Source organism: Etheostoma cragini, chromosome 2 (assembly GCF_013103735.1).
Source record: "Etheostoma cragini isolate CJK2018 chromosome 2, CSU_Ecrag_1.0, whole genome shotgun sequence".
NCBI classification, from domain to species: Eukaryota; Metazoa; Chordata; class Actinopteri; order Perciformes; family Percidae; genus Etheostoma; species Etheostoma cragini.
The window spans coordinates 6,215,616-6,278,142 of record NC_048408.1 but is presented as its reverse complement, the minus strand read 5'-3'; the positions used below and the strand labels follow the sequence as shown (position 1 = coordinate 6,278,142).

At 42.1% G+C, this 62,527-nt stretch overlaps 1 long non-coding RNA gene across 1 annotated transcript; it reads left to right on the top strand.

Moving 5' to 3' along the window:
• Positions 1 to 1,891: 1,891 nt before the first annotated feature.
• Positions 1,892 to 10,301, top strand: LOC117955075. The gene is made up of 3 exons (XR_004658951.1): positions 1,892 to 1,965; positions 5,199 to 5,208; positions 10,186 to 10,301. It is a non-coding gene; the product is annotated as an uncharacterized LOC117955075 (long non-coding RNA).
• The last annotated feature ends 52,226 nt before the right edge of the window (positions 10,302 to 62,527 follow it).

The following is a 62,527-nucleotide window of genomic DNA, read 5'->3' as shown; positions in this document are numbered from 1 at the left end:
CCCCCCCCCCCCCCCCCCACACACACACACACACACACTGTGTATATATCTATCTATATATATATATAGATAGATATATACAGTCAAAGATTCTCCACAACTACAGAGTGCTTTACACACTGCGCCAATTGTATGACACAGTACACACTTTCCTGAATGGGCATGGCCTTGTAAGAAAGTGTAGTGAACGTCATGAGGATGGATGAAAAGTTATATTTGTATAATTTATTCATATTTTTTTGGTGCTAACATTAGACATTTACACAGCTCAAAGACACATTTTGCACTACCAAAGTTCAGCTTATCGGTGTGAGTTTATTCCTGAGACAGGAACAGATCTGTTTGTTTGTCTGTTTACATGAAAATTACCATTTCAGTGTCCGAATGTTCGGGAGACATGTGACTTGTGAAGAATGGGTCCAATATTTAGTTTGGTGACTAGAATCGCTCTTAATCTGGGCTCACACTCACTTCTCCAGTTGGAATCAATACACTCAGGACCTCCCGCTGGTTTCCTAACGAGGCGTGGCAGTGGGGACAGATACAGGAAGTTAATCTGAGTTGAGGCGTCTTGGTTCTAAACTGTCATTGATACAAGAGCCCGACCGATATAATGGCGGGCCGATATTATTGGCCGATATTATTGGCGGATCAATATTATCAGCCAATATTGGACATTTCCCGATTTATCTGTATCAGCATTTATAATGGCCGATAATTTTTTTAATTATTTTCATTCATCAGAAACATTTATAAACATTTATAGCATAGTTTGTTCACCAGAGGACGCTCTACAGCGTCCCTGTTGGCAACACTTTATTATTATTTTTATTGTTTTGGTTCAAAGGACTTTAAGTTTCATATCTTAAATTTGTAAATTTATACATTTTATTTTTCAGAACTTTAATTTATTTTGATGTTCCTCTGTTCTGCTGTGACAATATAACAAATTGTTATCATATTATTTTAGTGAAAACTCATAAATAACTACAAATAACTAATGTTGGGAAATCTGTTTATGTTTTGTAAGGCGTTTCTGGATTTTTGTTTTGTATATATCGGCCGATATATCGGAATATTGTATTTTTATATTCGTATTGGTATCGGCCTTAAAAATCCTTTATCGTCTGGCTCTAACTGATACAGTATATAAACACACACTATGATGTCACCAAAGCAGGAAGCTAGCCTGAGTGACAGCCGGTACACTGCCGAAGCATGTCAGACAAATGACGGGGATGTGATGACAACAAACACAGGAGAGGATTACAGTGTTGTCAGTAAGCAAGACACATTTTTAAAGCCTGTGAAGAGCAGAAATAATCACATAAATGATGCAGGTTACACTTCCACAGGAACGCTAAGTTGGCCTAACAGGCTCAAGGCGCTTTCATTCATTCCTTTATTTTTTATTCAGGCAAGAGTTTAGCTGTTATACAGCACTTAGTCCTGCTTTATGATAAATAAAAATACATGTACATGTCACTTTTTACTATATGGGACTTTTAAGGATCATTTTGCCTTGGTTCCATCTCAAAATCCCATACTCCCTCGCAGACAATCAGACTGAAAACAGGCAGTAACAGATTAGATTGCCAGATTATCGAAGCCTGGACTATACACTTGAGGTCAAAATGCCCCAAAAGCACGGAAAAATTGGCAAATAAATCAGAAAAAAATGAAAAAAACATTGGAAAATAACAAAAAAATTCAATTTTGACCAGGAAGGGCAAGTTCATGGTTAAGGGGAAGATAACACAAGTGTCAAGCAATGACACAGCATTCCCAGATCTCATGAATTAACTCGGTGAGTACAATCTTTTACCCGTGGAAGGGGCCAAAATGACAAAAATAAAAGCTGGTGTTGTAGCCCTTGAGATCTGTCTTGTCTCAATCAAGACCACAACTGCCCTTTCGATTTTTTATCAAGGCATTTCTCATGATACACATAAGGCAATAAAAGAGGTTTATGAAGAAGAATCTCAATTTCTTTTCTGTGTGTTTCTAATGGGAGAAACTTTAGAAGCAACAGAGAAAATTTTAGATTGATTGGAGGAGTGTCTATGGTTAGCATTTTCCACCTTTTATCCTCTCATGCTGTGTTGGACTCACACTGATCTTGTTCTTGACTCGCTCTGCCTTGGTCTTGTTCTTGGTCTTCACTCGGTCTCACCCTGCCTTGTTCTTGGTCTTGACTCGGTCTTGCTCTGCCTTGGTCTTTTTCTTGGTCTTGACTTGGTCTCGCCCTGCCTTGATCTTAGTCTTGAATCGGTCTAGCCCAGCCTTGGTCTTGCTCTTGGTCTTGACTCGGTCTTGCCCTGCCTTGTTTTTAGTCTTGACTCGGTCTAGCCCAGCCTTGGTCTTGTTCTTGGTCTTGACTCGGTCTTGCCCTGCCTTGTTCTTAGTCTTGACTCGGTCTAGCCCAGCCTTGGTCTTGTTCTTGGTATTGGTCTTGTCTCTGTCTCAAAACCACAAATTCTTGGTCCTGTTTCCATCTCGATACTCTCTGGTCTTAGTGATGACTTGCTCTTGGTTTAGGTGGTCTTGACTACAACACTGAAGACCCATGCTATGAAATGACATGAAGTATTTTGTGCAAAAAGGAAATGCAAACATGTTCATAACTATAGTATATTTCATGTACGGCACACAAACACACTACATCCCAACAGCAGTGCAGTTGCTTTAATACTGAGCTTGTGGTCAGGCATTTGGTATGAGGGGCCTAAACACTGTTCATATGCAGCACTCGCCTCCGCTCCTCTGCCTCCGTCCTTGTGGACAAAGAAACCGAACAAACAATAGAACATGCATTGATCACCAAGGACGAGTTTCTATCACTCTCTCTCCCTCGGCCTCTCCCTCTCCCTCCGTCTGTCTCTGTGTTTTTCCTTTCATGGCTGTTTTTCCTGCTGTCTCCCGAGACCTTCTCGGTCAACGAGAGAAAACACAAACTGAACATTAAAACGCCCCGCGGCCCTTTAAACACTTGTCATTTGTCCTTTGTACAAATCATGGCGAGAGTTGCTATAGAGACTGCTTTTTTCTGTTTTCTTTTCACCGATTCTTGTTTCATCAACTTTGCTTGTGAGACAGAGAAAAAAGGAGAGGAAAACAGAGAGAGAGAGAAAAAACTGTCAATTATGAGTGCCGGGGAATTATAAAAAACGAGCCGTTTAAAAATCCAATTTGCCACGGGGGTGTAAAATAAGAGATGAGTGAAGGACAGTCAGTGTACTGTGGAGCTCTGGGGACATATTGACCAACATACAGCTTTTTCTTCTCTGAAAGAAGACAGATGAAAGGAATGAGAGTTAACTTGGATGTGCAGTCCACAGTTTAATCATGACAGATTTGCTAATGATATTTTACTAGAGTTGTTTTTTTAATTATGTAAGTCACATGTAAGTATCTTTCCTGTGTCATGTTTCTGCATCTTTTGTCATTGTTTAAGGTTGTGTGCTGTGTGTGAATACCTGTGTGAGTGTGTGTTCATTAGACTCACTGTACCTGCGTCCAGCCATGGGCGTTTAATCCAGTGAGCAGGCAGGGGCATTATCACACACTAGCATCACTAATCCCCATGGAATGAAACACCGACACTTTGATCTGCCAAGGAGCACTGCTGTAGTATTTGGAGGCAAGGCGGTGCATCACGTACAAACCATAATTAACAATCTATAGCTGGACTGAAGCCAGGCAGAGCGGGGAAGGTGCAAGGAGGGCGGAAGAAGAGAGAAAAGGAGAGAAGAAGGAGAGAAAGACACTGGTGGTATAGAGCCAGAGGCAACATGGTGCAGCTTGAAAGGATGTGGTGTGTGTGTTTGTGTGTGTGGGTGTGTGTGTGTGTGTGTGTGTGTGTGTGTGTGTCTGTGTCTGTGTCCTGTAAAAATCCTATACCTTACAGGATCATTTCCAGTTCATCAGAAGTTACATTTTAAATTGTGGGTGTCATTTTTGATGCATAATGATACTTTTCTCACCAAGGTAACTGCTGAGAACCAGGAACACAGTCACATCAAACTGCAACAATCAGACTGAAAACAGGCAGTAACAGATTAGATAGCCAGACCATCGAAGCCTGGTGGATACACTTAAGGTCAACATGACATTAATATTTAGAAGTTAATAAACCAATATCTGGTTTTTTGAACATAAACACCTAATTCAGGATTCCCTAAATTGGGTTGGTAAAATATTGTGACAGAATAATGTAATGAGCTGCAAAGTGTGTGAAAGAGAGATTGTCTATGGAGGATGAGGTCATTGGTGGAATGTAACATAAGTACATCTACTCAAGAAGGCTCACTTAAGTCCATTTTTGAAGTATTTCTATTACATGCTACTTCTACTTTATAACAGTTTAGAAGCCAATATTTTACTCTTTACTCCACACTTATTTCATAACAATATCTTCTTTGCAAATTCTTATTATTAACACAAAATATCAATCTAAAATATAAAGTACAAGACTGCCGTCATTGACCAATCAGAATCAAGTAGTCAACCAAGCCGTTGAAACCAATTATGATTATCATGTAGATTAAGCTGCCCGGCAGTATATAAGGTATCTAAAATAAGCCCAACATTTAGCAGCTGCTTTATCAGTAATGCCTACGCATAAATGCATCACTAATATTAATGTATAGGCTAAATTATAGGCTACTATTAGTTAAAATGGGCCATTCCGTAATGAGTACTTTTGGGACTTTAAGTATTTTTGACACTTTTACTAAGGTAAGAATTTAACATTCATGATTTCTACACTTGCTATTGCTACTACTGCTACTACAATTTAAATTGCTACTTTTACTTAAAGGGATATTTTACCATTGGAAAGATTAATATATGTTTAAATTGGGTCACTTATGTAGTAGAAATTTAAAAAATGTTTGCTCAAAGAGTCCACTCCCAAGCCATGCCTACGGTTTACAGACATAGACAGACATTGAGGCCTTCAACTCAAATCTAGTGTGTTTCTGTGTCATTTCAACCATGAATACGAAACAACATTCCTCCATGGTGTTACACATTTAAAATATATAAAAACAACATTATATAAAAACGACATATGAAACAGGCTAAATTTAGTGCACACACATTATAGGCTTTGTTAAGCTAACAAAATGGTAGCATTAGCAATGGTGGGCTGTAACAGGCATTTAACAGTCACAAACTCCACCAGCCGTTAGAAGCAGTTGGATAAAAGTGCCCCATTTCCATTTGCCACCAGTCTGTCTCCATGGTAACACAGCCTACCTCCATGAGTCTTACCCAACAAAGCAGCATCTGCTCGGAAGGCTAGCAGGCCTGGTAGCTAGATAGCGGTGTCTGGTACACTGTTGTTCAGCCATGTATCCATAAAGACAAAAACACAGCAGTCTCTGAGCTTGCGTTGGGAGTTTTGCTAAAGTTGGATGTAGTAGTTTGTTGTCTAACTATCAGACACTTGCAAGCAGGATGGTTCAGACAGGTGGCTGTCTAGCGTTAGCGTTTCACCTAGCTGAAGCTCATGCCCTTGTTCGGTGTTTCTTTAGCGCACACGGCCGTTAATGTTCCCTTACCCGGCTAGCGGCATCGGGCGACACCGCAGGCTGAGGTGCTGGTTGCCGTAGCAGGCGGAGCTTGCGTAGTCTGCTGAGTATTCCGTCTGTAATAAAGTTTCCTACATATTCTCCACTCTGTACCTGTCTATCTCGGAGGGACACATGTACAGTAGTTTGAATGCACATAATTGTTGTAAAATTTTGCAGCTGAAAAGCGTTAGCTCACTGTAGCTTAGCTCCAAGATGGCTGACATTTGACTTGCTTCGGCTCGCTTTGGCTTGCTTTGAGTCCAGCGGGACCCATGAATGAGCGGGTAGAAAACATGCAGAACTAACTGGCTTATAGTTCAATACCTCTGGGCAAATATGGCTCCGATGAGCCTCCTTAAATGATGATTTTTGCAACATCAGAGGGTTTTTACACACACACGATACAGAGAACTCTCTCTCGGGGGGACATGAGGGAGGGAAGCATGGTCATTTGAAAATACTTCCGGGTTTCGACTGAAACAAAGCTTAATGCTAATCGGTGAAGTATCCCTTTAAAGTGTCCATATTCTGGGATTACTTTGTGTCTTTGGTGCTTCCACATGCATACAAATTTGGAAAAAAAACTATCCATGCTGTTTTGAGTGAGGTTTCTGAATGTCCTCTGCCTTCAGTCACCGGGTGAGCTGTTCAAAATCTGCACGGCTTTCTACGTCACTACCCGAGACGAGGTGGCTAACCGTAGCATGCTAGAGCTAGCATGCTAGCTTGTTCTCAATGGCAACACACTGCTACAACACCCACTAGTTGACCATAATCTCCAAAAGAACTACTTCCTGTCACTGTTCTGCGGTTATTCCACAAGTGGCCCTCGCTTAGAAGAGGTCTCCCAGCTAATCGTGCCTTCTACTGACCAAAGTTGGAGAAAGAGTTATCTGGCTGATGATATCATTACCTGGTGTAACCGGTGGGTTAAATATGGTCATGTGAGACATGGAAATAAAGGTAAGAGCTGACTTTCCCATTCTGCTGCTGTCGCTGCCCGGTGTCCTGTGTGGTCCGGACGAGTGTTCGGTGTGGTGTGCGGGTTCGCTGGATGGTACAGCCAAACCAAGTCACAGCGCCACTGCTGTTTTGCCTAGACTAGATTGTTTACTTACTTACTCACGTGTCCCAACTTGTTGAGATTACTCGTACTGGAAGTTGTTTTATTGTTAATGATTGTGTTTACTTATATGGAGGGAAGTTTGTCCTGGGCTTTGTGACTTTTAATCAGGCCAGAGTGTTTTTAGAAACAGTGTTTGCTTAAGTTAGTGCTTAATAGGTGGTGACATATAACTAGCTTATTTTATTGCATGGTTTTAATGTTTTTATACCTGCATGTGGTGTTTGTCTTATCCTTGTTATATGATCCACCTATGACAACTGTTGCAACCAGTTTGAATAGTTTCTTACAATTCCTAAACACTTAACTATAACGAATATCATTCCTCCTGTGCTTTGGATATTTGGTTGTTCTGTTTCTGTATTGCATTAGTTTTGTGCTAACTGATCTTTTACAGTTATGTTTAAGTGAATGTTTTTTTTTTGAGGTTGTAATGAATACATTTTTTGTAGCTTCAAACAACCGCATCTCTGATCTTTTATGTGGGCTTGCCTTTGTGGTGGGAGTCCCTGGGATTGGTAACAACTGAAATCATATTTAAAACTCTTTGGATGAAACTCCCAAGGTGTTGTTGTCAGTTGTTAAATTGCTAAAGTTTGACTAAGCCCTCCATTGGGCCTGGTTACACTAGCTACTGCGCATGTGCGACTCCCAACAAAGATAGTAAAGAAGTGAGATGTGCCTGAGTACTTGTTCCCCTCCTTGTTGATGGAGCTTAAATATATAAAAATACTGTAATAATGTACAAATCTGTGGACTCATTGATCAATGCTGGACTCACTCTGAGACACACACATGCTGTAACAACAGTGTTGTTGTCTTAGTAACAACCTGCCGGGAGCCCAAATAACACAGCATGGTAAAGGAAGTACTGGACAACAAAATGAAGCCGGATGTAAAAATCAGACCCTCCAACACCGACACATAGTCACACACACACACGCACACACACGCACACACACACACACACGCACACGCACACGCACACGCACACGCACACGCACACGCACACACACACACACACACACACACACACAAAGCTAGATTCCTCATGCTACCTACACACATTCTGGTGAGAAAATTATATCACCGCGTGCCAGTGTTCATCCTAGCGTGTGTGTGTGTGTGTGTGCATCTGTGTTGCACAGACTATAACACATACACCTCGTGTAAGAGGATAAAACACCAAAAACCAAAGACTTTCATCAAAGCAAGTGAGAGAGGATGTCAGAGATTTTTTCTAAAGATGAAAGCCAGGGATATTCTCTCATTTCAGCTCATCTTCCCCCTCTCTCTCTTTCAAAATCCTTATAATATCATCCATGTCTCTACCACAAAGAGAGAGCGAGGAAAGAGCGAAGGAAAGAGAGAGAGAGAGTGTGAGAGAAGGGGGGGGGGTAAAAGTTATTTACGTCCCACGCTGTGTTATGTGGTCTGTCACTTCTTATTTTCTCCCAGGGCTGTCCAACTGGAAGACTTCAGTCAACTCTCTCCAAGCCTGTATTTGCTGAGGTAATTACAAAGTGACAGCTTCAAATCCTCTGACAAACACACACACACACACACACACACAGCCAAATAGGGGTAAATACGGTAATATGGCTCTGTAGCCTTTCAGATTCTCAGTTAAGTTAAACCTGAGACATGCATCTCTTGTTTCATTCAATCAACAGCTTACATGACTGCATACTGTACATGTAGATGATCTTTCTCCAGTGCACTCAGCCGAATCCCAAAAGGTCTTCAATAATGATTAATAATCCCAATAATTATATGAGATGGGGAGGGAATTGAGTCGATGAAGCCATCTTTGTTGGCTATCTGCATTCCCCATAAAACATGTGTAAGATGCAAACACACACACCCACTCACACATACACGTCTACCTCCCATATTCACTTAGAGGTGATTGTAAGAACATCTTTGATCTTTTTTTCTTCCCTTTCTTCTTCAAGGAGATGCATTGCCTGTACACATAATCCATGACAGACATAATGTGATTTGGTAGTATCTCTAAATGGCAGGGAAAAGCAGCTGACAGAAATTAATAAGTTATCGCAGCAATGATGGGAACTGGAAGAGGAGGGGTCGGGAGGAGATGGTGGAGGCGGTGGGCTAACCTGGCAGCCAAACACACAGATCATCAAATTATCTTTTGAGGCGTATCGTCATGGTAAAAGTCGCATGCAACCTGCCCTATCTGCGGCTGCACACAGCGCTGGTCTGTCGTCTCCAGTTTGGATCATTACTCCAAAAAATGAGCTAGAAGTCACATGCTCTATGTGGGGACCCTTTTGCCTTTTTTGTCAGTTCAGGCCAGATCTGCACAAGGAGGGCTTCAGATCAGCTCTTTGAACTCACCAGGAGGCCTCATGATTAAAGTTGCAATGCTGCCCATAGGCTCTGAGACAGGAGTTACTGCTATGCAAACATGCGCATGGATACATAGGTACATGTTTTAAAAGACACTTTCAGCTTTTGCTTCTTTTGGTGACCCTTTGCAAACTGTCTTGATTGAGCTGATCTGGGTCTGTGCTATTACAGAAACCTCCTATCTTAAGTCTGCAGTTGACATAGAAAGTATCTAAGATAGGATTTTACCCAATAACTTAAGAAATCCTATCTTATCCCTATCCCCTGCAAGGAAATCCCTAAATACTCAATACAACATTGATTATCAACTTTTATGTCCTTTTTATTTCTCTTATCCTGGAATGTATCTGTTGTGTAGCCAGACACAGTGATGTGGGAGATAAGTCTGGTAGTGTGAGACTAGGGTTAAAACACCAGTCCCCTTAAGAAGTATTTCCATAACATAAAGACATATTTCCAAGTTGAAAGTCTTGGGTTTTGAACTTCTTCCAGCCACACAAACTCAGCTTGAAGGCCCTGTGTTCTGGCTCCCTATGTGGCTTTTTGCAATCTTATACTCACAAGTCACAAGTAGTACGGCCAGTAACGGTCGCTGCCACACATCGCCGGTCAATGTGGGGCTTATAGTAATAAATACGTGAAATACTTAAGATTTACAAACACTTTCGTAACAGGCTGTCCAGTTAGCAACAGAGAGCGGAAGTAGTCAGTACAACTTCCAGCATCACATGTTTCAGAAGGATACATGGATGAATTTGGATGTGCCCTTATCTGTCTGACTGGGCATTACCATTGTTATTCTAGACGTAGTTCTCCTTGAAATTTGTAATATTAATATCAGTGTTGTAGCACTCAAGATCAGTCTTGGTCTCGAGACCGGTCTAGCCACTTTTTGAAGGTCTTGATCTTGTCTCGGAATCAACCACATTTTTTTGTCTCGGATAAAGAGGATTTTATTTCAAGACCACAACTGCAGTGATATCACCGAACTACATGTGCATTATCTGATGTACGTGTTAACATCAATACTGTGATTGGATGTAAAATGTCCTGCTTCAAATGCAACCAATAACATGACTCATTTATAATTTGTACTTGTTCACCCCTGTGAAGAAGAATCTTAATTTGTTTTCTGTGGGTGTTTGTTACATGGGAATGTGGATATTTCAGATCCGTTTGAAGAGTGCCTATGTTTAGCATTTTCCACATGTTATCATGTCTTGCAGTGTGGGACTCACCCTGGTCTGGACTTGGTCTAAGTTTAGGTTGTCTGGACTACAACAAGTTTTACAATGTATAGGACAGTGAAACCATATTCAACGTCTACGTGAACAAGGTTGTCTGTGTGCAGTCACAAAGTTATCCATGCTCCCACTAGAAGAAATCAACTTCCCCATGTCACTGCCTCATCATTATTGACACTGGGTGTAGATGATAAGCAGAGAATGGCTTTCAAGCCTGAGACTATTAGACGGTAGACGATGTCACTCCTTTGCTGACCATCCCGATGGATACAGTCCCGTCAGCCTATGATCATGTGTTTCCACCCACCCCTACATTGCTCTCCCTTTTTTTTTGCATAGGCCTTCGTTGTTTCCAGGCAACAGTGATAAACAGCTGCGCTATGATAGGAAACATATTACGTAAATGTACCACAAATCCGAACAACAGTAAACAAGTGTGAAAACAGAGCAGCGTGGTTACAGCATGTGTGGGCACATTTACATGCACAAACGTGCACGTGCATGTAGGTAAGCTGCTGTGTGTGTTCCTGCATCTGGATTTGATTTGCGGTCTGATATGTATAGAAGAATGTGTCTTTGATCCACATCCGACTGCACATAAATAATATCAGACCGCAAAAAAAACTATGACATTATCTCATTTAGTGAAGAAAAATATGTTCATGGAGCATTGCGCAAATGTTACTTCACTAATAAAGAGCCACAAGGAAGGGAAAGGATTTTTAATGTGGCAGAATTGTTCATGTCCAGTGAGGAGAAGGGTGGCTTTATGGGTTGCAGTTGGCTTAGATATGTCTGTGAGAGCCAGACAGACAGACGGAGAGACAGACAGACATACAGACGGACGGAGAGACAGACAGACAGATGGAGAGACAGACACACAGACAGAGGGGTCAGGGATTGAAAACAGAAAGAGAGAGTGTGAGGGACGGAGGTATGTCATGCTTGCCAAACAACTCAGCATGACTCTGATTTATTTAGCAACTGCTAGATGGTGGTATGAGTACAAGAGGCCACCTACACCAGTGTCTGACCTCCGACCTGCTCCATCTTCAGAAATGACCTCAGCTGTCCTTCGCTAAATCTACCCACAGACAGGAGAGATGAGCTGTTATTGGGGAGAACACACACAGGCAAACATACCAACAACCACACACATGCTTGTATTTAGGCCGCGGAAACACACGTGTGTGTGTGTGTGTGTGTGTGTGTGCGCGTGCGTGCGTGTGTGTGTGTGTGTGTGTGTGTTTGTGTGTGCGCGCATGTACCCAAACACCCACATGTATATGCCAGTGGTGGCCGAAGGATCCAAAGTACTAGTACCACACTGTAAATAATGTTCTGTTACAAGTAAAAGTCCTGTGTTGAAAATGTAAGTAAGTATGACCAGGAAAATGAACTTAGTAGTATTAAAAGTAAAAATCCTCCCATTTTAGAAACTGGAAACAATCCAAACTGTTCTGTTAATCAGAATGAGTGTTTAATCCTCGAATTGTTACAGCTGGACTTGTAGGCCGTTATATTGTTAGGTAGTTTAATGTATAACAAAACATATTATAAACTATACATGATTTTTGGGACTACGGGCGGAAATGAGCAATTTGCTACAATTTGGCACAAGACCCCCGTTTTTTGTTCACTGTCCCCCATTTTAATTTGTAAAGTAACTAGTAACCAAAGCTGTCTGATGAATGTGGTGGAGGAAAATGTATTATATTTTTTCTCTGAGAAGTAGTGGAGTAGAAGTAGAAAGTGGTATAAAAAGACTGACAGTACCTCACATTTGTACTGAATCGTAGCACTTGACTAAATATACTTTGTTACATCCTACAGCACATGGACATCGTCAAGTAAAATGGAGAAAGATGAGGTAGAGAAGAGGAGCTATCAGTGAGCCAATTTTGACGTTTACAATGTTTTTATGGTTTTAACCCACCGATGAACTGTGTTTCTACTACTAAGTATTTCTCTGTAAAATGAAATAGTCATGTATACATAAACAAAAGTTTGGAATGAAACATTCATTATTGTCATTATGTATTAGTTTAACACTTTGAAACTTAATCAGGACTGTGTAGATGTGTTGATAAATTCTGACTGGTGCACAGAAGCATGTGACCTCACTGTTTTACAAATGAGCCCCGCCTACTTCAACTCAGTGAGAAAAGGAAAGACAAAAACAGAAATACAAAAAATCGATTGCTCGTAGTAAAAAGCTGATTGAGAAAATTCCGATTTTTCAGGGCTTTTGACGGATAAATTCACCCAAATTACAAAAAACATACAAAAGTATTGCTTTTATAAACACAAATAGACCGTTGTGGCTTTATTTGGACAAGTTTTGAGACATCTGTCACTGAGATTCCGATATCCAAACTACTTCACACTTGGCGGGCGTGTTGCTGTGTATACTCAGTGCAGCGTCAGATTTGGTGCATTTTGTAAAGGTAACCCGTTAAATATGAATCACATAAGAAAAAAACTGAGTGACCGCACAATAAAGGTTGGGGAAAAAAACAAAGTGACTGCTGTGTCAGCTGTGGGGGCGGGGCTTCAGGGCTTCACTGCTCTCAGTCAAGCATGTCGACCACCAGCGATCAATAACCTCTTTGGATAGAAATACCTCTGCTACTGTAAGTGTAGTCTCGCTTTGCCAGACCCTCCTCCACAGCCCTGTGGCGGACCCAGAGCATGCTGGGAAACCGGTCTCTCAGCTGATTGGTTCAGAATCGACTCACCATGATGACGGTTTGTATAAACTTTCTAATGTGTTTGAATCGGAGGGATTTTAAATGCTCATTCAGTACAGAACACATGTTGTGTGGCTGACGTTTAGAAGTCAGAGAGACTAACGCTAAATCTGTTCAGATCACGGATCATATACAGTCTGTTAATCAAAATCAGCAACAGATCACAGGTAGAGCATTTTGAGAGCTACTCTGTCATAATTAAAACAACTGTGTACAAGCTGATATATGGGTCTGATAACATTTTATGAAATCAGAATCGGACGATAGGGGTTATGTCACTTCCTGTTCAGTCTTCTGGTAGCTGTGCCAAGAGAAATCTCAATCATTCCCAATCAATAGAGACGGAGAGGGTAGTATATGTTAGGAAATAACGTAGGCACAGGCTAATTACTGCTAACTAACATGCTAGTTAACATTAGTAAATCAACCTAAACAGCTGATGTAAGTCCAAACTGTCTGCGAGCTTCTCCGGACAATACACAAGAGGAGCAGGTAGTCCTCAGAAATCCACGGGAGGTTAGACTGACAACACAAAGTGGAACGTCCAGGAGATAGACTACTGTAGGTGTGTTTCGGCGCGTGTGTTTCTGATGGAATCATGATGGATATGCTAACTTTAAAACCAAACTCTCCTTCAGTGCCGTTAACAAGCACGAGCAGATATCGTACAGGAACGTCGTCGCTCTGCCATTGCAGCTCAAATTGTGTAAGTTTGCCAACTAACTTATAACACTAATAACATTACCGCCATCAAATTACCTCAACTAATTAAATCCACACTTCATAACCACGGTGGCTCTGCCAAAGCAAGCGACTTATTTTAATTACGCCTGTTTGGAAATATTACCTCCGCTGAGGATTATCCAGAGCAACAGGAACATGGTCTCTGATAGAGACAAGTTGCAGGTTGCTTTTTAAAATGTCAATTTACAATGCGTGCATCTCAAACTAAATCATACTCATCTCCTTCTAATGAGGCGGAGGCTGAAATCTCAAAGTTGTCTGAGACATCTGGAAACCTGGACCAAAGCGCTGCGTGGCTAGAGACCGCTAGAGGTGAGTGAGAAAATGTATGTAAAAATGATAATTTGGATGAAATGACACTTTGATGAGTTTTAGGCCCTGTCCTCCTACTTTTATCTTCCACCCCTCCTTCTCCCCTTTCACCATACAGATGGTTCTGTGCTGAGACCTTGGACAGACACACACACACACACTTGTACACACACACTCACACATCCATCTGCTTGCACTTATACTGTCGTAACTCTCATTCTCTCTCTCTCTCTCTCTCTCTCTCTCTCTGGCTCTCATCTCTTCCTCCCTTTGTCGTCCCTATTGTTGTTTCCATGCCTTTGAAACTTAAAAATATCCCACCCCGATTGTTTCTGTACATTTTGTTACCATGGTGATTGCCGTGTAGTGCAAGCAAAAGCAGTGTGTTTGTGTATGTATGCATGTGTAATGTGTGTTTGTGGGCCAGTAGCAGTGCTATCAGCCAAGCACAGAGGCTAGAGCTATTTTCCAAGGAAACAACAAGAACAAGAAGAAACACCCATCATCCTCTTTCTTTGGTTGGCCTTCCCTTCTTTTTCTCCTCTTCTAATCTCCCATTCTCCATCTTTTTCTGGTCCCTCCTCATTCTCGCCCCGTTCCTTTCTCTCTCTCTCTCTCTCTCTCTCTCGCTCTCTCTCTCTTTCTCTCTTTCTCTCTCCCTCCCGCCCATTCGTCCTTCCAACTTCCAGCCCCTCCCTCTTTGCGCCAGCCTTCAAACGCCCTCCATCGCCCTCCCGCACCCCATGGCAACAGCCGAGAGAGGAAGCAAGGAGGAGAAAGAGAGAGATTGACAGGAGGAGTCTCACAAGGTCTTGTGGGAGTTGTACTGTAAACTATGTGGTTCTCATGAACCATTCCTACATGTACAAACCCAATCCCCAAAAGCAGATGGGGTGAGTTTCACCTCTTTGTGAGCAAATAGTTCAGCAGTTTAAAAACGTTACTCAACAACAATTGCAAGGAATTTAGGGATTTTATCATCTAATCCATAATATCATCAAAAGATCCAGAGAATCTGGAGAAATCTCTGCAGGTATGTGGCAAGGCCTTAAACCAGCATTGAATGCCTGTGACCTTCGATCCCTCAGGCAGCGCTGCATTAAAACCCGACATCGTTGTGTAAAGGACATTACCTCGTGGGCTCAGGAATACTTTGGAAAACCACTGTCAGTTAACACAGTTCATCGCTACCTCTACAAATGCAAGTAGAAACTCTACCATGGAAAGCAAAAGCCACATATCAACAACACCCAGAAACCTGTTAAGGCACCATTAATGCTGAAAGGCACACAGGTACAACATGCACTGCCATCCAAGTAACGTCTTTTTCAGGGACGTCCCTGCTTATTTCAACAAGACAATGCTAAGCCCCATTCTGCACGTGTTACAACAGCGTGGCTACGTAGTCCAGGAGTGTGGGTACTAGACTGGCTGCCTGCACTCCAGACCTGTCTCCCATTGAAAATGGGTGGCGCATTATTAAGCGCAAAATACCGCAGAGACCCCGGATTGTTGATCAACGGAAGTCGTACATCAAGCCAGAATGGGAAAAAAATCCCAAAAAGCTCCATACTTAGTGTCCTCTGTTCCCACATACTTATTGAGTTGTTAAAAGGAAAGGTGATGTAACAGTAGTTAACATGTCCCTGCCCCAGCTTTGTTGGAACGTGTTGCAGGCATCAAAATTTGTGAATATTTGCAAAAAAACAAGACATTTATCACTTTTTTCTCGTCTTTTTGAACTTTGAAGTGATCGAATTATCTCCTTAGTATCAAGCATTTAAAATTCCCCCGTCATTCAATACCAAATTTCAAATTAAACTTAACTAGCAATGGCCTCTACAACAACGGTAACCTCACAGAGCTCTGAAGCTGGCTCAGTAACCTATTGTCAGCTTAATTGACCTGTAAAGTCTGATAAACTTAACGGTCGTCACGTGACAGGCCGGCGGTCGCCATCACACAGATGGGTGCTCATAACCTTTCGTACAATGTCATACGAACCTGTTCATGAGGATGTGTTGCAGGCCGTCATACTGGGTGAATGGACGGACTCATCTGGCTCGCACATTGCATCCGCACGGCCAGCATCACTATAGTCAGCTTATGTCTCATCACCACCAGTGGCCTGGGAAGTCAACACACACACACACACACACTCATTCCTTGTCTAATTGTTGGCTTTTTCTCTGTTTATTTGTGTGCTTTTGTGATGAACAGGGATTCATATTTTATGTTTTGGTGAAGTCTTGCCTTGAAATTTGGCAACGCCTTTGCACACATGCCCCTGGTAAATGTGTGCACACACTCAGTGATGGATAGATTGATTTCAATTTGTGTGTATTCTCGTGTGTCATCAAATTAGAATCATATCATTCTGCCATGTGACGTCCCCTGCTGTTCTGTGCACATGTAATTATGCTCATATGCTCTCTCTGTGTTTGTGCAAAGTCATGCAAGAGTTCATTCCCGCTGATCAAGGGAGCAATAGGCTCTTTTAATCTCCGGGTGGTCCCCATGTGCATCCACAACCCTGGGCTGATCAAGGCCAGAGCATCCGAAAGGCCTGGTGGGTCTGTTCATTGGACTGAGTCAGCGTGTAGAAAAAAACTGGATCTCAGCAGCCTATTACACTTAGCTAGGGATTACTGAAACCACAGAATGATATTGATTGATATATTTCTTCCTGCTTTCCGTCTGTTAGTTGATAAAATACAACCAGAGGGAGTTTTCTTTTTAAATGGATAACAAAGTGCTGAAACAGTAAGGGAGAGGGGGGCATCTGCCAAAATACAGGATTTGATGTTACTGCCCTATGGTGAAATGCCTACACAGACGCCTGGCTCGGCTGTTAAATTGATCATTCTTTGTTATTACAACGTGGCCGTGGGTCCCATAATAATTTGACAGTTTGAGTAATAATCCCTCCATTAGCCCGTGTCTATACCGTGGCTCACCTGCGTCTCACGGGAGTAAACGCAACCTGGAGCCTTTATTTACATCAATTATTTTGTATTTCTTCTACAATACCACAGTGAGGTTGATTCCAAACACTAAAATTAACGCTGTAAAAAAGCAATACAATAAAACACTGTTTACTATCCGCTGCTGTATCTTTTAACAAATGTGCTCTATGTGAGGAGTCTATGACATATTGGGATCTATCATGGACTCCCAGACATTATAATGTTGATGTGTACGGTGACGCTGATCCCAAAAAGTTGCTTTTCTTCCAAAATTAAGAGCTCAGAGACACTAAATGCTTTGTCGAGCTAAGGGGAGAGTTCAGAGTCAGGATTCATCACTATGGGGAACGTCTTTTGCAATGAACTTCCCTTACTGTTAACATTACAAATATTGATGAGTGTAGCTTTAAAAGAAAAGCCCAGATAGGGTGTGAAACAGGAAATGTGGCCATATCTGTTTTGTGTACATAGAGACAGAAGACCAGGTACCAACTGCAGAGGGCTAGAGCGGGATGAAGTAGCTCTGTGTTGTCACATTTAAGACAGTGGATGGTGAGCGTATTCTGATGAAGCTTCTTCCAGGAAGTCTTGTGTTTCCTCGGCTGGTAATTACCTCTCCTGGAGACCGACCAGGGCGAAACATAAACCTTGTGTGGACTGGAGGGATGATGGTTTTAGCTAGTGTCAGATGTGACACCTACACACGCACGCGCGCACACACACAAACGCTATTCCTTAATCTACCTAGCAACGAGCAGTAAAACAGGGATTTTAGAAAGGAGCTTTCTCCTTAGCTACCTAATAAAGGCTTTTCTGCCAAATAAGGTCTCCAGCCTGAAATATATGTGCCCACAGCAGATGTAATGTATCCTCATTCTCTGCTCCTCTAATACTTGCAGCACTGTGCAGCTGTTGGGTCTGATCACTTCTCATACTGCCTCTCTCTCCTCCACCTTCCCAATCCCTTCAAACAAACTTGTGTTAATGAAAATACATTCCTGGGTTTGGCGGATTTAGCAGTTTTTCCTCCCACTCTCATCGTTACTTCTCTGTCCAGGTTTTTTTTTTTTTTTGGGGGGGGGGGGGGGGGGGGGGGGGGGGGGTAGAAAAGTGCTGAAGCTCCAGCGGCATCCATTTTGAGAAGTGCTGACGCCAGAGTGCTGAGCATTTCTGTGTGCGTTCAATGACTGAGGAATGCATCTCCAACCGGCTTAAAGAGAGAGGCAGAAAGAGGGGTAGAGGTAGCGATGGGAGAGGGAGGTAGAAAGGATGGGGGGGGGGGGAGGTCATAACTCTTCCTCCTCTCCATGAACTTCATTCCCTTCCATGAGCACCGGTGCTTAAAAGGATAACAGAAGTGCTCCTTTGCCATGCTCTGCCATGTAGACAATCAGGAACTCCCCCGTTGTCAACACCAGGGTAACAGCGGACCATTTCCAGACACTGGTCTTGATTATTGCATGCATGTAGAGTGGCAGGTCATAAGTTTTTGGTCATAAGCTATGTTTCCACCCACACGTTTTTATCAAAATTAAGGGATGTCGAATAAAAAGTGACTATCAACTCAAAGAAAATACGTTCAGTCTCATCAGATTTTATCTTGATTGATATGCAGCTTATGCGAATTTACGCACTACGCCTTACGCACACGTTTTCTTCGCTTTATAGCCGTTGGATGGAAACACACTTTCACCAGCTTAATACGCATGGATTTTTTTACCCAATTTAACATAATTCCATCGAGAAGTGGATGGAAATTTAGCTACCACACTCCCCCTTGTTTTTCCTCTCCCTCTCGGCCACTCCCAGGTGCTCCTGATTTGATCATTAGTGGGTGGCCCCAGCCCCTGTACTTAGGGAGGGCTGGAGGACAGGGTACTTTCACCACCTTGATGGTCTATTTTTCGCAGCTTTGTTTCTCTTTAGTTGATTCACTATTTTGATAGTTTGGAGGGGTGGCTTGTTCTGGGTCCAACGGGAAAACCTCTTCCCTTCATTTTCTCTCCCATAGTTTGGGTAAATCTTTGGTAGTATGTTATAATGAATTAAAGTAATCCACTTTAACTAATCCTTGTGTAAAGTGCCCTTTAACATTTTAATTTATTATTATTTTTTTTTTTTAGTTAAAGTTAAGTTATTTTGTTGTGGCCACAGTCATGAATTATGGGTTGGTCCTTGCCTGGGTCCAGACCTTTGAATCCGCCACTCCCCCGTGTTGACTGATTCGTCTGGTATCATGACATGAAAGAGCAATTTCTTGGTTGAAACACAAACAATCCAATAACTGCGGGGGGGGGGGGTAATGATCAGACAATTTGCGCCACAACTTACACTGTTGTCAAGCTGGTGTCAAGCAATGTCAAGAGCATGTTTTCTCAATATCAGCCAAAATCGTAGTTTTGGTTCTGCTTCACTCCGATCCTCTCTTAAAACCCCCACAAAACCAGTTGGTTGGCATGGCTATGCGTAAGTGTCGACTTAAAATGACATCTAGGTGGATACGTTGGTCTGGTCTGGACTGTCTGGTCTGATTGTTAAGGCGAAATTGAATCCCCCTCCCTGACGGAAATCAGTCAGAGTGGAGGCAATATCAGACGGAAGATAGAAACTGAGGGACACAAGTTACACTTTACATGTGTTACATGACAGAAATATTGTCATTGTTAGCTTTGGTTGGGCGATTAGAAGTCTATTTTGGCTATTGGCCTTTGGCTGGGCCCATCACCGGTTGTTTTTTGGGGCAATTTCTGGGTAAGAGAGACAACTAAAGCCAGCAGAAACCGGTATGTTTTCACATACTTTGTTACTTTAGGATTTAATTAGCCCAAACCAGAGTTACTGATTGGTGGAACAGTTGTAGACTGTTTCTGTTCAAGTTGGCTGACTTTTATTTTACGATAAATTAACAAGGCAATCTTAGTCCGGTGAAAGAAACATCTCACACAATTGACTGGAAAGTCCCACACGCAAAAAAACCCCAAGTTCTAACAAAGGATTCATGTTTAAGAGACTGGTATGGGTCCCTCAGTACTTTCTGAGTGAAATGGTTGCTAAGGACTTTCTAGAAAAGCATAACACGGCAAACACCGGGCAAACGCAGAGATTAAAGGGTTTTACCTTACAACCTCCTGAGAACCTCCTTACAGTGTTTTTATGCAACTTTCTAAGGCATCCTAAGTTAAAAATCTAAGAAACCTTAGCCTAAGTGGTTTCTTGCAACCACTCACTGATATCAGGCAAGGTTGTTCCATCAAGCCCAAGAAAAAATACTTTGTTTCTGAATGCTCCGTAGAAAGAAAACTGTGTGAATACCACAATAACCCACAGCAGATGACGCCTGACACACACACATGTGCTCCATGAGGACAGTGGCTTTGATGGAAAGCATCACTGCCACACGGCCATGATCATTATTTCCCGCACATCCTTATTTACCTTACATCCATATGTGATGCATTTATAATTACTGATATAATGGACTGTGAGTGAACCCTTCCATAAATATGCTTTAAAACCATGTAAATGCACCTAGTGGGTATTTAAATGCAGAAAAATAAAACGTCACATCATCGGCCAACTGGCAACAATAAGCCTTCTGGTTGGGTAATCTGAGGAGTGACAGCAGCTACGGAAATAGCGACACGTCGGGCCAAGCCCCAGCTCTGTCACAATCCCTTACCCTCTACAAACCCCACATCCATCCATTCTTCCGTGCACGCATCGGCACTTTGACATGTAAAAGTGTAGACCTCCTACACAGGTGTGAGTCGGGGTGGAATCCCTTTCCAAGGATTGTTGGAGAAGGGCATGAGGAAAAGACAGGGGGACCCTTCATTGCTTAGACAGGTCACACCAATTGAAACAAGTTTCATGAAAAGGGGAATAGTGCTGGTGGGTCAATAGAAAAAAAAATCACTTTGAAATAAAAACACGGACAAGTACTGAAAACAACATGAGCCGTTGGAGTAAAAAAAAAGGAAAACAAAATACATGGAATCAAATGAAAAGCCACATGATCATAAGAGGCACTTTCAGTACAGACTTCATACGAACACATAAGTAATGCAAACACAAACTTGCAATGAGTCCTATGGGGCTTTGGGATTTAATGAATGGGAAAGTAGAGGACACTGAACATCACTTGGTGTCTCTCACTGTTGACTGCGGTCTATAGTGTCTGCCGAGAGGTGGAAGAATCCCCCGGCTTCTCCAGCTGTCCCTTGTCATCCTGCAGCATCTTTGCCTCTCCACTTCAGGCAGCTCCGTGCCCCCCGAGAGCCCCGGGTATTGCCAGCTGAGCCACCTTGTTCGACAGCTCTCTCTCCCATGGCTTACCGCCGACGCCTCGCTTTGTACCCTGTAACAGACAGGAAGAACACATCATCCCTGAAGATAAGCATGGGATCATTTCATCACAGGGAGCACGGGTGACAACGCTGGTCGAGGACAGGTAGATATATATATATATTCTATTATTCACAGCGCAGCAAAGGCATTAGATCTCCCCGGCAATCGCTACAGAGACTGGTGTCACAGGCGACATCAAAAAGACAAGGGCTCGGTGACAGCCGCAGACTACGCCGCCGTTGAGGTAATTCCCAAGTGCCCCGGCAAGGGTCCCTACTCTAGAGGCACCAGTGGGACCAGGAAAGGTCACCCAGCGACACAGGTCAAAGCTTTGATCCAATCTGTGGGGAACTCTTGCAGGTTTATGAGTGAGGGGTAGAGGGAAATGGTTGGCTGTCATTTTGTATTTCAGAGGCAAAACATGAAGTCAAAGGGAAGCAGGCAGCAACAGCCCCATCATCATAATTTAATACACAGCTCGCTTCAGATGCTTTGAGACAAAAACACGGCATAGAAACCAAAAAGGACCCATGATCATATGATTATGACGTTATTATTAAGCTGCATATTTTATGAGACCCCTCCTGATTAGAAAGTCAATTGGGGCTTATGTATTCATGCAGGCAGTGAAAAGGCACTGAGAGATTGACCGTCGAGTTTGACCTCGCACGCTTTGAACTTTTTCTCCTCAGTAACCCCCCCTCCCCCCATGTCTATTTCTTTCTCCCTCTCTTTCTGCCTGCACTTGGTCTCTGGGAATGAATTCTTTGGTCCGGGCCGTCCAGCTGCATAAGTAAACCACATTACATTTTAGGAATGTAAATAGCAGAAAGTGCTTTTGTGAAAAATTCATTGGATGCTCCCGGCTGGACCACATAATCATTTAGAGAGCATGTTTAAATACGACTTACGATTATGGAGGAATGCACACAATTTCCCTTTTCAATGGCCTAACCGATCATTTGGTCTGGAGATAGTAGGTCGCAAAGACAAGAGTGGCAAACTATAGAAATGCTGCCCTGCAATGGCAATGAACCATAGTGATCTGTTCAAAAGTTCTGCACTTAGCACCCCAAAACTAGAGCCATTGTCTCCTACTGGAGTATCCTATACATCCACAGAGCCAGTGCTCCAGGCTGACACAGCTGCAGACATGCTATGATATCATTACATTTGAATACAATTCGTCAGGGGTTTTAAGACCCAATTTGTCAGGACTGTCAGCAGAATGCAGCGTCATCATTGGCTCCCTCATTGGCTAAACAGACACATTAATCTTGAAAACATACATGGGTTTGTACATGGCAAATTAAATTCCCGCCAAGACAACTCTGATAAATGCATGATACACTGAGCTGTGTATATTTTTGCAAAGATCAAGTGTATACTGCACACCACATCTGCCATATGTGGAAGATCGCTGCTTTCGCTCATCACGTCCTCCTCTCTGCAAACTTCACACAGACAGGGTTGACTTCCTGTCTGTCTGGAAGATTGCCTGTCTCAGAGGGAAGGGTCATGTCTCTGGAATGACAGGACTGTGTGTGTGTGTGTGTGTGTGTGTGTGTGTGTATTACTCTATCTACGGTAAAATATGCAATGATTCTGCTTTGCAAAATGCAATCAATTTCATTTCAGCAACATCAAGCTCAATCTCTTCTCATGTCCTCAATCACATGTCCCGTTGTTATGTAGTTACCAATGGTACACACTCTGAATCCGCCCCCTGTGATATAAATGCAACAACACTGAAAACCAAACATCTCCCTAACCAACACACAACATCCCCAAAGGTAGGGTGGTATGCTATGAGTGACTATGTGGATAGCTGTGATCTCTTTCTCTGTCAAACATCAGTGTCTTCTCTCCAAGACTAGAGATCGGTGACAAGACACAAAAACACACTCAAACTATGGTGGTATTGGGGGGGGGGGGGGGGGGGGGGGGGGGGGGGGGGGGGGTGATTGAGGAATAATAATTAATGACGAATATGCAGCAGGACGAAGATGCTCTCTGAAGACTACTCTGCTGTCCCCCAAGGGACAGAATGGGGCTTCAATTAACTGACAGACGAGCGTATTAGAATTTCTATCATGGACCTCGGTGGGCTAGTGAGATGCAGGACTACAGTGCTTTGAAAACCAGTGTGGTTTCCCCATCAAACACGTCCTCTAGGTCCTTTGATCTGCTGGGTGGTATGTGTCCTTGGAGATACGTGTCTACTTCCTCCAACCTCTTTGTTGCCAGCACCTCATTTTCCTGCTCTGAGTTTTACTGCTGCAGCAACAGCCGGCTCAGCTGTATTCATTCTCAGACAAGAGAAACAGCACATCCACATCACGGGACACCAGGTGATTTGAAGCATGCATGAGGAACACACCAGCGCGCGTGTGTGTGTGTGTATACACTGCAACAGCATGTGGCTCATGAACACAGGCGACATGACTTCTCTGGACTGAACATACAGCTACGTGTATGTATCTTTGGAGGTGTAAACAAATGCAAAATCTCATTTTTAAAATGCAGTTTGTAATACTTCCTGCCCAGGTCGCTATCCTTTTGCTAATGGGCCTAGCACTTACTTAGCCTTGGTTCCAGACCTCTGAATTGTCACCCGCATCTCTGATTTGTGTAGTCATTTTTATAGAGGTTTAATGGTGTGCTTACTGACAGCTTTAAAGCCAGTTATAGAAAAAATCAACAAATCAGAGTTCTAAATTCTGGATAATGAATGGCGATGTCATCCATCTTCATAGTTAGCTAGCTGACTAGCTACATCCGTGAAAAATCGTGAAAGAAACATTTCAACAAAAGTGGACACAGCAGCACAGGTTTCTGTAATTCAACTTACAGACCTAATTAATCTTAAATCAACACATTTATCCGGTCAGCTTTTGTATTGACTTAAAATATCCACTAAATTAACGCTACTGGTTATTTAGGGCAAAAGACACAACAACCCAAAACACACAGCAAATCAGTCTGATAGGCTACTGCTAACGCTGCTCTCAAGAAGCAAGTGCTTCAATACATTGCACAGAGTGAGGCCATTATTTTCAAAGGGACACTCATTTCACACATGAAGTTCAGTTTACTCATCATGAGGAGTAGTACTCAGCTTGGGAAAACATTTGTATAATGTCTTCTGGGGCTCTGGAAGGACCTTTTCAAAATCTGAAAAAATTATCCTGGACAGTCTAGTAAAAGACACAATTGAGTTGCACTAAAACAATTTTGTTATCCAACGTTTTCGGCAAATGTCTTTAAAATATCTTAGCTTCTGCTGTTTCATTTTTGACCATTCTTTTTGTTAACCCTCATGTTGTCCTCGGGTCAAACGGACCCGTTTTCCTATATCAATGTTCTTTTTTAAACTACCCAATTGTAATTACCCCAAATAACATGACTGATTCCACACAACGCTCTTTGGCAAGTACAAATCTCTACTTTCATTAGTTTTGATATGTCTTATTCAATTTTATAGCATTTGAAAAACAAATCGAAGTGGTTTTGAAATAGTATTGAGTAAAAGTTGACATATTCCAGTCTGTGATTATCCATCAACATACATTCCTTTAATTTTAGTCGAAATCATTCTTAATTTCTGCTTTTCTAACTTAAACATTAGGTATAATTTCCTGTGGTCAAAGTTTATTGACAACAGATTCCAAGAATAACTGTAAAACTAGTGTTGAAGACGTAAAAAAAGTGACAAACAATAGAAAAAAAGCTTTAAAAAGTGTTGAAAAAAGGGACAAAAACATAAGAAAAAGTTAAAAACATTGATAAAAAGCGTTAACAAAAGCGTTGATTTTGATGGGAAGACATCACCAGGTTTAAATCTGTATCTTTTGAATCTCTCAAACATATAGAGGTGCTATATTAATAATAACTGCATTACTGTACTGGTGTATCCCTGTAATGGATAGTGGAGCTGTGCTTTAGAAGGTTTTGCAGACAAAGTTGAACTCATTTGAACAATGACCCCTAAATCTGATGCAATCCATAATGTGCATCCAATGTTATACCAGCATTGGTAAGAAGTGAAAGTTATGATGGTGCCAAATTCACTCACGGTTCTTTGTGCATAGTTGAATTTCTAGTTCCTGAGTTGGTAACGCCATTCTACTTGGGTAAACAAAATCTCAGGAATGGCAAAACACATATTCCAATGTAATCTTTAGCACAGTTAGCGGCCCTGTAGGACGGCACCACTTCATCATACACTCTACATTGAGAATCACACACATGCTTATGTATTTGATGTAAAAGTGATGTTAGACCTGCTACAATCTACTGTTAAGTATCTAGAGTGTTAGCTTATCGGGGCAAAAGCCAAGCGGCCTCTTGCCTCTGTCAGGAACCCCCTGCGTGATTACTGACGTCAGCAGGCGTTCTCACCAGCCGGCTCTCCCTTGAACTGCTTGGTCAGTTTCCTGTTAGGCCCTGACACAATGTGCATGAATGCTCCATCTTGCAGCGCTGCCTCCCTGTGAAGTGGTGTTCAGGTTACATTCCTCCAAGCTAAAGCCCTTGGCCCTCCCCAGCTACAGCAGATCTGTAAACTGTTTACACTTCACTTCCCACAACTGGAATAGGGCCAAGGCAAAGCTGGAACCAGGCCCACAAGAAATAACCAACAGATAGGCTCTTAGATTTCAGCAGGAGAGCTGGAGTATTGACACACCCGCACCACCCCACTCTTCTGCTCTCTTTCTGAACGTGATGTGTAATCACGGTAGCGAGTCCACCACTGATGCAAAGGTGCACGTCACTGCCCGAGTCCCAGTGAAGATATCTAACTCATGCTATAGCCACACACCACTTCTGCCATGTCAGTTTCAAAGTCCAATCCCTGACATATTCTGCAAGCGTGATGTAAGTCTAAGACAGAGAGAAATCCTCTGTTCCCCTGGTGCTCACAGTAAAGCTCAAAGAACGGGGAAAACAAGCAACTGAAAGAACGAGGGAGGACCCGCTGTTTGCTGTGTGCTTTACGATTCAAGAAAACTGAATCACTCAGTGTAAAAAAGGTCGAGGGAATTCAGCTATTCACTGCATGCAAGCACCTAAATAGAAACTAGATTATGGAAAGATACTATGCATGCAAAAGTGTGCCATGTGAATACCAATTATAATGTTTGAGGATTTTATTTACTACAGAAATTATGGAAGAAAGATATTTGCACTCAACGTACCGAGGGAGAGGGTGGGAAATTAGAGTGAGACCTACATTTTGTGTTATATTGTACATTAAAGCTTCCACATAGAGAAAGTCTTCTACAAAACATACTGTGGCCCTTTACCAGGCAGCGAGGGGAGGGGATACATCCGAATGTAGTGGACTGTCTCAAGGCCCTACTACAAAAGAAAATATGTAAACCACAGATACAATACAAGCCTGGCCCAGCCTGTTAATTGCCCATGTCCAATTTGCTGTCTTATTTCAATGTGACAGTGGCAAAAGGAATTAGGAGAGAATGAGAGAGGGAGAAACAGGGCAAGAGAGAGAGAGTAAGCCCAAAGCACCAAACTAGCATGTCCTGCAGTGACATGTATATTGAATACCAATCAGAGGCATGGGGTTTGCCAGCCCCAGCGCAGCACTCATTTCCAATGCACACACTGTAGCTCAATCAGAAGGGCGCTGGCGGATAAAAAGGGATCGCTTGCTTGGCTCTCTGAATATTAGCTAATGCCACATTTGCAAGTCTTCAAGAGCAAAGGGAGAGCGGGCGAGTGGGGGGCAAAGGGAAAGATTAGGGAGATATGGAGGGATGGAGAAACAGAGGGATGTGAGAAAGATACAGATATAAATAGAGTGAGAGCAAGAGAAGGAGAAGAGAAACAAAAAAAACTGTTCTGTTTGGGACCGTAGGAAAAAAAAGATTATTTCTTGCAATAAAAAAGAAAAGCTGTGAATGGCTTTGTAGTGCACGAGTGATGGAAGTGATGCCTGGATGGGGATTATGCTCTTTTCATCATAAAGCCCCATCTGGTATACTAGCAAGACCACGTCTGTCCAGGCCCCTCGCCCTTTAAAGTGCCGGCTTGGGTTACACATCAATCCAGTTCAATTGCAGCTGTGCCTGGAAAAATAAGGCAACGCAATTCTACACATACATGGCAAAGCACATGCTCACACACACACACACACGCACACAAAGAAATTCTCATCAATTACAGCAAAAATGCATGTAAACAGACGGATGGATGAACAAGGAAGCAGACTGAAGGACAGACAGACCGAAAGATATCTCTCTCTCTCTCTCTTTCTCACTCACTCACACACACACACCCCTCTTGTGTAAAGTCCCACAGAAACAATGGTAAAACACAAAAAGGACAGCTCTGTTTTTGAAGCATGCCTATTTCTAACTTGAAAGAGCCAACCATAATTAAAACCAATGGGCAGCAATGCGGTATAAATTAATAGCAGAGCGTTCACCAGACCCCTCCTCATCTTTTAACTAAACCACTGGTCCGGTGTCTGACAGATGTTCCAGCTCTATTTGATGTGTGCATTCCCATGTGTGTGCGTACGTCTACGAGTCTGTGTGTCTGCACTGACTGGCAGGACATTATCATTTGTCATTTCCTTCAAATCTTTTTTGTGGAGATCCATCATGGCCGCTTACATACATAAACCCATCATGGGCTCAGAGTTTTTATAAGAACCAGATTTTCCTCTACGACAGTGGGCTGCACGTGCAACACATACAGTCACAGATATTAAATACAGTTAGATGTTCTGTACATTTGGTGAGATGATAGCACACCTAGTGTGGAGATGCAGTATCTTACTATCAAGGGATCTAATTAAATGCATACACATACAGTATGGTCAGTCTTTTATCATCTTTTATCACAGTCTCCATTTCAACTTGCAATGTGCTACATGTACCAACAGATTTCTCTCGACTGCTGCTCCATTAACACTTACATATGTTTTGGGAGTCCGAGGATTGGAATCATTAAAAATTCAAAAACTTAGAATATTTAAAAAACCAAATAGAGTATTCATTGACTAATACAAAGTAGAGAGCTGAAAACTACATTAGAAACCTAAAAATCCACATCTTAATTCTGGACAGTAACGGAGATAAAATAACAATCTTTTTCCCATACTCCTTCTGCAAAGGAGATGGAATTTAACTAATCTGGACATTTCTCCTACAGATTATTAGTTTTTTTAAGAAGAGACATCTGCCTTTTAGCCACAAATGATGTTAGACGTCCCACATTAACTCTGAAGGATGTGAGTCACTTCCTAAGCTATGTTGGACCTTTAATTCTCTTGTCTAAAATGGCCAAGAAGACGGCTCTTCATCATCCGACCGTGTCATCCTCACATTGGGCCTCATCGCTGGAAGAAAGGCCTACCATCATTATCTCCTGATCTGCCCATTCCTAGTCGTTCCATGACCAATAGGAAATGAACAAGGGGGATAATATTGCAACTGGATAAAGTTGAATGGAACTCAATTTCACTGGAATTAGATAAAAAGCTTTTCATTAATTTGAAAAAAAAGATAACAAGAGATTTCATTTGATTTGTTTGGCATTCAAGGTAGTTTGGGCTCTCCTTTGACCATTCTGGATGAAGAAATTAGTGTAGCTTCTCTTTCAGTGCCTTCAAAATAATAGATAACAATGGAGAAAAAGAAACAGAGAGAGATTGGGAGGGAGTAACGTTATGACTCTATTGAAAATTGTGCTGTTAACAAATTGGTGGGTCTCAGCTGTTTTCTGAGACTTCAGCCTCCAGGTGCATTTGTCTGCCTGTTTGTCTGTCTCTTGCTTCATTGTAGTGCTCGGTTCAATGCCGGACTTTCCGTTGTATCCGCACAACCCGAATGACAATGCTGCCGGCAAGAGAGAGTTGTTTGACGGGAGAGGAGTGAATAAAAGGAGCCCAAATCACCACTCCCCCCTCCTCCCCTGTCAGCCGGTCTGGACAGCCCCGGGGAGATCAAACCTGTTTGCAATCCCGCTCTTTCTCTTCATGTCTGTGTTTACAACCTGACCACATTGCTGCTGTACGCTCTCTCACTGCTGTGTCTGTGGTCTACGTCTCTTTCTATTAAATCAGATGTAGGAAGGTGGGAAAGAAATGTAGGGATGTAATCATTGTCCTTGGCTGACAGCTTCTGAGAGAGACAGTTTCACAGAGCTAGTTTCTTTTTCTTTCTGCACTGCACTGACAAGTGATGGGCAATTAATTTGCACCATCCGCTGCCCCCATATTCACATGGTCATAATAGACATTTCCAGCCTGAGGTCTGAGTGTACGGTGAAGTGTTTGCTGTCTAGGTATGACTGTCATCAAATGATTTGTTCTAGTTCTGATTCCTTCTTGGGAGGAATGCAGGCTAGCTGTTAGGAATGACATTTTCCTCGGGAGCAGTCTGGGGGCCTTGTTTCTTTTTCGTCCATGCTCGGGTTCTTTTCAAATGCAGTAATTTGCGGAAGGGGACCCCAGCCATAGATCACAGGATCTGGATCTGTGGGGTTGGTGGGACAGGGGGAAACAGCCTTTGGGGTGTAACCCAGGAACGTCTTCAATGAAAACCGCATGGCTTTTAATGGACAACCTCTGGGTGGTCCAATCAACCTCAGGATGACATTTAGTGACACATGTGTCTCTGGCGATTGATTGCAGTCCACAAAACATCAGCCTATTATCCCTTTTAAATTGTGATTTATTTGGATGACAGCAGCAGATGATTACATGATGCCATAAATGAATTCCAAGCAGGTTGTGTTGGGTTTCCCAAGGGCCTTTGTGGCTTCTTTGACGTCTTCATCCAGCCAGTTTTTACGACATTTAGGCTCTATGGGGAAAAGGATCATGTAAATACATAAACACGAATCTAATAAACACTGATGCCATTTGAAAGAAAGGAATAATCCTACATGTAAGCATGACTAATTTTCCTTGCAACACATCATTCACCAGAGCCTCAAGTTCAAAAAGTAAACAGGACGGTGCAGAGTTCACCACATCTGACTCCAGTCGCCAACATGTTACTAATCTGCATCACAAGAACAGCAATCATCTCACTTCAGCGGTTTTCCTGCTTTCAAACCGTCAACAATCTGACATCATCGTCCGCAGACTCTCCAGAACATTTGTGGTGTGTGATTTTAAAGCAATGGGAAAACCCCTTTCCTCCGACTCGGAAGTGACTGTGAATAAGCAACTTTTCACTGGGTTAGCTTGTTTTACATGTACAAGACAAAACATCCAAGCCCATTAAGATGCTCAAATGCATTAAGTGAGCCACTTTATAGGAGACAAACATGGACGCATATAGGTAGTAGATAGTAGGCCCTAAAAACAGAGATAATCCATATACAGTCCAATAAAACAATAAAACAATACTGTCAAAGTGTTGTAAACAAGTCTATGATTTAAAAAAAACCTCTCAGATTGAATTACCAAAGTTACTATGAGCAGATGATCCCAAATGGCTGACATTAGCTTGAATTGTATTTGACTTGGGGTTGCATGAAGGTTGAACAAGTAAATCATGTTTTCTCTGTGCTCTGGGCAGTGCTGATTCCCATCGCAATGGCCATAATGGTCGAGCAATCAGCTTGCAGGGATGAGTTTCCTGCAGGCACCTTTGCCTGAATCCAGTTTCCCGTTATTAAGCTGTAAGATACAGTATCTGCTCAGGCCAAATGGCCTGGATATCTCATATCAAACTGGCTGCCCACACCATAGTATTATGAGAGAATGCTCACTTGGTTGGGTTGGATTTAAAATGCTGAGTTGGTAGAAAAAGTGACAGCCGGCCTGTGTCTTACTGTAAGCTTGGCATCACTGTGACTGGAGCCAACTCTTCGCCTCCACAACTCTGAATTCACTGGTTTACCTTCAATATGGAATCAGAAATGGAGGCTTTAGCCATTTTATGCTGAAAACAGGACTGACTGACTATTATCTAATAAAATGGCCTGCTATTATCCCATAAAATACTTCCCAACCATGCGTCTCTTGCTTTATCCCTTTAGTAGTGGCTGACATTTCCATACACAAAACCCAACATAGCGTAAAACATTGGGTCATGAATCAGTTGGGCTCACTGTGAGGCCCATACTCACCACAGAGGGACATTTCTCTGTATAGTGAGATATCAATCCTCTGTGATCTTAGTGACCCAAACACAGTTAAATAAACAGGAAAGAGACTACAACATAGATAATATTTTAAAGCATGGAATATGGTTCTCCCAAGCAAATACAACTTGTCTTAAAAATATCAAAAACTAGTGGTTCACCAGTGTTTTTGACCAACACAATGACACGAAAGCCCCGCCGCTGGGCTGATCATCTCGCTGGGGAGCCGTCATTTTCAAAAACTAAAGAGAAAAACATGTTGATATCCAGCTAGGAGCTAATAAAAGTGCTTTAGCTATGCTGACACTCTACATTTGATTCCCAAGTTTGAAGAGTCAAACACAACCCCTATTGGGGGTCAGTCTGTCGAATGGCGTCCCACAGAGACCCCATGATAGAGGGACTGGAGCTGAGCGAACGAGGGAGGGGTAAGAAGAGGTTTGGTACTCAAATGAACTGCTAAAAGAAATAAATGCAAATCATAATCATCCTATGAACAGGCCCATATTGGAAACAAAATTGAACAATAATTGTAGACAGCTACAATTTGCTGAGTTGAAATAATAAGCTTAAGAGGGCGATGACCATAATGGCTACCTGCAGTGCCTGGAAAAAAAATACAGAGCGCGCCCCCACCAAGCCCTCCTTCTTTTATAGAGCTACAAACAGCCCCAGCTTCTCCTTTGGTCAACCGGCAGCAAAATGAAAAGAAAAATCCTCCCCTGGGTTGGAAATAAAAGGCCTAAATCAACCTAACACCAGGAGAGTTTTTCTTTCACTTTGCTACCTGCAGTTTCTGCATATTAGCCTCTCCACATCCAGTGAAATGAATACCAAATTATATTAAACTTAATGCTACATAACATTTCCCTTCATTTTTGTTGTGGTTCTTGTAGATTTTGCACGTTTGTAAAAACCACCTGCAGGAGTGATTTGTCAAAATTAGTAAGGAGCACCTGAAGCTATCCGATAGATACAACCAACATCCCACACAGCTACAAGCCATATAAATGGCAATGTTCAACAACTGCATGCCGACAGCAAAGGTAAACAATGCATTACTACTTTGTATTGATAGCAGCAAAGAATCGCAGCTCTACCAGCTTCAAGTATGATGGAGACCCCCTACCTGGTAGCCCCTGCATCCACGACCCCCGCTGTTTGTGTATTGTCGAACCATGGCAGCCCATTGACAGCCTCCCCCGGATTGCCAATTTTCCGTTGGTGGTCCAGGGTTTCGCCTGTCCTTCCTCAGCATTGTGCAACTGGAATAGGTGCGTCCTCCTCTGTTCACGCTGCGGTTGTAGCTCCATGATCTGATTGGACAGCGCTGAGCGAGACTTCATCAGGAGAACATCACTGTCGTCATGACAACTTGCCAATATCCCAACAGGGGTGTGTTTGTGGAAGGGTGGGGTTGCGGGGAGGTTGCTTTCTTGCCTCCGACTGGAACACAACCACGATTCATTTTAAATCATCGTTACCTCACTGCTTGCTTCCCCCTTGCCAGTCCTAGCGGGCTAAGCTAATCCGTCCAGTTTGCGATCTCGGAGAGTGTATTGGCCACTCTGCCACAATCTGTGAGTCTACAACCAGCTGTCCCGTCAGGGTTTCTCAACCCAATGTCTCGCACCACAGGATGCCAAATCAGCTTAAAACGATGGCCATAATCACTATTCCGTCACATTGAGATTCAGTATGCCGATAGCAAATACAAAGACGGACTTCTAACTCTGACAAAAAAAAGTTTGCTTTTCTAATGTCTTAAGCCTATGTGACTGAAACCATGTTCTACAATATAAAAATGTGTACAAAGGGGACTGCAGTATGTTTGAAACCATGGTAACTTAAAAAAATATTTTTGAGAAAGACAATTTACTTCTTCTCCTTAAATGGCCTTTGTCGTTGTACCTCAACACATCTCGCTCACATCCTTCCCATGAAAATCTGAAGACAACATACGCAAGGCTTAAAAGACTATTGTACCAGTTTATCGTTCCGCTAACTCAGCATACAGTTTAGTTCAAAGAGAGAAAGCCAAATCCCACAGAATCAGGCTGGAACAGAGCAAAAGAGATCAACAAAAGGCAGAAAGAAGAGAGAAAAGAGGGGGAAAGTGAGAGGAAAGTAAAAGCAAGGCATTATCTTGTTGTCAGCCATGCTATCAACGGCACAAACAGATGAATGTTTCCCGGGTGAGACACCTGCTGTGCTGCTAGCCTGCTAGCCGACGATTAGCACCGGGCAGGCGGCTGGTTCCCAGGATTCTTTTCCAGTTACCTCCTGCCGAGCTGGGGACGTTGACCTTGGCCGCTGCTGGAGCTCTCCTCCCCTGCTAGGAGTGAATGGTGGGCTTGGACAGAGGGCCCTAGCCTCCGCACTCCTTTGATTGCTAATCCCCCAAACATTGTACACCACCCGGCACCCTACCTGGCCTTCCAGCCGGAGGCGGCTTGGTGGTGGCCATTGAAAGCAGGTGATGAATGGGGTATAGCTGCTGGAAGCCAGACTCCCTGGGTAGCAGATGAGCTCTGCAGGCCCACAAAGCTGCTTAAAAACAGTCCAGTGTGGTTCTCATCTGTTTTGGTGGATTTCAAAAGAAAAAAGGATGCCCCTGCTTAGTTCTTGTTATTTTAAGTTTTAATGAGTGGATGGGATTTTCCAAAAATAGCCATGTTAAGTGAATTGTAGGTTTTCACAAAACATCTCCCACAAGGAGAGTGACTGTGCCATGAGATATCCATCAACAGTTTAAAGTACAAAACTATTACATTTAAGCCCTAGTATGGACACAGAACAGCTGACAACTGGAAAAAAGAAAGTAATACTGTTGCTAACCAAAGGAGCAGGCAAAAATTGATCTAGCATGGTTTGGGACCTCTTAAAGTGATAGCATCCTTTTTTTCTGACCACCACCCAGCGTGGGTTAGAACTCGAGTGTGTACCCGTGTCAACGTGATAGTGTGTCAGTTCTATTAGCCTTTTATTCCTGTGTGAAAAAGTCACTGACAGTGCTTTGGCCATTGCGGTGGTGACTATTGCATGATGTAATCTAAGGAAATTCCAAATAACATTCATGAAAAAGCAATTTCCTATATAAACTTTCAAAAATATTCCTCAGGACACACTGGCAAGCTAGTCTGAAAATACAAAAAAAATGTATAGAATTCACCATGACAAACCAAAACAATGACACTTTTCACATGGCAATGACGGTAACACTCGATTCTGCCAATTCAGACTTTCGCCCCCAGTGACGTGGAATCCCAAATCGTTCCCAAATACATTTTGAATGCGGCAACAAAAAACAAAAAAGAGAAAAAAAAGTATAAACGCGATGACATGGAGGGAAAAAATGAAAACACAAACCTTCTCATTGTAACGTCAGCACCATGTTCAGGGGAGACTGCTGGATGCCAGACTCTTAGGGGGACCGGAGCTGAATTCAATGCCTCTTGTCAGGGAAGCTTGATGTGATTATCGCCCCCTGCTAGGGCTGGGATAGTGAAGTTGTCTGGAGCTGGCAAGGACGCTCAAACAGCACAGCGGGATGCCCTCTTGCTATCCCCACTCCGGGAACATCGCTCTGGAAGCAACAGGGGGTGGGAGGCATCCACCATCTTTACTAAAGAGCCTGTGTGTACATGTGGCTGTGTGTGTGTGTGCATGTGCGCATGTGTGAATTTACGTTGTGTTGACATTACTGCTGTGCACTTTGTCACTGTTTTGAGTGCTGATGCTATAGATGAAAAAGGGGGGGGGGGGGGTAAGACAAGAAGGGTCCCTTTACTGCCCCCCAAAAACTTGTGTTCGAGGCCAAGGTGCTGCTCACTGGCCACTTATGGGCTTATCATTTTTTTAATGCATTATGCCTCAGTGTGTGAAACAATTCCAATGTAGTCCCTGGCGTGTCCACACATTTGTGTTTGCCTATGAGTAAAAAAAAAATCATTGGTTGGTCCGCCTAAGGAATATTCCCCTCCCCCCTACTCCCAACTGAGGAGTCCGTAGCTCCCGGCTAGTATCAACAGACCCTCTGCTGACTATTGATCTATGAATTTGAACAATATGATAATAATAATATGTCTTTTTTAGTAGTGGGATTGTAATGTGTCTGTTTCATTTTTTTCATCTTGTGTGTGGGTGTGTGTGTGTGTGTGTGTCTCTTTTTAGATGCTTGTGCAACTGCAGTCAAATACAACTGAGACTTCAACTAAACAGCGATTTTGAACTGCAATACTTGAGTCTTTTCCATACGCTGTGGTTTTTCTTGCTATTAAGTGCTGCTACATATTCCAATTCAGCACTATTGGCTTAAAGCTATAAAATAAGTAGCATTTGACTTAAACATTATGAGTGCCAAATGCATAAATAAAACATAGATTAAAGTCTCGGGATTATGAATCTCTATCCTAAGAACATATATGGTATGTATGCAGAAAGGAAGACATCTAGCATAAAAAGACAAATCATATCTCAAAAAACAGAATGTGCAGTATGTGACACAGTGACATACATATCTGACTGTTTATGCATTCCTATGTGCTTTGACCACTCAGGCATGATATCAAGGCAGCAGTGCTTTTTGGGTTATCAGGGCATTACTGCAAACGTCCCCCCACATTTTACCTCAAAGCCACTTTGCTTCCTGTGCTGTCCCTCTGGGGGCACAGGGGGCAAAAACAAGACTTCCAAGCAACTTCAAAATAGTCCTGACACAAACTCATTTCCTCATGTTACATGAAGGGGACTGGCAGACTCGCTAGACTGCTCAGACTCTGGTATGTCTCAGCCTCCTACTCTGCGCTACCTCATAACAAGCGGTGGTGACGGGATGCCATTTTGACAGAGCGATTATGGACAGTCTGACGTAGACTTAAAAGGAGCCAGATGGGGGGAGAATTTACAAGGGCCTATCTGTGGGTCACGCTGGGCTCAGACGTGATGAGGAAATGGGAGCTCATTTAAGGAGATGCTATTAGCAGTGAAGGACCACAAATGACTGCAGCTTGGAACTATATTAAGATGAAGCAAGGAAGGGTGGGATAGTCTGCACATTCAGCTGTTAAAACTTATTCTTGATGTTTGGACCACAAACCGTGCTAGGCTCAGAGGGAGTAGTGTTTGTACTTAAAACATAGGTTAAAGGGCTTTTTCATTTACGTGGGATAGTGTTGGTTGATGGATTCAGGTTTTGAAATATCTGCTTGTAAAAGTTCTGCTGCTAAACCAATATAATGGGCGTATGTATTTGTGCAAAACAGGAAGTAGTTCCTTTAAAATCCTTTGTCTGCTTGGTTTGCTGATTATTTGCAATAATCAGAAACTTTTTTATCTTTTTATTTTGTTTTGAGCAGCACAAAAAGACACGTAATTCCACTGTGATGTATTTGGAGAAAGAGCCTATTCTATTCAGTAACCCTCTGTCTAGTTCCATGGCATGGATCCAACCATTCTCACCTGACTTCACTCGCTTCTAATCATGGTCCATTCTCACTTGCTTTACTCACTCCCAATCAATGGTCTACTCTATAAGCCCCGCCCATTTCCTTTGTTCCAGCTGGCAGCAGCATGTGAGGACTCTCTGTCTGCGATTCAGCTAACAAACATATGGTCGTGCATGATTTAAAAAAAAAAAGCATAAATTTCAAGGGCTCATCATCACTTATCACTCTAAATGTGTGCTTATAGTGACAATAAATGGCTCAAATGAAAACATTAGTTGTCCCTCCCACATTCCTATCTGATGTACCATGGTGATGCTGGAGCTCCTGTGAACCAATCCTTGAGATACATTCTACAGTAACGTTTGGAGCCCCGATGGTACAGAAGAAATCAGTCCCGGATTCTTTTCATTTACAAACTGACTCTGGCTCAAGGGGCATCACTTGAGGCAATTTGTCCAACTTCTTGCACTTATGCAGTAGTACTTCCATGGACCAAACAGACCTTGGTGTGTGAAATCGGTGGTTCTCTTTTAACGTATTTTCTTACCTTGACAGTTATAGTGAAACTGTCAGATTTCTGAGTGCTCTCATAACCTCAGCAGATAAAGCAAAAACTATCTGCATGGCTACTATACCAAAAGGGTAAACATGAAACAATGACGTTTGTTCAAAATGAGACAATGTAAAATGTAAGGTTCTAATTTGTGAACCTTGTGAAAGACACGTGAATAACAATAATTCATTACATTTATATAGTGCATGTTTTTTAAATCATAGAAGAGCTTTTGGGGGTGGGGGGCTTATCTCTACCACCTCAAATTTGTAGCACCCACATGGGTGATGCACGGGCTCCGGAACGGCGGCGGAGTGATTAGGTTTCCATTAAAGTCAACGTGTGTCTTTTCACTGACTGTGATGGCCGCACTTCACCTTGAAAACACAGCAGAGAGTTGTTTCCTTTCTACTACTATGGATGGAAAGAAACTGTTGTTGGTTTTGTGATTCTATTCTATGTGAATTCGTGAGATCTCGTGGGTCCTCGCTGTTTCAGCTGTCAGTCATGGCCACAGCCGTTCCACAACAAATCCGGACCTGGTGGTTGTTGACGGACGGCGGAGCACGGAGCCGACACACAGCAGAGCCGATCCGCAGCCATTCTGCATCCTGTGGAAATTGGGACGCAAAACACTCACCACACATCAGCAAAACACCTGGCAAAAATCCCATGCGGACATGGGGCGGACATGCAAACTCCCCCCAAAAAAAGGCCCAGGACAACCAGAGTTCAAAACTCAGTACTTAGTTGCTGTGAGGCCACAGTACCAACCATTGCACCACCGTGCTACTGGACCTGTATATGAAGTCAGCAGCTGTAATGTTGCTCCACATGGATAGATTTTACACGAGAAATTATCTTTAAGTATGATTTAAAAATTGCGTGAGTTTGTGTCCAGTATCCATAGGAACTACATCCCTAATTCCCCTTTCCATCCAACGCCAATGCTCAATGCAAATCGTATTGCCTATACATAGCCTATATCATATAATATCATATAGAATGACCAAATATAAAGACGGATGACATGACAGCTCCCGAAAAGTAAAGGTCATTTACAATGTACCCTCCATGTTAGCGGAGGAAACATGAGCCAAACTAAAACTTCAAAGTACATGTGGAACATTTTTTTCACAAAGATGGTGGCTAAGTTTTAGGTAGTTCTGATAATGATTATGTATTTTCAAGTGTGATTTCAAGTCACAAATAATGCTCTTAAAAGTGGTTGAATTGTCACGATTGACAGCCATGATCGAGTCAGGCGGGACTTTGATACAGAGGCTCCAAAGCCTAATTACTAATGTGCAGACTGTAGCAGGATTCATGCTTCTGCATTAAAACTACGCCGTCGCTACGTACGTAGGTACGTGGAGACGCGACCCTAAGCCGGACCCTACGCCGGACCCTACGCCGGACCCTACGCCGGACCCTACGCCGTAGCCTGATGTGCAGCTCTCAAAACATGTAACTACACATTGCTCAGCCATGGCTTTCCCTCATTTCCTGGTTCTCCTTCTCCATAAAGAACATGAAATCAAGCACAGGGGAGACACTTTCTTTCTCTGTGGAGCCTCCGCAGAACCATAAATATATTCTCTCTCCAATGATGTCACCAGCGCCAGATAGCAGCAATCTGATATATTGGCTTAATTGTTGTACAGCGGGAGCAAGTGGAGCCGTGTTGTCCGTCTTACTATTCTACGGCCTATGGTGACAACGCAAAACGTTACATGTCCTTCATGTAAGTCTGATTTCCATGCAAGATATCTGAATTTGCACCCCGTCACAAATGTTCAAGTTATGAACCTTAACCGTGGTTTGTTTGGCATACATGTTTCCCTAACCTAAATCATGCCACAGTTGCCCTTCAAATACATCATGTAAAGTGTGTGTCTGAGTGTGTGTGTGTCTGAGTGTGTGTGTGTGTGTGTGTGGACACTTGGCCCACAGATTTCCACGGCCCTTGACTTGGCTGAAATTCAATCACGAATTTGACACACTTATTACTAAGAAATTATAAACTGGCTTCAGATCTGAAGTATAATTTGGACGGAGACTACCCTCCCTGGACCTCCTTCCTATCAAAGGGACTTCTTCATTTAAAAGTTTCTAAATGATTTTCTTCTCTTTTTCTTTGTACTTACCTGGTCTGTGCAGGGGCAGAAGGCTCTTGGTGGGTGCAGTATGGGATAAGTGATATTCAGACGGACTGTATGGTTGTAGGAAGGAATCTACAGATGCTACAACCACACTATTTAGCCAACAGGTATGGAGCTGTTTCTAAGGACTCCCTCCATGATGATTGGTGAATGTGCGAGTGGGGGTTGCTGCATTGTGTACATTTCTAACCACATAGGCTCTGAGATAAAGCTTCCAATAGGATTTTAATAAGGACTTCTTCCTTCAAAAGAAACCATTTACCCCCAAACAACAGAGCTGCTTTTTGCATATATTACACACCTGCGTGACACATTTCAATCAGAGAGCAAAATGAGCTAAGATTATTAATCAAGATTAGGTGATACTAATATCCGATAAGTCCAGGATGTAATACAGCTCATGTAATGAAAGTAGGAAAAAATCGGAGCAAATGCATACGATAATAATTGGTACAAGCGCTCAATCTGCTATGAAAATTTGAGACCGTCACATTAGCACCAGCACCACCTCCGCACACCCAGATCTATGCATATACATGACTGAGTTAGATGAATAGAAACAAATATGCATTAACAGAGTCATGATTCATAAAGCAAGAGGTCAAGAATAAATGAATGTGAAAAGAAAATAGATCTCTCTCGCAAATTGGAGCCCGTGCAGAACTGAGAATCTGTACATCACTCTGCTCTAAATATAGATTCTATGAAAGCTATTGACTTTTTTATTGCTTGAGGATACATTGATTTTTCTTTGATTGTGTTTTCCACAGACGCAGGAAGAGGAAGAGCAGCTTCAAATTGATGCGTGGCTTGCACAGACGGGGTATTTTTCCACAAAGAAAAAGGATCCAAAAACAGATAGCTGACAGGACAGAGCACGGGAGGACACGCGGTGCAAAAGCCGCAGAATTAAGAGCTAGAGGAGTGACACAAACCTGTTGAGCGACTCTTCCTCCCTCCTGCTCGGCTGCTGGGAGGAGGACACTTGTTTCTCGCGCAGAGGGGTTTTGATCTTTTTGCTTCGGCATCCGCTTCCTCCATCTACAAAGGCCATGAAAGAGAATGAGTAATTCATCTATCTGTGTGTGCGTGTGTGTGTGCGTTAGGCCTGACCTATTTCTGCAGCACTGACATTAGGTTGGCATTTCAGCCTCACAAGTAGAACTGCAGACACAGACGCACACTTGCACAAGGAGCTTGTTGAAAAGGCTTATGTTAATAGTAGTCAATACTAGGAATCTGAAAACACTCAATATATGAGTGTGCATGCATTCTAGTCAGGCCTGCTTCTCTAGCAGTCCACAAACATGAGATGTGTGATTATCGCTGTGATTACTGTATTTGTGGTGTAATGTATTAGTATCATTCCGCTTGAGGTCCATTATACCATTCAAATGTATGTATTTCTATCATTTTCATAGTTTCAGTTTTCACAACTCAAGAGAAAAGACAATGTACATCAAAAAATAAGATAGTAAAGAAAATGACATGTACAACATTAGTACAGGAGGGTTCATTTTCTCAAAGATTCATAAATAATAGATGACTGGTGAATTGGTACAAATATTTCAAAATGGGTTCCAGTTTCCGCTAAATAGTAGGAAAAGGGCCCCCTGTGCGGGTTAACTCAGTTCTGTGTGTGTGTGTGTGTGTGTGTGTGTGTACGTGTGTGTGTGTGTAGGTTTGCTCCTTGACCCAGCAGTCGTGGAATCGGGTCATTCTCCTTCTCTCTCCCCTTTCATGTCTTCCTCTGTCCTGTGGAATTAAAGGCCTAAATTGACAACAACAACAAAAAATAGAATTGCCCCCAAACAACCGAAGCGCTTTTCTGTGTTTTAAATCCTATTGAGCTTTTACATTTGAAGGCTCTCTTTAGCAACATTAAACCTTTTTAATTTTTTCAGGCGTGGAGATCTGATGATTTCCAGTCTAGGAGTGAAAAGTTTGATTGTGATCATGTGCAACATTAATAATTGTTGGTGGCTATATAGGTACAAAAAAAAATGGCAAAAAATGTCATGGCAGAATAGGCAGAGTGTGAAGTATGATTGTTTGGACATGACACCACCAAATGAAATAAGTTATGCGTACGGCACAGCTCTACTCAACTCTACTCAATCTTTGATAGTTTTTTATTAGCAAAAGTTGTAGATGGTACCTGGTATATATATATATATATATATATATATATATATATATATATATATATATATATATATATATATATATATATATATATATATATATATATATATATATATATATATGTGTATATTTTGGTTGAGGTTCCAAGCGAGCTGAGGCTATACTAGGGCTATAACATGTCATATATGACTGATGCTTATGTTTAGTTAGTTTAAGTTTAACATTTTGATTAACATATCTGCGTGTGAACTCCGTTTTTGTTGCCGGCTGTAACTGTCGGAGGGACAGTGCTACTGAGATTACATGTTTAGTCTATATTTTACATACAGATACTTACAGTAATTAAAAACCTTAAGAATGTAATAAACAAGAGTTTAAAAGGGATGTTTGATCGAAAATTGTACTGAGATATTTTACTTTAAAATTATTTTTTGTTCACATTTCATAAATGCCTTTTTTGTGTTGAAGTCAATGGTCAAATGACCAGAGTTCAGCGAAGGCCACACCTGTTGCATTGTGGGTAAAAAGGTATACAGAGAGAGCGAACATGGCTGCAGAGGGAAAATGAAAACTAAGATTTTGAACTGTCCAAGAGGCGCACATGGTAATTGTGCTTTTCTGTTTCAGTCTTTTTATATTTGTTTAATATTTGTTGTAATTTCTTCGCATTTAACTTACTTTCCGTACTGTTGTGACACTGTCATTGTGGGGCCCATCTAGTTAAGGAAACGTGTTTGAGACTGTAAAATGACTGAAAGTATATTTGACTCATTGTATTTTACGTGTTTATTTTCTTTATAGTTTTCACGATGTCTTAAGGTGGAAATGTGGAAATAAATGATCATTTTTAAATAGCCAAGCCACTGTCAATTCACTCAGGAGAGACGTTATTGTTTATTTTACATAAGCATGATAAAATGTACAGGCGTTGGAGTTAAGACTCTAATTTTTATAAGGGTAAGGATGCCAAGACAATCTCCCCCCGATGGAGTCTGTGCACTGGAGGTGGCGGCAAAGGAGCCCAAAGACCAGACTGACGGAGTCGAACCAGATTTAAAGCAGGATTGTTACGCTGTGATTGGCCATTGGAACTCGGGGCTGATTCTGTTTGGTTTAACAGGAAGGTGAACGCCTGCAACAGCTGAATGGATTTAGGAAGAGAGCAGTGATTGAGAGTTAGAATTTACTCTGAGCTACATTATTCACTGGCCCCAGGTTTAGAAAATGGCAGCCCACATAAGCACACCGTACGCCACGTCGTATTGGTACTGTTTGGCAGAAATACCTTAACCCTTGTGTTGTCCTCCCGGGTCAAAGGTGGACAAAAATTTCACATTTTTGTCCCTTTTTCAGACTTTTTTTTAGTTTTCACTAACACCACCTTGGTACCACTAGTCTTACACTATCCATCCATCCATCCATCTTCGACCGCTTATCCGGTATCGGGTCGCGGGGGCAGCAGCTCCAGCAGGGGACCCCAAACTTCCCTTTTAGTCTTACACTAGTTTTTGGAAATCATGGTTGATAACCCTCATTCATTTAGAATTATACCTTTTTATATTTGAGTTAAAAAAGCTGAAATTATGAATTGTTTTGACTAATAGTTAATATCCGAGAAATGAAAGTGATCAATTGTACTTGCAAAGAGCGTTGTATGGAATCCAATCCATTTTTTGTGGTAATTTGGTTAAAAAGAAACCCATATTTCAGACATTTTTTTTTAAAGGGGTCAAATTTGACCTGAGGACAACAGGAGGGTTAACTCATGTTTTGGCCCTCTCATGGTACAGGTGTTGTTTTTACAGTGGAGATTGCCGCGCTTCCCAGATTTGCACACTAGTGGGAAACTATCAGTTTCTCTTCACTGAACCCTGACAGGCAAAGAAAACAGGCTCCACCCTCCTGCAGCCGCGATGTCTGCATCTGATTGGACGAACGCGTCACGTGGAGCTGTGTGCTCCCAGATTTAAAACTGGAACATGCCGGCGGCTCGTTTGGAATACCATCTCTTATTTTCCCCAAAAATGGTCAACACATTTAATGCGAGAAATAGTCCATGCAGATGCTGAATCTGTCTTCACTTTGGATCGACAGCAGTCACTTAAAAAAAAAAGTCAGCTTTTGACATGCACAACATGTACCAGCTGAGCTCCTCTCCTTAAGAAGAGGAAAGAGGAAGCCTCTATCAAAGCTTTGATGTTTGATGTGGGACTGGAGACTGAGGGGAGTTCATAGTGCATATCAAGGAAGAGAGAAACAGCGAATGATGGAGTGATGGCGGGCGGAGGGGGGGCGGGGGGTTACATGAGAAGACTCACAACGGGTTTCTCCAGGGGAAAGCAAGGAGACTCTTATTAAGGACACCAACTAGCGAGGTCCAGGGACATTCAACACACACACAAATGTTCTCCACAGCTTTTCTCCTGACTGCTGGTAATCCCGTTTCACCATCACCATCAAGAGCACAGCGATGCCTTGTTCAGGATCTTATGAATACCAGGTTCTGGACTTGATCTAAAGACCTCTAATAGGAAAAGCAGGCCCATGTGAGGTGTACGTTGTTGTTTACCAGCGTGCAGTTTCCTTCATAACACAATGTTATTCATAACAGGATGCTTTTTGAAATAATTATGCAGGGATGTTTGCAATTTCATCTGGCCATACAAAAACAATCTCTCTTTGTAAGCAGATGGAACATATCATTTCAGAAAGCTTATGGATGGAAAATTCACTGTTCCACTTTTGTCTTTTTTTCTTTTGTATCACTGCAGTTAAAAGCGTGGAAGATCTGCGTACATGATCGGGAACTGATTTGGGAAGTTTAACATGTCAGAAGGGATTTCTTTCCCTTGTTTGCACAGTTGAAAAGGTTTGGCTCTGAGGTAGTAGCATGCTATCTTTAGCCCTGGTGGAAAATATTATCATGTTTCTAAATTTTGCGAATGGTTGACGTTCTTGCTCATAGTTGAGATTAAGTTGTGTATAGATTTGAGACGTAAGATTAATAAGAATGCATTTCTTCTTCCGTATCATTCAGCAAAAGCCCACAGGGAAAAGGTGTGTGAGAACTGACATTCCTGCATGTAGCCCTCATCAAGCCAAGTGTAGAAGGAAAGACTGGTTTAGATTCATGGCCATTCCCAACCTCGGCTCAATTGGTGCATCTGAAAAGACCTTGTGATAGAAACGGCATGCCGCAGGAAATTAAATGCAGCTGCATCTATGTTGTTTTTTCCAGTATTGTGTGCCTTTTCACCTCCCTTCTGTTCTGCTTTTTCACACTTTCTTTCAGTAAATGAGGATAAAAAATTAAGATATCATTCGGCATGATCTTTAAGAGAAGGTTTATCAATCCATGTATGTGTACATGCATGTGGTTGGATGGCAGCATCAGCCCCACCCAAAACTTGAGTCCTCTGTGGGATTTTTGCAAGGAATACCAGGAATTTTGCAATGCCAGGAATTTTGCAATCAACAACCCGGGTCTTTGGAAGTGGATTTCAGGCACGCAGTCAGTGGTGTCTCAGTTGGATCATTGGAGCAGCCAGAGACAGGTTCAGGAAGTGAGTAACGCTGCTGACACATTTCCTTAGGGCCCCCATTACATCTCACCCAAACCTCTGGAAGTTGACTTGTTTATGTCACCGTTCACAAGTGGAATTCCTTCCAGATCTCTGTGTGCTTTAAATGATCTCCTTTACTGGAAAGAGATGCAAAAAATAGTACCACTTTAAAATTCCAAAGAGTTTGCTACTCTCTAACATGACCCACAGGAGTGTTTCATTAAACAGCGCCCCCAGCTGTGGCAGGAAATATAACCTCATATCTAAACCTGAGAACGGCATTCGCAGTTTTGACCGTGATGGTCGTAAAACACTACTTTAACGTCCTCAAATGGTATCAGTTTGGTTAGGTTTAGGCATCAATTCTTCACTTCCGGTTACTCACTTGACTCTGAACATGCCGTTAGGAAAGTTTATTTTTTACTTTTTCAAATTCGCTGTCCTTGTGATTTGGTTATGTTTGGGGTGGTGGTAGCTCAGTCCGCAGGGAGTTGGGTTGGAAACCGGAGGGTTGTTGGTTCAAATCCACATATGGACCAAAGTATGGTGGGGGACTGGTAGCTTTTCAGTGCCAAGGTGTTCTTGAGCAAGGCACTGAACCCCCAACTGTTTGGGGTGCCTTTCCATGGGCTTTCCCCCCCACTCTGACAACTCTCCATTAGTGCATGTAACTGAGTATTTCTGTGTAGTTCAGGCCTGTGTGTAATAATTAGAGTGTAAATTGTAATTTCCCCTTGTGGGACTAATAAAGGATACGTTACAAGTTGGTACAAAAACTAATTTGTTAAGTTTGGTTTGCGTCACATTCATATGTTACGTTACTTCCTGAAGGTGACACTGGAGCTGTTGTAAAGTTAAAAGAACTGACTGTTTACTCCTTTTGCAGAAAATTAGCGCTCATATATTTTGTCACCTTATTTCCATATGTACCGGCCACCAGTTAGAACTGCCACTAGAAACGTAAATATCTTGTAATTGCTGTTTGAACAACAAAAGACCTCTGGGAACGTTTTTGGGGGACTGAGGTCAACTCAGATATGGTAAGAGACTTCAGCTATGGTATTAGGGGACCACTAAGGTCTAGATAAAAGAGACTTCAGATACAGTATTAGGGGACCACTATGGTCTATGTAAAAGCGTCCAAAGAGCACTAAGTCATGGGGCCTTTAAAGTTCCAGCACAAAGAAAGCGGAAGGAAACGTACATCGGCAAAAAGACAAGCATCCGGTGGAATTTCCTGCAGCACCGGAGCTATCCCGGAAGTGGAACGTAAGGGATATACACTACTTCACTTGGATATTGGACATCTGCACCAACAGGCAGGTTTCTGTTACATCACAACTAGTTTGGTCCATTATACAACGTATACAGGTGAAAATGTAGAACCTCCAGCTATGGATGTGTGGTGTCTAATGGATGTTTTTTGTCTCATAGTAAAACCTTTGAAGCAAAAACGTTTGCATATCAGTAGATTTTGGTTGTTTTAATTTTGTGTTTTTATGAATTTTTAACTACATACTGAACCTTTTTGTCAGACAGACATTATTTTTCAAAATCCGAGTATTATTATACATCTTGAAACATGCCTAGAGGTGACTTTTGATTTTGATTGGTCTCTTCCTGTTGTAGATACAGAACCTAAGAACAAAATAAAGATGTTAAACCCTTTAAACATCCAGGGAATAACATCGAACAGTTCATAGATATTCACTTTAAATGTTCAGCTTCAAAACATTCCAACATTTTAGAAAGTTACGTAAAAAAGTATTTCAAACTTAATTCAATATTTATGTTTATTCTTTATATAAATGTAGAATTTACAAAAAGAAAGAAGTGCATTTGTGCCAATCTGGCTGCCTCACTCTGCTTTATTATTTATAAGGAGCTTTTTCATATCATTTTCACTGGAATTAGACCTTGTACGATTTCATGTGACAGATAAAATGGATTGATTGTTGTGTATACAGTTGTTTACAGGGTTTATTATCAGAGTGTACCATAAACATCAGACGTCTCCATGAACAGACTGAACCGTAAATATTAGGAGGACATTGAGGCTAAATATGTCTTAGCTTTGAACCCTGATTTCTCATCAGTCCATTAAAGAGGACAGAAGTGGTCAAGGTGTGAGATGTTGACCCCTGTGTTGTCCTCCCAGGTCAAACACTCACATTTTTGTCCCTTTCTCAGACTTTTTAAAGTGTTAATCATGTTGTCCTTGGGTCAAATTTGACCCGTTTTCAGTTTTTTTGTTTTTTATCACAAAAGATGGGCCGTCAACATAAGCGCTGAAAATATAAAAATATAAAAAAACAACAAAAAAGCTCCCGCAGCATTGAAAAATTGACAATAATGTTGATAATGTTGAAGAAATAGTGACCAGGTTGACGAGAAGACAACACAAGGGTTAAAAAAGGAATATTACTGGAATATTCACTTTCATTAGCCATGTTAACAGTCAGAAAAGAATTTTCTTTTATGCCATAAGGGCAAAAAAACTTATTTATGCGCATGTAAACATAGACAGTAAAGGCCTGAATCTTCTTCCCTCTTTTCCACCTGCTGCAGCCTGTCAGCTCCCTGACCGCCCAACACAGACACACACACACACACACACACACACACACACACACACACACACCTGGTGCATGTGGTTTCACTGCAGCTCTACCTGCTGAGTGAACAGCTGCCCACATACTGCCTGTAAACCACTGACTTCCTGCTCAGCGCTGCTCTAACGGCGGCCCTGTGACTATACGGGTGCCATCTCACCAGGCATGTCTGGAGTGTGGCCTGTTTGTACTTTTATTTTTGGAGTTCAGTCAGTTGGAACGATACCGTTGAAAGTCAGGTAGGCACCAAATTACCTTAACCGAAACTGTGTTAAAAATGTGGGTCTGTGTTGTTTCAGCGGTGCAGCTCTGCAAGTTTCACTCTCTTCTGCTTACAAAGCATCCTGATAGAAAGGAAACTGATCCACAACGCTGTTATGATACGTAAAGTAACATCAATCCTGTCACTGTTTTTATAATTGTAATACCTTCCTCTGCAGTTTAATGATAGTCTCCTTGGCCCTGCTTTCACAACAGCAGTGAGGGTTTTAAACATGGTTCATTCAGTTTTAACACTTCCTGCAGCTGTTTCCATCAGCCAATCGTTGAAAGACATTTATTGTGAAAACCCCACAGAAAGTGTTGCCTTTACAACAAGGTTAGCTTCCCATTTCAACTCCTGGTCTTCTAAAAGTGAACATTTGGGATATGTTAGCACTTTTTGGGGACAGGTTAGCCACAACATTGGTACACTGGTTCTAATTACCAATGTGATAAAAAGCAAGAGTGTGTGTCAGTGTGGTCAGGGCGCTATGTGAGTGTGCATGTTTGCCCTCCACTCCAACTACCTAACAAGAGCGAGCTAGCTAGCTAACTGACTAACTAAATAAATGCACATCCTATCTGGAACACATCACTTTTGTCCATAGGGGGCACAAAAGATTTCGCTGCTTTCTAACTAACTAACTAACTAACTAACTAATCCTTGTGTTGTCTTCCCGTCAAAATTGAAAATCAACACTTGAGTTGAAGCTTTTTAATCATGTTTTTAACTTTTCTCATGTTTTTGTCCCTTTTTTCAACGCTCTTTTCAATGACTGTCACTTTTTTGACGTTTAACACTACGTACCACTACTGTATTAACTTTAGTTTTTTGTTATTTTTGGAATTTATTGTCAATAAACGTCATTTTTAGGAAAATATCCCTTGAGTTAGGAAATTAGAAAATTATTGAGGGATAATCACACACTGGAATATGTCAACTTCTACTCTATACTATTACAAAACCACTTCAAGTTTTATCTCCAAATGTGATACAAATGAATAAGACACCCCAAAATAGATGAAAGGTAGAGATTTGTACTTGCCAAAGAGTGTTGTGTGGAATCAATCATGTCATTTGGGGTAATTAAAAAGAATATTGATATGGGGAAATGACTGATATATTGATATACTGTATATGACCATGAGGGTTGACTAGTTTATGACTAACTATAACTAGTTATCAAATAACTGGCTACTAACTAACTAGCTAACTACTGACTAACTAACCAGCTACTGACTAACTAACTAGCTACTGACTAACATGCTATTTGGAAACACTACCTCGTCTGACCATAGGGGGCCGTGTAGGGACCATAGGTAGGGACGTGGCTTGGGAACCTGAGGGTTGCTGGTTTAAGTCCCCATACAGACCAATACAGAGTTTGGACTGGTAGCTGGAGTGGGGCCAGTTTACCTCCTGGAGCAATGCATAGCACCCCCAACTGGTCAGCATGTATAGGTCCTGTGTATGTGTGTGTATTACAGGCCTGCTGTATCTAAAGGGTGTAACTAACAACCGAGTGAAAATAAATGTTATTCCCTCCTGCAGGATTATAAAGTATGTCTTCTTATTGTTTCTTTAACTGGTATAAACTCAAAAGATTGTAAATTGCACGCAAAACATTTTGTTAACAGAACCCTTTCCGTTAAACAAATCTAAATTGCTTTAAATTGGGTGATTTGAACAAAGGGAAGTTGTGACTCATCACATGTATTGACTGAGAATTGACCCAGAGCCATTGATGAACCCGTTCAACTTCAAAACAGATGGACCCCATATGACAGGATGCTCCAATATATTTATTTCTGTTGTTGTTTTTTTACGTAAACACATACAGACACAGTGAATAAACAGAAGACACATCAAAACTGCCACAGTGTCTCCACATGGCTGTTGTGTTTTCAGGAAAGTACCGTACATCTGCGATCATCCGTCCAACAGGGGGGCCGCTGTCACGATTCGGGTACAATGTGGCTTTTCCTCCGTGTCGCTTTCGCTTTGACGCCTCAGTTCCTGTCGTCACGGTTGAAGCACACAGTGTAACACAACCGAGCAGTTTTTTTTCTTTAAAGAAAAGAGAGGTCTTTCCACACTGACACCTGTCAACTTCTCTGCTGCATATCCAACAGGTCTGCAGTGGGGAAGCTAGTACAGCTGCTGTAACGCTGATAATGACAACACTGCCTTTCCTCTCACTTTAAAACTTCAACGTGATAAGGTGTCTGACTATGGACGTCTTGAAATATATACGTCAGATTCTATACAGAATGTTATGGGAATTATATACTCCACCTCTTGCTTCTGTGCTTCTTCCTTTGTACGAGAAAATGTAGTATAACCGTTCGATTAGCAGTGTCGGATGAGCACACATTGTTAAAATGTGACAAAGTAAGAAAAATGATGAATTTTTACACCTGAGATGTGAAACTACACACATCTCAAATCACATGATATATGAAGTGCATGTACTGAATATTCAATATATCTCACATATGTTTAAAGTATATAAATAGTTTGCTCAGAGTACAGCTCCCAGTTGAACTAGTCTCCGAATCATGGTTACCTGAAGAAAGCCACATGATTATTATGCAAACTTATTTATTTAGGTATTTTAATGCATGTAATGGCCAAAAGGTTAGAGAAGAGAGCTGGTGACCTAGAGGTCGTCGATTCAATCCCCAGACCAACAGGATAATATCTGGTTGGAGAAAGTGAAAGAGCAGCACCTCCCTCATTCCCACCACAGAGGTGCCCTTGAGCAAGGCCTTTAACCTCACAACCGCAGCAGCTCAGAGCGGGGTTGTACTGGCAGCTTCCAGGTGTGAATGTGATCAGGGTGTTGCTGCCTCTCAGTGAACCTTCCCTCAATAAATAAGGTTTGGAAACTTGTGCAAAGCCCCTCTTTGTCCTTTTCTTTCTTTTTTTTTCTTTTTCTTTTTTTCAGAAAGCATCCCAGAAAAGTGATAGTGTAACCTTTACGTTTAGCATTCGGAACAGACAACCCACCTTTCTGCAATTGGAGTGTTGACTTTACTGTACTTTTTTTAAAACAATATAAATATAACATAAACAACTTTACAAGTTTATATAGTGTTAGATTGTAAAGTCACATTTTAAAATAATTGTTTAAACAAAACAATAACAAATTGTTGAATACTTACTTACTTATATATATTTCAGGCTGGCTTTTGTCAGAAGGGATTTTCAGAATCTCACAGGAAACATGTTTGAATGTCAGTTGTGGTTGTGGTTGCTTTGTTTGGGATTTGTTGATATTCATTTAATACTATTATCAAAAGGGGATAGTAGTCGTCTGTGTTTGGGACGGCAGCCCAAGGCCAATCATTCTGTATTATACACGACAAAAAAAGTATTGGTTTGGTAAAGTACAAGACAGAAGACACTGTAAATTCTTATTCCAATGATCCATGCCTTTTTCAGTTAAAGGGAGTTTCATAGTTTAGCAAAGGAAAGAGCACCCTCAACCTTTCAATTACAGCCCATAATCATAACTCAGGGCCAGGACAGCTCAGTCCTCCTATATTTGGCCCTTGTTTCCTGGCATTTATCCTAATGCTACACTAAACAAACATCTCATGACTGTATGGATGTGTCCAAACATGTAAACAGAAACTATGAAACATTATATATAGCTCCTTCTCATCTAAAGTGACAGTGTTGCCATGCCAATGTGTCCCTCCAGGGGCAGACGCCTGTCTCTTTTAAGGCCTCCTTAATGTTTTTTGTAATGCACGGCGAAACAGTAGAACGCAACAATAACAGGAAATACTGCCAAGAGAGGCAGACAGAAAGACCATCTTTCAAGACCTTTCCTCATCATCCTTTATTTTCTTTGTAATTTTGGTTGCTCTCATGTTTGACATCAAAGATGTTGAAATTGTTTTCCCCGATGTTGTGTACTCTGTAATTATTAATCTGCCTTGCAAGACGACTGCCTTTGGGGCAAAGTCAGACACAAAAGGCCCCTCTCTGGATCTCTGATGTGGAGCAACACACAAGGAAGAAAGGAACAAAAAAGCAAAAGGGAGAAGAAAAGAATGTGCAACGCTGGCACCAAACTAAAAGTGTGAACTTTCAGACAACAGTTGTAAACTTTGAAAGACAGAGAAAGAGAGCGCCATAGAAGGCTGAGAAATGAAAAGACAGAGAAAAAGAGTGCCATAGAAGGCTGAGAAATGAAAAGCACAAAGTGAGACACAGAGGAAGAGAAGGTGAGGCAAGGCTTTAAAAGTGCACTGTTGTTATGACAGCGCCAGGTGATGGAATAGTGACTAGACGCAGTAATGAGGGACTCATTTCTTTCAGGCTCACTCAGCTCCTACACTCTTTTTAACAACTTGAACTGATTAGTCACCATTCACCAAACTTCAGCCTGTGGATTGTGTGGATGTGGCAGCTGTACACTAAAAGACTGTGGCAGCTTTGCACTGTTACATATCTCACTATGTGTACACATAATAATGCCAATAGGCTCTGCTTACAATCTGTTACTGTAACTGTGACTGCAAATGTCTAGGACGTTCTGGTAGAAACCCAAAATTCAAGTATGAACATGAAACTATGGAACCTTTTTAAAGTATTTAACAGTTTTAGTCAGCAAATGTATTTTACCACATCGTCATTAAGATTACATTAGGATGATTTAACCGTTTATTACATTTTAAACCCTCTTGTGCATGCATGCTAGTATGTATGTATGTATCTATGTACGTATTTATGTATGTATGTTTGTATTTAATTACTCCTTACATTGTAGTCATTGAATGAGGTATTACATGATTACGGGTTGGGAGTGTGAACGGGTTGTACTAAAGAGAAGTACTGTTGTGAATGATGGCTCATCAACTGACTTTGAAATTGTAGCCCCTTGCACTTTGTGTTACTAAAAAAAAACAATCCCCTATTTTCCTGTAAGACATTACTTACACTGCCGGACAGGTGACATGACACGGTGACGTTGAAAGTTCTCTCACAGGTTGGTTTATTTCTGGGCCCCCTGTGCCTCCGCTGCCTGTGAGTCACTACTTGCTTTCCGGTGTATTTGGAAATGATTTTGTGTTGAACGTCTCACGGCTTTCACAGTCCGTCTTTAGCAATGCGAGCCAAGCTTTTTTACCTTGCTTGACTGCGCGTAGCGCTACGGAGGAGGGAGAGCTGACATGGTGGCTACACTGAGGTGCTGATAGTGAAATCCTATTAGCTGCCCTCCCACTGACGCCAAACCGACATCAATAGGAAGAACCAGAGCAGGTGGGTGGTCTGTCACTCTCTCAGAGCTCACTGGCAGGAACAACCTGCTCGTACACACACACACCGCTGGGAGAGCGTTAAGACAGTGCTGCTGTTATGCTGTGCCTGTCACTTAAAGTGAGTGTGTGTGTGTGTGTGTGTGTGTGTGTGTGTGTGTGTGTGTGTGTGTGTAGACTGGCATTGACAGTTGTTATTGTTGGTAATGGTGGTGGTGGGGTTTTGCGTTTCTACATGGAGCCCACAATTTAATATGATGGACAATGATACAGCGCGGAAATAAATCTGCTTTTTAGTTTCCAGCCAAGACAGAGGTGGAAGGAGACAGATAGAAATGAAAGAGCCAAGAGCCAAAGAAGTGAACACACCATTAAAAAAAAGGAGGAAAAGGGGAATGCCAGCTCCTACGTGGCCACCAATTTAAAATGGTTTCTGGTCAGGGGAAGTGGCAGGAGTGGATGCCCAAATTAAAGAGGTCCCGGTCGGATCTTAGGAAACCCTGTTATCCTCAGCGTGCCTGCATTCCAGCGAGCGAGGAGCATGGGAGCAGGAGCCACCCGGACAATGTTTGGTTCGAGATGGGACGAGATGGGAGGGCCCTGCTTCGTGGCGGATTTTCCGAACCTCCAAAACCACAAGGCACTTGGGAAGACAGGAGCCGGGAGTCTATCGATCACAGCCGGGGCTGTTTGCTGTTTGCTGTCAAACGCGCTGCCAGGGAGGTCCCCATCAACAGTTGAAAGTAATTGTCGCTCACAGAGATGAATACATTCCTCGCCCTCGTAAAGTTTTTTTGATCTACATTCCCACAGATTCCAAATGAAATGCTGCAGGGCTCGGATTGTTTCCTTTAGAGCAGTGCATTCTTTTGAATGTGACCGTTTTAATTGCACAATAAATCCAACTTTCATTCTTTGAAATCTTTTCATTATCAGTGTCCCATATTATGGCTTCACAATAAATAGCTCTGCACTGGGCCACCTCTAACTCACCCAGGATAGTGTTCACCCCACGTTGGCTGAGTCCTGCAGCGGGGCTGGGGTTCGAATCTGTGTGTCATCCTCCCGTCTCTCTCTTTCCCCCTTTCATGCCAAGGGGGTAAGCCTCTCCTCTCCAAGCGTAGCTCCTTTGGCGCCATTTTGATGCTACCAAGCCATTAGCATCCCACTGACTGTCATTCATTTTTGCGCCACTTTGACAGCGAATAACTTTACATCTGAAGCCTTAAAAATACTATTTGTCCAGTCTTTATTTCTAAAGAAACATGACGTGGCAGATGTTTTTGTAAAAATAGGCTAACGATTGTGTCATGACATGTCAGGAGAAGCTTATCAATTTGGACTTACATCAGCTGTTTAGATATAATGACTTATGTTAACTAGCATGTTAGTTAGCAGTAATTAGACTGTACCTATGTTATCTCCTAACATATACCTACGCTCTCCGTCTCTGCTGATTGGGACTGACTGAGATTTCTCTTGGCACAGCTACCAGAAGACTTACAACTTTCAGACAGGTTTCTGCCGTCACATCTACGTCATCAAGCTCAGTTGGAGGCTGCGCTGTAACACTCCCTCACGGGGAAAGTGCTTCTAATATCCTTCACTGGTCTCGGTCCAGAACAACTGGATCTGTTGTTCCATTTCTTTAACTGTCTATGTGTTATGCCTATCAACTCTAATAAAGTGCAAAAGCCCCAAACAAATCTTTGAAAAAAAAAATTCTGCACAGAATTAAAACTCTACTTTTATTGTACCTACTCAAACACATCAGGCTACTGTGTGGAAATGAATAGTGCGTCGCTTCCTCTTTGTTAGAGACAGATTTTCCTGAGATACGATTGTGCTGCTTATCAAAGTGAGTAAGTGGGAGTGAAATGTATGTGGTTGAAAGTAAAGCCCATTGACATATGGAATTATATTCCTTATATATTTATTTCAGCGTTTGTGGAGAGAGATTCATCCCGAGTGAACTCATCCAGATGGTATGACATTCAAAACCAAAGCCAGATCAAAGGAACTAAAGGGAAGAGAGAGCGAACGAGAGAGGACTAAAAGGCAGACAGCTACAGCAGCGGGGGGAAAAAGAAGAGAAGTGAAAAATAATACAAAAATAATATATTCATCACCATCAAAACGGGCTTCTTGCATCCACCCTGTGAGACTACAGACTACCACTGTCAGCTCTACAAGGCTTTTACTTTTTCACTTCAAGGCCAATGTGTACATAAGCACGCATACATTAGCCAAATGACAATCATAGCTATAAACAGCAGAGGAGAACAAAACCCACAACGACCGCCTCTCATTGTACGCCTGGCGGCGAAGGTCAGGCGAGTCAGGAGGAAATATGACGCAAGCATAAAGCGACGAGACAGCTCGCCACAGATATTATAAATCAGATGAAGAAAACAACTCCCCTCGTAATGAACCAAGTCTTCTTCCTCTCGTTTACAGCTGACGGGCCTTGATATAACAGTGGAAGGGAATGAGGGCTGGTCATGGCGAGAGGAGGGGTGGGGGTGGGTGAGGCGAGGTGCTTTTGGGGGAGGGGGGCAGCATCGGGGGCTTATGTTATCTGTTAGGCTTTGCCTGTCCAGTGCATTACGAGTCCTGCATCGCTCATTTCATGGCAAGTGTACTGGAACAGATTATCACCGGCTGGAGAGAGAGAGAGCGGGAGAAAGGGGAGAGTATGTGTGTGTGTGTGTGTGTGTGTGGGGGGGGGAGGGGGGGAGGGGGGTTAGGGCCTGGTTTTGTAGTCAGAAGATGAGCAGCAGAGTGAGCAGCCTCCAAATCCCTGATTATGCACACCCCTACAATTGCTTCACATTACACACCGGTTTATTTACTTTATATATTTACTCTGGCATTCAGCAGGTTTCTCTCTCGCCGCCGTCCATACACTCCAGAACCATCTCTCCGGCTATGCTGCTTTACAGGGAAAAACTTTTCTTTTTCTGAATAAGCAATGTAACTTTTTTGTAAACTCCACACACAATCAACACCGCTGACACTGATTCACTTGCTTGGACTGTGCACTCCTTCACACGGTTGTTTTGTCACTGTGTCCACTGATTTTCACTGAGACATTCCTCGACAAAGTCATTTACATTGAGACCTAACCTCCAAGTGCCAGAGACCGTTGTAGTGCATTGTATGTTTTAAGGCTCTAAGGTTTTACAATCGCAGAAGCCACATGGCCGGCTCAGGAAGAAGCCATTTTGTGGCTCTCCCCTGCATCTGTTGATCCCTGTGGACACTTCCAGCATCTTGTGTTCTATGAAAAATGAGATGCCTGCAGACCACCGGGTGAGGACGGGATGCCTTTGCCCCGGGGATGCAACAACTGGAGTCATCTGGTGGCCTAAACTTGGCCCAAGAGCCTCGAGAGGTAATACAGCAAAGGCAACAATGACCTCCCACTCTGTGGCCATTCTCTTTTAGCGTCTACGACGGTGGTCCCATTTCTGAGACAACATGACACATGACAACATGTCTCTTAAGCCTTCAGGGCTTGGGTTAATGCACAGTGAAAGAATACCTGCTCCCTTAATGATACCATGGCAACTTAGCATTGATATCACAAGTAAGTATTCTCCATTGGACATAAGAGTTTTAAGTGTTTGGGTCTATCCTTACATCTCCTTACTGTTGTGATCACACACGTAAAAAATGAAGAACCTACTGTGATCACTTCTCCCCATGACAGCATGATGTTGTCTCAACATTTCCCACTGACAAATTAACTTCTCATTAGAGAATATTTGGTCCTTTTAAAGGAATAAAAGCACACTTTTTAACTTTAATGAGTTCACATTACGCTAAAATCCTTCCTACCACAGACAACAACACTTTTTAACGTGTCATCACTGGGTGCTAGATAAGACTTCTGGACACCACACTACTGCACTTCACTATATATTATACCATACTAATACTGCACTAAGTGCAACCTGCACAATTGGTTTATTTACATTTAGCATACATTTTAGCATATTATTTAAACAGTTGCACATTTTGTTTTCCCATCTTGTATACATTGAAATATTTGTTCTTATCTTTTTTATTTTTCCTATTATCATTATATCATGTATATTGTATGTCTGTATATTTTTCATAGTATTTCATTTATATTTATATTTTGTGCGGTGTGACAGATTTTTCTTGGGATCAATAAATATCTATCTATCTATCTGTGATTGGTAAATCTTTCTTCCAAGGTTATTTAACTGAACTGAATGACTGCATACATGTTCTATGTAAAGCCAGTGTAAGATTGAATAAAATGGATAAACATGCTGTATGAGAGACAAAAGAAGGTAACATAAGGCACAATGAAGTGTTCTATGTAATGACTATTTCAACATGTGAGGTTGTCAAGATGAAGATTTTCTCAATTCCAATGCTAATTATCACTAGCAGGAGCAGTGTAGAAAACATTGATTTGGGCTAGAAGATTCTAATTTTTAACCATCGCCGACGTCACTTTGGCCGGTTGAAATGACAAATGTCGCACACAACAGATTGTATCAGCTGTCGCCAAATAATACAAATTCCATTTTTAGACAACAGGTTGAAGAACATGCCCTCTAACGGGCGTGAGAGAACGCTTGTGTAGCTCCAAGTAATCCAACAGAGTGATAGGTCTTCTCTCTACCAGCGTGCGTTACTTTCAGGAGTCACAGTCTTAAGTTATTTTTCATTCATTATATCAATAGTTTCAGTTTATGAACTTTCTATTTCTGAACCAGTATTTGAATCAAGTAGCTCTTAAAAAACAACGTGTTTTAGATGAAGCAGGCCACAGCTGTTATTTGTGTCACCTGAATGGGCCACATAACTACATCGGATCTAGAATCAAATGCTTCATAGAGGTCTTAGGATTCCGGTTATGAAATTCAGCTTAGCCTCACTAACTTCAGAAAAGCAGACTTGGACTCCATGGATAATACATAAATACTGAATTGCTTTCGTAATGGCTTTTACATTTACATTTAATTTGTTAGACAAAATGTTTCTATTGTGCTATGTAGCCTAAGTACTGAAAGGATATTGTCATTGAGTAGCTGACGTTGGTTATGTAGCAGGCTTAAAGGGCTTTTGAAGCAGTTATTTTTCATGTGAAAAAAGGATATAATGTTTTTTACATTTGTATGATGGAATATGTTATCATTTATAGATAATGTAAATGGATAAATGACTTTAAAACAGGTATTTTTTTTTACAATGAACATTTCTTTGTTTTTCATCACAAAAGGGGGAAAAACAACAATGACAAAACATTGGCATTGTTTTTCGGCCAAATTGTTTTTATAAACGTCGGTATCGGCCCAGAATTTCACAATCTGTGCATTCCCATTGGCAATGTGTGATGATGATTACAAAATGGATCATAAATAGTCCCATAATAAGCCTCACATTGCCTCGCCATGTTGCTCTGGTGTGGTTTTGCGCTGCTGCGGAGTTGTGTGTTGATTGTTGGTGGGCACGACAGGAAGAGCAACACGTGAAGCTACAGGGAGTCACGGGGTTCAGTGTTACCACCAAGCGATCCTGACCAAGCTGGAAAGGCCCAGTAGTGCTGGAGGAAGTTAAGCTGGCCTCCGTAGGCTTTAGCAGCAACCGTTGTTCTCTCTGTCTTCTTTTGTACGGGCAGCCACCACAGGGGTGTGCCAGGAAGACAGCTCTCCTCTTTCTTCTCCCTTTTCCCCCAGATCTGCCCAGAAGACAAGGCATTCAAAGAGGAAAAAAACGGTTCTTATCAGAGGCGGGGAAAAGGTTTAAGCCCGAAAAGCCAGAGCAAAGAACCTCAGAGGTTGTTCAACTTTTTTTTCCCCTCTCTATCTTCCTCTCCTTCTCTCTCTCTCCCTCTCTCCCTTTCCCTCCCCTGTGTCTCTCTTTCTCCCTCTCTGCCTTTCCCTCCCTTCTCTCTCTCTCTCCCTCTCCTTCTCTCTCTCTCCCTCTCTCTCTCACTCTCCCCCTCTCTCTCCTCTCCTTCTCCCTCTTTCTCTCTCTCCCTCTTCCTCTTTCTCTCCCTCTTCCTCTCTCTCTCACTCTTCCCCTGTCTCTCCTCTCCTTCTCTGTCTTTCTCTCTACCCCCTCTCTCTCTCTCTCTTTTTCTCTCTTTTTCTCTCTCTCTCTCTGTCCCTCTCACCCCTCTCTCTCGCTCCTTCTCCCCCTCTCTCCCCCTCTCTCTCCTTCTCCCTCTCTCCCTCTTCCTCTCACTTATTCTCCGTCTCTCACCCTCTCCCTCTTCTTCTTCCTCTCTCTCTCCCTCTGTCTATTCCTCCTTTTCCTTTGGGAAACGCGCAGTGTGCTGCATATTTGTGTTGCTGTGTGCCCACTTTATGCCGTGCTCCCCTGCCGAGCAAGGCTACGCAGCATGGAGTGAAAGGCCATGCTGGAATGCCTATAATGCACTGTGGAAACTGTGACTGCTTTTGATTTAAATGGTTTCAGATGCGCCTTTTGGAGGTGCACAGCGAGAAACAGCTGGTTGCTGTGCCTATTGATATGCACAAAAAGAGTGTTGAGGCTGTTAAAGTAGCCCCGTAGGCTGGATTCAGGCAGGATCTTGCCAAAACATGGCTCTTATCCTTATGTATCATGTTTTGTTATGGAGATGGATGTTTTTAGTAGATTATCATGATACTGATTCGCACGAATACTTTCATTAAAGCATGCCTACTACCCAACACCCTGCACTGATATATGTATTATACTGCCAAATTACTATATGAAAATCATAGTTGAGCTTTGAACTGCAACAATGAGCATCTGACTATCTGCTGTTTGATTCCTTTCATGAAATGTCTTAGAAAAATCTTCTAAAAGACTGTAGATTGCTTTTGATTAAACGTTTTTTTAGCTGATATCCCAGAGGTAAAAAATCATAAAGGCAACTCTAAAAATCATAAAAGCAGGATTCTACATTTTTAATGCACTTGAAGGCACAATTGGATCAGGAGAGTTTGTCTCAGAATTTAAACTTTTTTGTCGAACATATATCAAAATTTCAGGATTCAGTCGCTAAAGAAGTTTAATTTCCTACCGGGTCCTTTGGGTTTGTCCGTGGTTGGACTGACCCGATGTGATCGCTCTGACTCGGAGGATGTAACGCATGCAACAGCCAACCAGGACGTAGTCCCACTAGATCACCTTTGATGGTTCTCCGTCACACGCATAGAGGAGACGTTGAGCTTGTTATCACGCTCACATGACATCTTCACACAGAGAAGAGACTCAATGAAGCTATATTTGTATTTAGATGAACAGCTTTAAATCTGAGCTCTCACATTCAAGGATGATCAGACTGATCAGACTCAATTGCTATTTCGTTTCACTTCCTCCATTTTTAGCCTGGCCTTGTCTTTTTGTGAGGCCCTGTTCAGATCTGGCATTAACATGCACATTGCACAAAACCAAAGTACAGACCGGCGCGCAGATTCAGAAAGGCCTAGCCCTAACCTAGACCACCACCATGTGGTCTGAGCAATTGGACCCCAATGCGTCCTCAGTGAGTCCTTGGTGCGAACGTCCATTTCTTAGGATTGTGAAGGTCCCGCCCTACTCTGCCTCTGATTGGTTTATCCTGGTGTTCTTACCCTAACACTAACCTATCTCACCCCTAATGCCACAACCTAACAAATTCAACCAACAAAGGCAATGAGTACTAGCCATATCAGAGGAAGAGCAGGGTGGCAGGTTCCTTGCCCTGGGTCTAGGTCTAGGTCTGAATAGGGCCTTAGAAAATCAGTTTCTGACAGAGGGGTGTTTTTTTATTTTACCCTACCCAGTCAGGGACAAGTGACACATCTGTCCCTCCGCCGTCATGTTCAGTTGACATGTAAGTTAGCGATAGCTTGCAGCAGTTATATTTCTCTCATTCATCTAAGACACACATCACAGTACATCACATCACATAAATACTTTAACTCTTGACTCAACACTAACACTTTTGACTGATAATTTATGGTAAATGTCTAAACGTCTTTTTATAGCCAAAGGTTTTTATTGTTATTATTACTATTTTTATTACTGTTATTGGTTATATTTATATTGTCTTCTATACTGTATTCTTGCTAAAACAGATGCTGGAAATTTCAATTTCCTTGCTGGAGGTATCCCAAAAGGATTAATAGAGAGAAGTCTAAGTCTAAGACATATGTCCGTTCATAGGTTTTTATAAATTTTAATATTCTTATTAATTTCATTGAAACAGCATGCTATGAAGGAAGATGGCATCCCAGTTTGGATTCTGCCCACTTCACTGATAACCTGAAAAACAGCCCTCAATTAGGACAACATCAGACCTATTTGAACTGCAGAACAAATCTAAAATGTTGGTGGTGATTAGGGGTTCTGGATCTGGTTTACTGAAGCTGCAGTAAAAAATATGTAATTGCAATAAATAAAAATGTGACATTGTTTCCAGAGCCACGGACAAACGGAACCTGCAATCCTGTCGATTTTGTTTTTATTTTGGACTTATTTCAAACTGCTTTTCTTTCTTTTTTGTCTGGCACACAAAAGTAATTTACTTCATGAAGAGGAACTATTGTTATGTTCCACACGCTGCGAAAGGTGCACAAATACCCGCAGACCCACACACACACACACAAAAATACACACACACCTCCCTTGCCTCTACCTGCAGACAGTGTGGAGGAGAGATAAGGCTGCATCAAATGCACAACGTAGTATTGATTTCTATGCCAACCAATCTCACCCAATCAAAAAAGGTCACGCTGTGTAGAAATCAAAAAGAGGCCTCTTTGTTTCAGAATTGCATGCTGGGTAGCCTTCAGGCAGACAGATTCAGCGAGTGAGACAGTTTGAAGCGTAACGTTTTTCATCTGTGGCTAACCACCTCGTGCAGCAGGCAAAATTGGAAAAGAATATTGATATCTGACCAATGTAATGGCTCAGATACCAGTGTGTCTCCTTTTTT